Here is a 60,948-nt window from a genome sequence, read left to right on the forward strand (position 1 = left end):
TCACAGAACATACAGTGTGTAATGTTCTCCTTAAAACAGTTTCATAACTAATAATATTAGCATTTCTTTATCCACTTTATAAAGGTAGACTAAAATAAACATACCATACTTATTTTTTTCTCACATTTAATGCTGCTTTACTCAAGTCTTTCTCTGTCTACACTAAAGGCCAAATGAAAGAACTCAGCCCTTCCAATCCAGGTGTCTCTTCACAACCAGATTAACTTTTATAACATTCTCACCATGCTACCGTATTTTTCAGACTATAAGACACACTCCTCCAACCCCCGCCAAATTTGGGAGGAATAATGGTTGTTAATACTGCTGTTGAGCTCTGTTTACATTTACATTGGTGAAATATTATGTTATTTATGTTACTAAATATTTTAGCACATTTTTTGCTTCAACATTTTTTTCCTATTTTCTTCCTTCAAAACTTAGTTGTGTCTTATGGTCTGAAAAATATGGTACTTTTTCTCTTCAACCACATCAAAGGCTTCCTGATTACAGTTGAAACCAACCTGTGTTCACTGCCCACCACAGGCTCAACCTCTCCTGCTTTTTCTCTCTCAGACACTGGTACATGGCCACACAAATCCTCTGCTCTAGTTAGACTTGTCAGCCCTTTGTTTTCAAGCACAATGTGTAGATTTTACTTTGGTGCAGTGGTGCTCCCGAATGTTCTCCCGAATGTTCTTCACTTGGAATGAGCCCTTATCCTTTTCCCTACCAATCTGAACCTTACTCATGGTTTCAGGGTCAGGGAAAGTCTCATGTTCACTATGAAGTTTTTCCTAATCAGCCCATCTCACAGTTATCTATACTTCCTAGGGACTTGTGTTGCATTTATTGTCTTTGCAAACTAATTAGTATTCATCATATTCCTTGTGTCTTTAATTAACTACTTGAATATTTATACATCTCTCTCCACACATTTAAATTTAATAAAGATAGAGACAGTTTTTAAATATTGCTTTTGCCTTTAATTATCCTCCCCCAGTGTAATGAACATAGCAGGTGTTCAACAAATTCTGAATTTATTCAGATAAATACTAACAGCAACACAAGTGATTCATGCTACATAAAAAAAAAAATTACTTTCCAGAGAAACCTGCTAAACATTGCTCTAAGTTGCCAAGAGAAATCTTATCCCCTGGGTGTCATTAAAAATAGATACACACTATATTGTGCTAGATGATATAAAGGAGAGTAATAACTTGAAACAAATAACAAGGGGTATATCGGTCCCAGTTCTGCTGTTTCATTATTCTTCAGTTATTTCAATGTCTTCCAGACTATAAACATCCAAAAGAGGTAATTTAGTAACTTGATGGGTGCTTTAGTTTCCAATGGATGGGGAAAATGAAGTAAACCATTGACACGGAGTCCTGTTTGTGACTCTAAAGTGAAGCTTGATGAATCTGTGAAAGTTCTAGAATATACAGTATAGCAACATCAAGTAGTTTTCACAATATGCAGCTGCCATTGAACACTAGTCAGACTCTACTATCACTGCATCTCTCTGTTTCATCCTTTTAAGTCCATTTCTACTGTCATCAACACTGCCTTTTGATTGGTCAGCTAGACCATTTAAAGTTAAAATCATTATTGATATGGTTGGTTTAAGACCACCAGTTTGATACTTGGTTTTTATTTGTCCTGTTTTTTGACTCTCAGTTCCTCCTTCCCAGCCCTTCTTCCAAGGTAGGGTGGGGAGGTTAATCAAATATATTTTAGTATTTCATTTTAAGTCATATGCTTATTCTTTAGCTAAATTTGTTTGTATTATTTTGGGTGGTCATCCTAGGAATTAACTTATCACAGTCTATTTAGATTTAATAGTGTATTCATTCATGTAAAATTAAAAATCTTGCCAGAGTAAAATTTCACTTCACCACCTCTTAGACTTTTGCTATGGTTTTCATATATTTTACTTGTGTTATAAATGTTCTCTAATCCTCAGTCAGTTACTCTGTAAAAAAAAGACAAAAAAGTAATCTTTTATGTTTATGTGCATTTTTGCCATTTCTTACACTCTTATTTTTTGCAGTAGCTCCAGTTTCCATCAGGTGTTATTTCTCTCTGGCCTGCAGAACACCCTTTAGTACTTGTTGAAAACTCACACTTGATAATAACTAATACTCTAAGCTTTTATTTTTCTGAAAAAAAAACCAACTTTATTTTGCTCTAATTGTTAAAGAATATTTTCAGTGAATATAAAACCCTAGATTGACCATTATGTTTTTTTTCCAATAGTTTCAAGATGCCATTCTACACACTTTAGTCCCCCAATACTTCTGAAGAGGAGGCAGCTACCTTTCATATCACTGTTCCTTTGCATGGAATGTGGCTTGTCTCTCTGACAACTTTCAAAATTTTTAAACTTTTGTTTGTACTCCAAAACTTTGACTATGATGTGAAGTGGTGTGGTTCTCTTTGTGTTTATTCTGTTTGGAATATACTGAGCTTCCGGGATCTGTGAATTGAAGTTTTGCACTTAATTTAGGCCATTGTTTCTTCAAACATAGTTCTTTACCATTTTGTTTTCTCTTCTTCTGGAATTTAAATTACACATATGTTAGAACACTTGATATTATCCCATAGGCCATCAAATCTGTGTTAATTTTTTCCCAATCTTGGTTTTCCTTCTCTTCTTCAGACTGGATCATTTTTTTATTGACCTGTCATTTAGGTATTGACTTTTTCTTCTGCTTCATTTAATCTGCTGTTGAGCCAATTCAGTGATTTTTTTTTTCTTTTTTGTCACCTGAAAGCTGAACTTTTTAATTCTAAAATGTCTAGTTTTTTTATAGATTTCCTTTCTTTACTATTGCAGGAGGCCACCAAAAGGATAGGATTGCCAGTTGATCTGTGAGCTGGGCCCAGCCAGTCAGTAGCTTCTTACCCTCCTCCCTGCCCTTACAGTATATATTCCACTCACTATTCTGCACTAGAAGTCTTTTCAAGGATGCAGTCTTGAGAGCTTAATGTGTTGTTGAGACCATCTGGACTGTATATGTGACTGAATTCTGTTCAGGATTCCACATAAACTTTACGATTCTGGGAAGTAGTTGTGTAGATCTCCATGTGTTATAGCCACCAACATGTACCAATTCATGGGTAAGTTTCTTTACTTATTAAAACTGCCGTCTATCAATCTGGAGTGGTCTGCCTCTTTCTTTGGTCTCTCCTTGCCTTCCACGTACAGGAGCCAGGTTTGAATTTACCTGGAGAACTTGCTAGGTTGAAAACCAACATTTACTAAGATTTCATATCTGTTTACTCTTTATAAACATTGTTTTTCTTAAGCCATTAACATATTTAGAAAATCAAGTTTAAAACCTTTAAATGCTTATTTTTCACAACTCATTCATCTCTTTTTTGTCTTGATTGTGGGCCACATTCTTTTGGTTTAGCATGTCTAAAAATTTGTATTGTATATCAGATACTGCGTTTTATTGTAGAAAAGCTGGAATCTATTATTTTCCCCATAAAAATGGTGGGTTTTGTTCTGGGAGTTAAATCACCTAGAACTTGCAGAGGCTTGGTAGGGCAAAAGAGTAGAAGAACTCTGGGTTTTACCAAGCTCCCAAACTTAAAAGGACTCAAACTTCCTTGAGAAGCATCAGGAATTTCCCTCAAGCATAATAAGAAGTTAGCCAAGGATTTAAAGAGAATTCATCTTCATATTTGGAGTTTTGGTTTTCATCTCCTTTTCCATGAATTCTCCTTTACAGGGTGACCTTCTAAATTCTCTCTCTGGTATTCTTGAACTCTATCCTCTTATTTCTCAAACCAAAAGATTCTGGCTTTCTGTTTAGGTTCAGATGTTTTATATCACACAGACAGCAGAGTGACTTTGTTTGTTTTTTTTTAAGTTACATAAACGTGAACCTCAACCAGTGAGTGGGTGTCTTCTTTTAAGGGTTAAATCCTCTCTAAGTTCTGTCTGTTTCTAGCCACTCTTCATACCTTCAATTATAGTGGTACCTTGGTACTCATGTGCTTCAGAACTGGTCAAACCTGGTATTAGTCGCATTTAAATAAGAAAGAATGTTTCAGCACTTGGCACTTGCTCGCCACTCACTGTGCTTGCTAGAACTTGTATGAGTCACAATGCCACCCCTCAAGAGAAAATGTGTTATCAATCATCCCTTGCTTGTCACTCATTGGAACAAATGAATGAAATACTGAGGTACCTTGGTATATACACACAAATACATGTACACACTTACATATTACAATTGTGGAAGGGTCGATTGAGCTCTCTGCAATTATTAGGATTGGATCTTCAGTAGAAGCACTAAAAAAAACCTGACCTCTGCCGAAGAGTTAGGAGGGCCCAGTGGACTAGCAACTGACTGACTCTTGCCCAGGAACTCTGGAGGGCCAGAGTACACTGACAGGTGAGTGGCAAGAAGGAGAGAGGCTACTGCTTTAGGGTTAGCATCATAAAGATGCGTGTTTGTTTTCTGTGGAAAGACGTGGCCACATAATAGAAAGATCAAGCTTAGGAGTTATCTTAGGTCCTGATCAAAAATGTCATGTAAGAGGAAAAACGGGCCTCGGCAGAGGAAAAGCTGGAGATGGACAGTTAAACTCCTAGATGCTGACTGTTTTGTTTGAGGGTGTGACTGCTCAAATACAGTATTTAGTCTAAGCCAAAAGAGAGCCAGACCAAACAGTTTGGTCTTCCAAGGATCCACTAAACTATTGGAGGTGTTAAAGGAGGCAACGTTAAATTTCTTTGAGGCCCACTTACAACAGGACCAGTAGTAAAATGATTGCCCAATTGCACAGAGAATGCAGCCAAGATGCTGATCGAATTAGTGTTGATATGAGCCATTCTTCCTTTCATGAAAGTTCCTCCAAAGGATGGTTCAAGTTCTATGTTATGCCCTGGTTGGTGACTCAGTGGATCAAGTGGCAACCTGAGAACGAAAGGGTCACTGGTTCGATTCCCAGTCAGGGTACCTGCCTGGACTGCAAACCCAGTCCCTGGCAGGATGTACGGAAAAGGTAACCACACATTGATGTTTCTCTCCCTCTCTTTCTCCCTCCCTTCTCCTCTCTCTGAAAGTAAATAAATAAATGAAAAATCTTTAAAAAAATAAAGTTCTGTGTTGCTTTTTAGAAAGCATAGGAGACCAAATACTTATCTAGCGCTAATCAAGGTACTTTTATGAACTTTATATTAACTCATTTGATCTTCCCAACAACTGTATTAAATAGGTAATATTACCACCATTTTACAGATGAAGAATCTGAAGCCCAGAAAAATTAGGTATTACTAAAGTCACACAGCTGCTAAGTAGTGTAGCCAGGGTTTAAGCACTTTAGTTTGGCTCCAGAGTTTGGACTTTTTAATCAATATATTTTATGCTTAGCTATTTTACTCTAGGTGAATAGATTATTTCTTAGCACATCTCTGATTATAACACATAAAAATAACGGTATTCTGACATATTTTCAAAATCATTTTAAACTATATTTTAAGGGAGTAGGTTTCTGTTCTTTTCAGTTGCTTTGACTTTTCTTCAGAAATAGAAGTGAAGGAATCTAATTGGTGCATAGGATTAACCACTGGGGCTCAGAAACACCACCTTCCTTATGTTGAATTAAGCAATAAATTTTTTGATACTTTGGTCAAAAGTTCCTTGGTTGAGGCAATATTTAGACTACATACATAATAATTTAGAGTTAAATTTGGTAAGTGTTTTAAACATGTGAGACACATTAAAAATAAGCCTGGCTTTAAAAAAATCCTGGCTTAAGAAACTAATATAAGAATATCAATTTTCTGCCCTGGCTGGTACAGCTCAGCGGATTGAGTGCGGGCTGCAAACCAAAGCATCCCAGGTTTGATTCCCAGTCAGGGCACATGGCTGGGTTGCAGGCCACGGCCCCCAGCAACCACACATTGATCTCTCTCTCTCTCTCTCTCTCTCTCTCTCTCTCTCTCTCTCTCTCTCTCTCTCCCTCTCCCTCCCTTCCCTCTCTAAAAAATAAATAAAAATAAATAAAATCTTTAAAAAAAACTGGTTTTTAAATTTTAAAAAAAGAATATCAATTTTCTACTTGGAGGTCACCATTTTGAATATAACTGAGTTTGTTTTCAATTCAAATAGTCGACAATGTTTTCAGTGATAAATTTTACAGTTTAGGTCATTCAAGACAAAGCTAACAGACTTCAGGATAAAAGTGAGATATTTTCCATTTCAGTTATCTCTAAAAGGCAACACCTGTTAGCACCAAAACTGAGAATTTCAGGTATCTTAGGATATCACACATCTGGTTCTTAGGAGAGATCTAGGTTTCCTGATAACCCTAATTAATTTTTATTCACTCATTTCTTCAACAACTCTTTCTTGTGCTGCTCCCATGGGGTAGTATATGCAGGGCACTGGATATCAAAAATTAAATAAGGTTGCTCTGGCTGGTGTGGCTCAGTCATTTGGAGTGTCATCCTATAAACTAAAGGGTTGTGGTTTTGATTTCCAGTCAGGGCACATGCCTGAGTTGTGGGTTAGATCCCCAGTCGGGGAGCATTTGAGAGGCAACTGATCGATGTTTCTCTCTCACATTTATGTTTCTCTCCCTCTCTCTTTCCCTTCCACTCTTTCAAAAAAAATTAAATAAGATTAATATGGCCCTCATGGAGATTGCAGTCTAGTGGATTTCTCAGAATCTTCTAGATTTACCTATTCCAAACACCATTTGCAAGCTGAAAGAGTAGATAATTGTGAGGGCATGTAGGGATATTGTATAAAATACAGTAAGTAGCTTCTGAATGAGAGGCTGAGAGAGCTTCCTATAAAATAAAGCACATGAGCTTTCTGATGTGAAGTTTAAACACTAAGAAGCTTATCTTGCTTTCTCTTTAGGTTCTCTATTTTTATTTTATACCATTATCATTTTGTAAGAAGCAGGAACATTTGTCACACTCATAAAATAGAAACTTCCTTTAGTCGTCTTTCTTCAGTGAACAGGTTTCTGCTGATGTTCAGCTGGCATTAGGTGCTTCCTTTTCCCAAGACAGAAACAAGCAGGGGATTGGTGAACTGGAGAAGCAAGCTCTCAAGGGATTAGCATGTAACAACTTGGTGGTTCGGAACTACTACTTTCCTCGAACTTCCTAGGTTGAGTCAAAATAATGAGTTTCAGAGTTGGTAAAAAGTATACTGACCCTGAAAATATTTTAGTCAAGCCTAAAAATATACCTCATTCTAATTCTCACTGTCTTTCAAAACAAACATCACAATGTTAAAATAGTAAAAAGAAAATATTGGCAACCTATGAAATCTGAGTACCAAAACTGAATGGAGTAGCTCCTAAGTTACACAAAGCTCTCTTTGTATTTATTCCTAATGTTTTCATAAACATGCCCAAGGGGTGTTAAGCATTTAGCCACCTCCAGAGGAGGCTTGTTTGCCAAGAGCTGTGTGAGTTGCCAAGACCACTGGTATTAGATCAGTTCCTTGCTTCCTTTGACTCTGGGCATTTCCTAAGTCTAAGTACCTCATCAAATCATTTTTTAGAGAGGCTCTTTCTTCTTGTTGTCTTTGAATTTCACATTTAAAAAAATATGTCTTATCTTGTTTATTTTTTTAACTCATTTTACTTTTTATTGTTTCAAATCCTTGTCATTTCTCTTTATTTTCTCTCTAATTTCAAGATCTCCAGAACCCAAATTGTTTGGTTTGGGGGTTTTGGGGGGTGTTTTTCCTGTAGAAAGAACCTGCTGGGAGTGAAATCAACAAGGATCTCTCCCCCAAATTTCATTTTATTCACAGCAGGTGCTGGTGCTGCAGCTTTCTGGACATAAAAATGTGGTAAGGCTGTTGTTGCAGCTGCCATGCTAGTTACCAGAAGATCAATACATGATTAGAAAACCTAACAGTGAATGTTCCCAGTGACTGCATTGAAATGATGATACAGGAAACCATCTAAAATGTATACATGCCCTTGTTCTTTAGCTGTCAAGACTTCAGACTTAACATACATATCAGTTTCTGCATGCACTTTTTGAAAGAGTTTTAAGGTTGATTTTTGTGTCCCATGATTTGCTATATACATTTAGAGAAAGAGAAAAAAATGATATTTAAATATCTTGGCACTCTATTTTATCAGGTAAAAAGTAAAGAAAGTCAGTAAGGTTATTTGTGTATCATTTGTCCATATCAGTAAATTTTCTAGATAGTTAATGTTCACTCCTTCTAGCATAAAAATTTTTTAATTTATAATCATTTCAATTTCGATAAGCTTTCAAAATACTTATATACAATTTCTTCCTTTCTTAAAATTTGAATATTGAATAGGATTTCATCTTTTTCTGGGTGTAAGATTCTAGTTACTCAATTTGCCCTTGTTCTAAATGTACCTTTTGTTTTAATCATGGTTTTTACGGTTTTTCCATCTTTCTGTGGCTGACAGAAAATGCCACAACCTCACAAAATGAATATAGTTCAAATTCTGATGTCCACAGTCAAGCTCTCAACACTGATCAGCAGGATTTCTTTTTTTCTTGATCATCTTCCTCTCCTTTTGCATGCACAATCTAAAGTTTTACTCTTGTCCTCAACTTCCAATTTCACCACCTACCCTTACCTCCTTCAGTCTTCCTATTACAATGAGAAAATTAAACCATGAATTGGTCTAGATCTTGTCCATTCCTAATTCAGCATTTAGACATCATCTTCCCTTGCTCAGGGGATAAATGGGCCCTCTCCCTTCAGCCTCTGCTCTCGATATTTCTTCTGGTATACTCCAGGACCCTTCCAACTTAGATTACTTTTTCATCTTGACCTAGAAATATGCTTAACTCTATTCCATCTTGAAAATCAAAAAATCAAACAAAGCAAAACAAAAACTCCCATTGATGAGGTGCCACATTTTAAATTCTATTGTTTGTTTTCATACTGACTCACTCATGATGGTTTCTGTCTTGAATATTCTGTAAATTTGAATATTGAGCTCAGCTAATCTAAATCTATGAAAATAATGAGAATATCTGAGTTAAATGTGGATTTTTTTCTAGCTTAATGTTATTTGTTTTTGCCAGATACCCATAAACATATTATTTTAATCTCTAGAATTTGAATTCTATAGGTCTAAGTATGAATTGTACATAAGGTCAGGGTTATATTTAGGAATTCTTTATTTTCCACTTGTCACACCACTGATTGAAGCAAAACAACACAACATGCTGCCAAAAGTGGTGTTTTTACTTTGCCCTTTCTTGACGGCTCAGTGTTGCATGTGGGTCACCGGCCAGCAGTGACCATGGAACGCTGTGGATGGCTCGACGATAAACACGCGAGAAAAAACACCACATGCACAGAGACAGACTAGTTTCTGTGGGGAAGTAGGGATGAAATGGCCACCCCCCCCTAGTGGGGAGCGTGCTGATTTACCGTCCATACCTGCTTTTATTAGGCTCATTTTGCATAATAATTCAGGTAAAGTACAGTATTCATTAGGGGAAGTAAGGAACTATAGAAAACAAAGAACTCTGCCGGTCTATTGAGTTGGGGGTCAAAGAGCTGTAAGACTGAGGAACAAACTAACTTCCTCCTAAGACCCTTCTCATTCAACTGAGAGCATTCTAAACAAAGAAGGTTTCACAGTAATTTACATGTTCTTTCTTAGGCCTGATCACCCTGGGGAATCTGCACTTCTCAGTACCGAGCTGCACCACCCTGTCATTGTTTCAGGCTTAGGTGGAGCAAGGGAACTAAGGCAACCAAGAGATAAGGAGATTTTCTCCCAGATGCTGAGAACTCAGGCTATGTCAAAGCCGAGGAGCAAGGGTCCATCACCCCCTTTTGCTGCAGCCCCCCAAGTCCTTCTTTTGGGGGGCCTCCCAAAGTGATCATGCCTGTCTTAGGTCGTTCCCTCCCGTGGGGAATCTTACCCGTCTTTGGCTAACCGACCAAGCTTTTTGGGGTTCAGTTATGAATAAAGCAGCAGAAGCAGCATTCCTGCCAGGAAGATAAGCTTTTGTCTCCTTGCTGGCTTATGGTTCCAAGGGCGTTCCCTTAGCCTTAGCTAGGCGGGGGTTTCAGCCTCTGATACCAGTCAGGGCGGTTCCCAACAGCTCAGTGGGTCATTAGCGAAAGGCCCAATGAGTGCTTTTCAAAGGGGCAAGGAATTCTTTAAAAATACATTATTTTTGCCACACCTAAGGCCAAAGCCAAGGACAAACAAATGATCTTGTCATGTATTTTTGCTGATGGAAAGACTTTTTCCCCCGTAGCTTGCCTTTTCACTGAGAAAATGTAGCATTGAAGAAACTGAAATCAGGAATCACTTTGCACAGGAACAAGGAGTTATTCAGCCATGAAAACACAAATCTCCTTGTACCAGAAAATACTTTCATGCAATCACAAATCTAGTGTTGGCTTGCCACACAAGATTCCTGCTTTTCTTTATTTTTGGACAATGAGGAGTTTCCTTGTGAACTTTTAAAAGTCGTTGCATTATATCCAGCATCTTTTGTCATTGGTGAACTAACCCTCTACATTGCTCAGAGCAAAAATCCTCAAGTTTCTCTAGTGGTAAAGATTCAAGTCCCGTTTGTCAAAGTAATGTCAGACTGAATCATTATGATTATAGGAAGCTCTAAAATACCAAATTTGATATACTTACAAAACAAAACATTTATATTCCAACATTTTCTGATAGAAAGCAAAGAAATTAGTCCAAGATTCCTCACCTTTAATTAGAAGAACAGGTAAAAATAAAATTTTATCTTATAAAACTAACTATAAAAATTATATCTGACATAATTTTTACCTCAAATCAGAGAAAATTAAAACTTAAAATGTAGCAAACTGCCTCAGGTCACACAACAATTAAGGAATAAATCTATGATGCCAACTCAGAGCTCCCCTTTTAAAAATCCCACAATTCAAATTCTTGTGAATTATATCACAAGAATTTATAATAATGTAGTTATTGAGTGAACACTATAAAATAACTATCTTTAGAATAAAAATAAAGGATATATGTAAGGAATTGAATGACATACTTTAAAAAGAAGACTTTGTAGAAAATTATAATATTTAGGCAAATTTTTCAAAGGATAAAGTGGAACTTATAAAGATGAAAAACCTAGCAATTGCTTCTGATTTTCATAGCCAGTAATTCTAAACAAAGTAAGTCTGATCAGCCCCCATACTAAAAATAACTTTTAAAGCTGGTAAATTTTTTTTAATCTGCTTGATTTCAGTTGTGTATTAAAGCAACAAGAACAAATTAAAAGATCAAGATCTAGGGAAGACCTGAAAAAGAAGAATTCTGCATTTGGGGCCACTTATCCTTTATGGGTTTAGAACATGATATCACACTGTGTGTTTAGAGTATTTCTCATTTGTTCAAAATGACAACATATTAAATTTCTGAAACTAAGCCCACATGTAATTAGTAATACCTTATGAACTTCTTAATGTTTTTTAATGTTGTTTTTCTCTACAAAATTATCCAAAAGAAAGCTATCATAGACGGAAGTAAAATGTATGATGCCACTAAATGGTTATTGTGGCTTTTATTTTTTTATTTTCTTTTATTTTTTATTGTTATTCAAGTACAGTTGCAGCTTTTCATGGTATAGCTATAGAGTTGAATCTGAAGACTGCCTTTAGTGTTGGAATCATGGTCTTAGGTAGAACTGCTGAATCTGTTTTCTCCTATATCCCCATCTATTCTAGTAGTGTGCATTGTTTGCTTGAAAGATAAATGTCTCATATTGCAAATAGTACAGATGTGCCTCCCCTTCTCAGATGTAACAATGAAAAACTCCAGTAAGCAATTATTTTGTGAATGGATTTTACCGAATACCAACTCATGCTGCAAAACCAATTTATCCTTCCGTTAACAACAAACATTCATCCAAATTTCTCCCTAGAATAACTATGGGAACAAATACAAGATTTTGGAAAAACATTTATTTACCAAGTTGCGGATCAGTGTTCAATCATAGTAATATACTTTTTATGAGGAAAATCCATGAAACTTTAGTATGTTGCACTTACCTCCAGTCTAGAACATTGTACTGTTACAGTAATTCAAAGAAGTAATCTTCTGATGAAAGTTGTTTTGACCTCAGGAAAAGCAATTAGAAATCTCCTACTTATGAAATATTATACATACCTTGAGGAGTTGGCTATTTCATTACTTGTCTTTGTTTACTGTCTGATTATTATAACTAAATATTTAAAGAGGCAAAATAAGCTTTACAAATTTGCGGGGAACACAATTTACCCCATATACAGACCATCCTTTCCCATTCTGGGAAAAACAAAATCAAAACCTTCCACATAAAGAACTACTCCCTCGAAGTACCAGCTGTATTAGACATTTGCTTTCCATCAAATACCTATGCTGCTCCACAGTTCCTGTTCATCCTGATATAAGGGGGAGCCTTGGGACTAATTTTCAGAAGGCAGTACTACAGTCCTAATGGACCTGTAGGGGCTTGTACTGTGAAAATGTGGAAATAAAAAAGAAAAGTAATTTCATTTTAGAGACACAGTCTTATAAGACTGGCAACAAATGAATTATGTTCGCTTCACAAAAAGCAGTTTCTGTGATATTCTCAGTCACATTTTGTTCTCACATCCTCAGTTTTTATCAATGGAGGCCATAAGAAACAGTTTTGCAAAATCCATTATGACCTTTACTGTAGGAAAACTATGTAGTACATCTTCAAAAATCTTTGCTTCCTCTCAGTATCCCTTTTCATCTTTTGGTCAATGATAGTCTTGTAAATGGCATATTTGTTTTTATTTCTTGATTTGTTTTTGTTTTGCTTATAAAGCCATATTTGGGATGCCAGTCATACAACTAGAATGTAACCTCAGTGAGGGTGACAACGAGGAGTGTCTTAGTCATTTGTGCATCCCCCATGCCTAACCTAGGTGCTCAATAAACACTTATTAAATAAATGAGTGAGCCAACTGTGTATGACTAAATGGCCTAAATATTTGCATTGTCATGTTGTCCCCAGATCGGAACTTCCCATTTTTACTTGTATTTCTCTGCACAGAATTATTTTTTATCCCTCGATATGATATTTCTGTACCAATAATTGTGGCATGTACTTTAACTTATGAATGTGTATATTATACATATTAAAAATATCTTTAATAAACATTTAATTGAATAAATTATCTCATCTGATATATTATTGCCACAGACCTGGTACTTTCTGAATGATGCAATGCTCAGTATAGTCCTAGCAAGAGGCTCTCTGCAGTCATTTGACATCAAATTAGCCGTCATCCCAGAACAGGTTAAGGCAGCAGTTCTGAAAGGGTCAGTCAGGAAACTCTGCTGTCCCCAAAATCTTTCAAGGGGGCTTTGAGGTCAAAACTATTTTCAAAATTGTATTAACATTGTTTGTTTTTTCACATTTATTTTCTCATAGTGAGTTATGTGTGATATCATAACAAATTGAATTATGAAGGTCACTATCTTCTATTAAGCTTGTGAAAAAGAAACCAATGGAGGGCACAATTTGAATATACCCCCAGACCAAACACATAGACACATAACCAAATTTTAAAACTGTCCTGATGTCCATGAAATGCTGACTCTGTCCTTAAACAAAATTTAAACTTTCTTCATATTAGTATGACCTTATAGCTTCCTAGCCAATCAAGTAAGTGTATTTACAAACAAGTCAGCATATATAGTGCTACTGCTGCAACCAATCACAATAGAAAACAATGTACTTCCTCATTCATGCTTTATAAACTAAGCTGTAGCTGCTGAAAGCCAGCTTCTACCACTTTTAGTTTAGAAGTCTTCCTGTTCATGAATAGTTTCTTTCTTGCTCAACAAAATATTTATATCAAGTAAAGCTCTCTGAGTTTTCTTTTGACAAATTAAATGTTAGAAAGATTTGCAAAAACATGAACCAATGCCTTTTTTCTCATTGATTTTTTGTTCTTGATTAGTTTTACAAAAATATATTATTGATGTCAACAGGCTTTTCATATAGCCATTTTCAACAACTATTTTATTTCAGATTTAATTTTTAACATAGTAAATATTGGTAGAGATAACTGATATACAAAGGCTCTTTGGGAGATCCTCAAAATGTTTAAGATCACTAAACTTTCCTGAGAACAAAATGTGAGAACCACCAGGTTAAAAAACGAATCCCCTTCTATGCTGTAGAAAAACAAAAGAAAAAACAAATGTTCTCCCTCCACTACTCCTTTGGACCATGAGTTCCAGGCAATACCCATGGTGCCATCTTGGAATTAGGTAACATCTTGGAATGAGAGGAGCCTGCGTTAGGGCTACACAAATAGACAGTATACAGATCCATAGATTCAGCCCCAACATTTGTTTTAAATGTTTGTTTCCATCATATATTTACTCCAAATCCAAGCCAGAATTATCTTCTCTCAATTCCTGGTTGCTGATAAATTAAGATCTTTATCTGATTACCCTGGTAAATTTTCGCATTCATAAAGACTTCTGACATACTCCATCATGACCCTTATATCTCTGATGCCACTACCTAGAGGTGTTTTTACATAAGGCTATTTCTCAGTGGTATGGCCTTTCTCTGGAATGGCAAATATATTTTATAGCAAGTGACAACTCTGATATATTGTTAGTGGTTGGCTGCAACATTCTTTGAGAGGGATTCTGAGGCATTTCCAGGTCTAACAAGATAAATGCCATAATTGATTAGTGGTCTACCCTGGATGTTAGAAGGAAGGGTGTTAACTTATGTGCTGTGTATTTGCTTACCATGTGAAATCAATCGGAATTCCTATGGTCAAACAGATATAGAACAAGGCAATCTCTAGTCCAAGTAAAAATTGCACAGAAATATAGTTACTATGATCTGGTATCAACAATAATATAGCCCTCATAAACTAACTCAATCCACTTAAAATATAAGCACAAATTTTAATATTTAAAGAAACAAATTAACTTTAAAAAACAAAAGAATTGCCTTAAAAATTTGCGATATGTCCTGTGTTGCAAATACAACAGAAGAGTTTTCACTTTTTACATGAACTGGAATAGATGTGTCTAGGACTTACATTTAGAAACAATCTCTTCAGAATAAAGTTTCAGAAGGTGAATTTTGGAGATGCAAGCTGTGGTTCTTGACAACTCTCAAATGCTGTCACTGCTGCCGCCACAAGTTCTTGATTTCTGTACAATATGTTATATTGCGGGTATAATTAATAATTAAGATATGGAGGAAAAAACCTCATAGACACAGAGTGGTGACTTGTGGTGGTCAGAGGTGAGTAGTTGAGGGTGGGCGAATGTGTGAAGAGAGTCAAACGTGACAAAAGAAAGCAAAAGAAGAAGGACACAAGTTGTTGCTGGAGATTTGAGCCAGCCTTACTTTCCTTGCTTGGAAGGAATAACTATATGTTTATTTAGAATGTGTTCCTACAACTATTAACTCTGCACACCCCTGCCTTAGCCGTGATACAAGCTGGCAAGATATTCCTTTAAATCACTTTTTTGTTGATAAAAAGAGAAGAATTTTCAGCTTCTTTGAGAACAAGACCAGAGCACTGACAAGAAGACTACCTTGTTCCTTTGCAAATTTCCCTTTTTATCATTTGGTCTAGGGATTATATTGTGAAGAAGTGTACACAGGAAAGCAAGTAATGCCTGGAGCTAATAAATCTGGCTCTAAATACAGCATTGTAAAGAAATGGAAGCTGGGAGGTGGGGAGGAAAGCAAAACCAGAAAAGACTATTATAGAATTTGTTCCCTTGGAAACAAAAGAATACTTAGTGCTTTAGAAATATATATTATATATTTTTTCTAGTGGCACAATTTTCCCAAAGATGTGGCTCTAAAATGAAATTCTGACAACATAATCACAACCCTAGTGAGAAATAAATTGGGAGCATAAACGTATATAGAATTATATACTTATATTTATATTCATTTGATTCTATAGGTCAGACTACAAAGATTATGTACCAAAAATAAAGTGATGTGAACCAGAAGCAATGCCAGTTATTGCTTTACTGATGAAGGTAAAAGGTCACAATGCATAGAAATATGTTCCCTCAGCCCCAATGAAAACTACAAATATCAAAAGGTAATTTTAAACCCCACATTGGAGTAAGAAGAAAAAATATATAGGAAAGCAGAAAATATACCAAAATAGATCATTACATAGATAAATCAATCTGTAGGATTTAGGTAAAGAAAATGGTGATTATTAGGAAATAGCATGAGCTCCTTAAGAGTAAGTCTTGAAAAACATACTCCATCTAAGAGCTATAAATTTGAATTCTGAAATTCCAGAAACAAGGTAGTATTCCCTATTCTTCTCCTTAAACAATAGGAGAAATACAGTATTTAAGACAGTCATAGTCAAAGGTGTATGTTAACTGTCTTTTACACAGTAAATGAATCAGACTGTTGGATGTCCCCAAAGTCCTCTCTAGCGTAAAGACTTTTTGAATACAGGATCCTAATACATAGTCATCACCAGCTTCTTACAGGAATTCATCCTTTGTTCTCTCTTCATCAATTTTGTTATTAACTTGAATAAAATCTTAATCACATTTTTCAAACTTATAGATGACAGGTAATGGCAGAAATAAAAATGTTGAATAACACATTTAATTTTTAAAATAATCTCAACTGGTTAGAACGGTTTGTTCTTCTTGGTATCCTCAGGGCATGCCACAAAGGCTGGCAGACTTCAAACACAATTTACTGAAAGAATAATGAATAAAGGAATGAATGGGTCAAACTAACAAGGTGAAATTTATCAAATAAAACTAATTTGTTCAGGTACAGAATAGACTAAACCTGGTTTGATAGCAATTTAGATAAATACCAGTCAGATACAGTTCATTACCAGCTCGATTTAAGCCAAGAGTCCAATTAACAGAAGTATAATGCCTAGGGAAATTAATCTCACTGTCATCTGCTCTAGCCAGACTATGTGTAAAATACTAAATTCCTTCTGGGCATCACTTTCTAAAGCTGACTTTAGCAAACTAGAGTTCAATGACAAAGGGTGGCCAGGGTATTTAGAGGTCTGGAAATCTTGTCAGGTGATACAATTGAAGGCTCTGAGATGTTTAAAGTAGAAAAGGAAAACAAGAGGGACATGCTTTGAATACCTGGAGAGTTATCATGAGAAAGATACATTATAGTCATTCTGTAGGTCACCCAAGGAAAGAATATGGAAGCCACAGATGAAAAGGGCTTGCTTTAGTATAGAGAAGGAATTTCTAACAGATCTGTCCCAAAACAAATTACTCTACCTTGTGAAGGAAGGAACACTTTATCATTTTAAGTGTTCAGAAAAAAGTGTAACCTACCTAGACCTTGCAGAAAAATTATTGCCGTGGGTAGATATTAGCATGGATGATCTGAAGAGCCTTTTCTGACTTGCTATTTTGTGTGATTTGCTGCCTACCTCTTCGACATCATCCTAATCTTTCTTTTCACGGATTTATCTTCATTTATGTAACACCTTATCATGTCTCTCTTTGTTCCCTCTACCATTATTTTCATGTGTTCACGAGGTAGTCTTATAATCTGACTTCCTTGGCAAACATAGAAGGAAAAAATTAACCCCCTCTTAGAATTCACATCTTTGCTCTAATAGCCAATGGGCTTGCATTCATTTTTATTGTCTTTGACTCTCTAGAGGTATTATTAAGTAGTCCATCCCCTATACCTTATTGTGTCCCTTATTTCTATTTTTGCAATTTCAACTTCTTTACTGACCTTTTTTCTCTTCTTCCACCCATGAGTAATAGTTGTTTCTTAAGGAATTGATGCTTTCTATGTACAGGATTTCCTGCCATTTTTTGTTGTTGTTGTTGTGTTGGGATAAAGGTAATTTTAAATCTCTTACCACAATAAGATAATGCGAGTGATATAATTTACACTATCTCAAGCTTTATAATTTCCTACAATGACGGATAGAAAATACAATGATAGATAGTAAAGAGTCCTCTTTACCTGTGGTGTCTATGTTCCAAGACCCCAGTGAAACTATGGACAGTACCAAATTTTACATACACTGTTTTTTCCTATATGCACATACCTATGGCAAAGTTTAATTTATAAATTATGCAGAATAAGATTAACAACAATAATGATAAAATAGAACAATAACAAGACTATACTGTAATAAAAGTTATGTGAATGTGATCTCTCTCTAAAAAGATTTTACGGTACTGTGCTTACCCTTCTTACTGTGGTGTCTTGGTGGAACCATTCCATAAACAGGCCTGCTGTCGCCCGTGCTTTCTGACTATGTTGAGAGAACACAGGCAGATCATTTTGTTTTTGCTATTGAGTGCACACAGGTTCTTCACTCTGTACACTACACTTGGCTTTAATATATGCCCTACTGTGTTGCCACGTAGTACCAGAGTTAACCTGCCCTTCCATGTTTTATGCCCTGGTGCCTCCTTTGCACTTCTGAATGTAGGTTCCACCGGGCATCTTCTTCCAAAAGAGCTTGGTTTCATGGTAACTGAAGACTTCTTTGGATGATATCCTTTGTCCTTAATCAACTTCTTCAATTCTGTCAGGAACATGGCACCAGGTTCTTCATTAGCAGATGCAGCTTCTCCAGTAATTTTTATATTTTTTAGTCCAAATGTATTCCCAAATCTGTGTAACCAGCTCTTGCTTGCTGTAAATGGTTTAGTGTCACTTGTCTCAGGGTATCCCTTACCAAAGTCTTAGTATATAGACTTGACACTTTCTGGTACAACACATTTCCATCTATCAGAATGCATTTTGTATTCTTGTTTTCCAACCACAAACATAAAGCCTTTTAACTAAATACTTATCATGCCTGTGGCTATAACCTTTGCAATTTGACGTGAGACAACAAAACTAGCATGATTTTTTTTTTCCTTTTTCACAATGTCATGGATCAAGGATTCTTTCTTACCTTAGATCTTAGAAACCTCAGCATAATTATTTTTTCCATATTAAATCGAGAATGTTCACCTTTCCACTTAAAGGAAGAACTTTACAGCTCCTCTTTGGCATATCTGAATTGCAGCACAACCACTCTCACTCTTTGGGACCATCACAAAGCGAAACTGGGTTACTTGAACACAAATACTGTGATACCGAAGCAGTCTGTCAGATAACCTAGAACGTACTAGGTGACTCGAGATCCATCTCAGGACAGAGCAGGCCCCCTCGAGAGTTCATCATGCTACTTACTTATAATGACACACAGTTTAAAACTTATATATTGTTTACTTTTGGATTTTCCCATTTCGTATTTCTGGTCTGCAGTTGACCTCTGTAACTGAAACCACAGAAAGCAAAACTGCAGACAAGGGAGCTACGGTACTAACTTGTTTGATGATACCCATTTCACAATTGTTAGTTTTACTTTCCAGTTAAGTTGGAGAAAGGACTTCAAATTTATTGTTCCATTTTCCTGGTAAACAAGGGAAAACGCTTCAGATTTTATTAAAAGAAAGGTTTATCTTGGAGGAACTTTACAGGATTACAACTTACATCAGTGAAACCATCAAACTGCATTTCAGATGTTAGAATATTTTATTAAACTTTAAACTTAAACTACATCTGAGGATAGTGTCACAATCATGGACCTAGTGTAGCTAAAAAGAGTATGAGTCTTTCCCACATAATGGACATGTCAAAATTGGACATAAATTCATGGACATGAGATGTAGAAAATTTTCTATAGGATTGAAGTTCCATTTCCCAAGTCTACCCAAAGCTTGTTTTTTGTTTTTTATTGTATTTTTTCATTACCATTTATCCCCACTATACCCTCTTTCACCTCCACCTACACCCCTCCCACCTGCAATCTCCACACTAAGTTCTTTCTCTTTTTTTTTCTTTTTTGCTCCACCTCTCCACCCCCTCAACACCTCCACACCCAACCAGAGCTGAATCTCTTAGCTCTCATTCAAAGGTCAACTTGGCTTTTACCATTTTGGTATACCTATGTTCTAGTCTGTATCAGATGCCATTCAACACTAAGTCTTCTCCATTCAAATTCTTATTCCAAATTTAAAATAAGGAAACTGTAGTTGGAATATATGGTTGCTAGGTGCAAAGTCTGAGCAAATGCACATCCTTATCAAAGATATAAACCAGAACTGTCCAACAGACCTTCTGGTGAAAATGAAAATAGTTTTTCTATACTATTTCATAAGATAGCACTATTTCATTAGCCTCATGTGGCTATTGAGCACTTGGAAGGTGACTATAATGGCTAAACGACTTTTACATTTCATTTAATTTTTTTAAATACTTTATTTTGCCCTAGCTGGTGTGGCTCAGTGGATTGAGTGCCAGCCTGTGAACCAAAGGGTTGCTAGTTTGATTCCCAGTCAAGGCACATGCTTGGGTTGTGGGCAAGGTCTCCAATAGAGGGTGCAAGAGGCAACCACACATTGATATTTCTCTCCTTCTCTTTCTTCCACCCTCCCCCTTTGTCTAAAAATAAATAAATAAAATCTTTAAAAAATAAAAATGTAAATACTTTGTTTTTTTATAGAACAGCTTTATGCTCACAGAAAAATTAAAAGGAAGGCACAGAGATCTCCCATACACTCTCCGCCTCCGCACATGTACAGTCATCCCATTAACATCCTGCACCAGAGTGGTACATTTGTAACAATTTTTGAATCTACATTAACTCATCATAATCATCCAAAGTCCATAGTTTACATTAAGGATCATTCTTGTTGTACATTTTAGATAACTGTTCTTTATCACTTTTGCAAGTATTTTCTCCCAGTCTGTAGCTTATCTCCTGTTCTCTTGACATTTACTTTTGCAAAGCAGTTTTTAATTTTAGTGAAGTCCAGCTTATGAATTATGTATTTCACATGCTGTGCCTTTGGTATTGCATCTGTAGTCATCAACATACCTGAAGTCATCTAAATGCTCTTCTGTTATCATCTAGGAGTTTAATAGTTGCATTTTATGTTTAAATCTGTAACACATTTTCAGTTAATTTTAATAAAGTATGTTAAGATCTGTGTCTAGATTCCTTGTTTTTGCACATGGATGTCCAGTTGTTCCAGTAGCTTTGGTTGAAAAGCCTAACTTTGCTCCACAAAGTTGCCTTTATTTCTTTGCCAAAGATTAGTTGGCCGTATTTCTATGGGTCTGTTTCTGGGCTATTTATTCTGGCCCACTGATCTCTTCATCTAGTCTTTTACTAATACCAAAGTCAGGCAGTGTCCATCCTCCAACTTTGTTCCCCTTCTTCAATATTGTGTTGGCTATTCTGGATCTTTTGTTGTTGCGCGTGGGTCTCCGGCCAGCAGTGACCACGGAACGCTGTGGATGGCTCAACGAAAACACACGAGAAAAAACACAAATGCACAGAGACAAACTAGTTTCTGTGGGGAAGTAGGGATGAAATGGCCACCCCCCCTAGTGGGGAGCACGCCGATTTACAGTCCATACCTGCTTTTATTAGGCTCATTCTGCATAATAATTCAGGTAAAGTACAGTACTCATTAAGGGGAAGTAAGGAACCATAGAAAACAAAGAACTCTGCCGGTCTATTGAGTTGGGGGGTCAAAGGAGCTGTAAGACTGAGGAACAAAATAACTTCCTCCTAAGACCCTTCTCATTCAACTGAGAGCATTCTAAACAAAGAAGGTTTCACAGTAATTTACATGTTCTTTCTTAGGCCTGATCACCCTGGGGAATCTGCACTTCTCAGTACCGAGCTGCACCACCCTGTCATTGTTTCAGGCTTAGGTGGAGCAAGGGAACTAAGGCAACTGGGAGACAAGGAGTTTTTTTTCCCAGATGCTGAGAACTCAGGCTATGTCAAAGCCGAGGAGCGAGGGTCCATCACCCCCCTTTTGCTGCAGCCCCCCCAAGTCCTTCTTTTGGGGGGCCTCCCAAAGTGATCGTGCCTGTCTTAGGTCGTTCTCCCCGTGGGCGAATCTTACCCGTCTTTGGCTAACCGACCAAGCTTCTTGGGGGTTCAGTCATGAGTAAAGCAGCAGAAGCAGCATTCCTGCCAGGGAGATAAGCTTTTGTCTCCTTGCTGGCTTATGGTTCCAAGGGCGTTCCCTTAGCCTTAGCCTAGGCGGCGGTTTCAGCTTCTGATACCAGTCAGGGCGGCTCCCAACATTTGTCACTCCATGTGAAGTTTAAAATCAGTTTGTTGATATCTACAAAATAACTTGTTTGGATTTTGATTGGGATTGCCATGAATCTGTACATCAAGTTAAGAAGAACTGATGCCTTGACTATATTGAGTCTTCCTATCCATGAACATGGTATATCTCTCCATTTATTTAGTTCTTTGATTGTTCATCAGAGTTTACAATTTTTCTCATATAGATTTTGTACCTATTTTGTTAGATTTGTACCTAAGTGTTTCATTTTGTATGGTACTAATGTAAATGATACTGTGCTTTCAATTTCAAATTCCACTTATTCATTGCTGATACAGTTTAATTTAATTTTAATTAGATTTAAATACCTTCCTTTGGCTACCATTTTAGCACAAATCTAGTTCTATAGAAAATATAATTATGAATTATTCCTTTTTTAAGAATTACTTCTTTTTAAATGTAAAAAAGGAATAAATGTAAATGTCATTATTGTCCAAAGTTTAATGTTACACCAAAACATTTACACTAACTTATTCATTTAACATTTATGGAGTATTCAAGTGCTATGTACTAGTTGTCTTACTAAATGCTAAGGAGCATTTAGGAGCTATTTAGGAGCTCAGGCTATTAAGAGATGTAATAAATAAATATTACAATATATTTTTGCTTGCTATTAGAGATATCTAAATGAAGAATTGTGGATTCAAAGTACATAGAATAACTGTGGGAATTTTAAAAGGTTTCATTGAAGAGTTTTATGTAAGCCAGGACATCATGGAAGAATAACTTACAAACCAAATGGGGGCAGGGTGAACTGAGGAAGACTCTATGCCATTTCAAAAATGGCATAGAGTTCTTAAAGGGCTTGGTGTGTCTAGGACTGAGCAAACTCTTCTACATGTGCTGCATAGCAGCAGAGGATGCTGCTACGAATTGGACTCTCTGCTGATTCTCAGAGTCTTGCACGATAATTAACTTTGGATGTCAATTCGTCACATAGTATATCATATTCCCCTATTATAGTTTTTATACTTTATATGAAGTACTTTTTTAAAAATCTGCTTCATTATCATTATAAGTTGCTTATGGCAAGGTCATGTTTGCTTTATCCACTGCCTGCAGTCCATAGCACCTGAGCATTCAGAAAGTATGAGTTACGTGAATGAACATTTCTGCTTACTCTGAAGCTCAATGCCCTTTGGAACTGTCCCACCTACCATCACCCAAGTTACCTCTTTGACTTGACATCTGTTTATTGTTCCCCTTCTTGGTTGGCAATGACATTGGCAGACAGTGAGGCTGTTTGGTGGCAGTATTTACTGACAGGTTATATGATTGTGTTCTCTGCATTTTAAATGCAGCTGGGAACTTTACTAGGGAATACATTTGTGGCATTGGATTTGAGTCACCCAGACTAGGATTTTGAGATGGAAAAGGACCTGAAATAACCCCCTTTCACGAACTCTGTAAGTCATACGGTTAAAAGGAATTTTTTTAAGTGAAGAGTGAGGTGTAAAGGAAAAAGAATGGGAAAGGTACTGTAAATATTTGCTTCTTACTGATTTCAATGTAGTGTAAAGCACAATAAACATACCCCTTGCTTCCTCCATTTCATCCATTGCCATATACACTGCAATATACACATTGCCATATGTGCCATTACACATTATTACCTTATGATTATATTTCTTTATTACTTGATGGGTTTCATTCCATAAGAGAAATAGGAAAGGCTCCAGAATACAGGAAAGCAATTCCCAGTCTTTATGGTATCCTAATTAGTCACACTTGTGCAAACGAAGTAATTACCTTCAGTAGTGTCTCCCACCTGTCTCAAAAAAATATCTTCTCCGAGCCCATGTAAAAATTAAATATGATTCCCTGTAGAGGGTACGCTAATTATTATATAGGTACAGTCACATCTCCCTTCCCCCTTCCCCCCAAAAAGCAAGTAGAGGCAGAAGAAAAAGTGGTTAATTTGATTATCACTGAGCGGGAATATTGGGAATAATGCAAACACAGACTAAAGTAATACTTTATTACTAAGGCCCCTCCCGCATCCTAACCGCGGTCATGCAGAGACGTCGAGGCCTGACTCCCTGCAAACGGTGCCAGGCGGATAACCCGAAGGACACTCCTCCTGCGCCGGATGGGCGGGGCTGCGGCTCAACGGAGCAGTCCCGCCCACGCTGAGAGCGCGCGTTCGGTAATTGCGCTGGCTGAGGAGTGTCTTGTCCCTCCGCGCGGCCCGTTCCCGCTCGGCTCCAGCAGCCTTAGGGTTGACGTGTCTGCTGTTCGCCGCGGCTAGACCGGTAGGGCCGTGATGGCGGATGCCTGGGAAGAGATCAGGCGGTTGGCGGCTGACTTCCAGCGGGCGCAGTTCACCGAGGCCACTCAGAGGTGCCCGACCCTCCCTCTCCACTGTGGCGTCCAAAATATCCCCTGGGTGGCCACTCCCAAGATTTGAGGCCGTTGGTCCCTGGCTTTTGACTCCGGACTTTTCCAGCCCGTCACCGCCCCCGCCTCACCCCTTCTCCCGGAGCCGACATTGGGGTTCCAAGCATAGTCCTTGCTTAGAAAACCCGAAACCGACAATGCTCCTAAATCTCTCATCCAAACCCCAATCTGGCGCTTGCGCTCTCCGCCCCCATGAGGGCCTAGGCTGGTGCTTTAAGAGCTTTGAGTGTCCCTTTAATCCCTGTTTACCCGTCATCAAATCACTGTGGCATCATTGTGTTTTGTACACTTCCTGACCTAAAATGAGCGCTAGAGGGTATCCCCCCCAATGCAGTACTTTGTAAATACTGTGTTGATTCTGAAAACATTTAGCCTTTTGTTCACCCGATGTGCTAGGCCAGACCCATGGTCCCATCTGTAAGTTTTAGACTTCTAGACACTGACATTTCCTACGAGGCCACTAATTTAGGGGGATATGCCCACAGCACCCGAACTCTGCTTTATAGCAACACATATGCTAATAGGATCGTCGTTAAACCGTGGTCCATTTCTTGCCGTCGATGTTTTTGTTCTGGGGCTGAAGACCCTAATGCCACAATGCTGTATTTTGGAGCACAAAGCAAACTAAGGCACATAAGGTGCTTCAGTGCTTGGGTAAACTAACGATTGCCGTTCTGGTTTTCCTAGGCCAGATCTGCCTACAGACCAATTGTATAAAAGTAGGCCAGAGTTTTTTTTCTACCTAAATTATGTGTCCTCACTTTTCTATTCAGATTTGAACATTAGAAGCAGACCTAGGAGAAAGCAAATTTGAAATCCGTAATAAAATGTTTTATACTCAAGTACATGATCCAAGTGGTTTTTTTTAACTCGTTGAGGTAGTATTGTTATAGTCATAAAAGATAGAGATTTTGTAATATGGAACATAGTGACCCTACTAAAACTTTTTTAAGTCCCTCTTCATATAGTCTGTTAATTTTATTATGCTCCAAATGTATCAACTGAATTTTTAAAGCTTCTGATTCCCTCAGGTTGTCAGAGCGGAACTGCATTGAGATTGTGAATAAATTGATTGCTCAGAAACAGCTAGAAGTAGTTCATACACTTGATGGGAAGGAATATGTTACTCCAGCCCAGATTAGTAAAGAAATGAGAGATGAGCTACATATTCGAGGTGGTAAGTAATTCTTTGTTTGTTTGTTTGTGTCTGATTCTTTGGAAGGGAAAAAAAACTTAAAACCATGAATGATAAGTTACTTGGAGATTTTTAGACACCCGTCTCAAGTATCAATATGGTAATAGCCTTAATATTTTTAACTGGTTCAGGTCAACATGATCATATAATTTAAATGAAGTCAGATACTGTCATTTTACAAATAGCATTATTTTTAGTTATATGCCTGTGAATTAATTAGTTGTTCCTCATCACAGTTCATGAATTTATTGTGTAACTCAGGAAGGTACTTAGCTGGCTATTAGAGTGCTATTTGTGAAGAGGGTACAGATTTTATATGATTATAGGTTGCTGAAAAGCAAAGTTGTGCTATCATGCCCCTTTTTTAAACTTAAAGTAGTTGCAAATTAGGAAACAATTCAATACCATGCTACACCTGTTACACTGTATGAAATGCTGTTACAAGCACACACACACAGTTTTTGTTTTCCTTTGTCTTTTAAAAATTTGAACAAACTACGGAGCTCATTTGAACACTGATTAAAATAGAAACAACTATGAAATCAACTCTTCATTAACTGTTATCAGATAAACCCTTGGTGTTTGCTTTCTTTATTTCCCTGCATAGTGCTAATAAAACATTAGCGGTAATTTAGAGTACTTAACATTTTCTATTTGTACTAGGTGGGTGTCTACCAATTTTAAATAATTGAAAACATAATTCATCCAAATTTAGTTGTCAGTAACTCTTTGGTCACAGCAGACAAATCGTGAAGAGAGATAAATAGCCTCCATAGGTCTGATCAACTTCTATATAATTTGATGCTCATAATTGGCCTAATATGACAAATGATACTTTGAAAATAAAGAATTGCCTAGGCCTTTAGCCATGAAGACTTAAGCAGCTAGTGGTTTGAATTTGAAGATTGTTACTGTGGCTGTATGTCCTTTGTAGAAGGAGGACTTCGACTGTCTAAAATGCAGATCTGTTAGAATTTACAGTTTTTTGGCTAGTGTGTACTTATACATAATTTAAAATAAATGAATGTCTTTTCTTTAAAGGTCGAGTAAACATTGTTGATCTGCAACAGGTAAATTTTTAATTAATAACGTTTTTCCTATGATTTGTCAATTTTTTGATGCTATGAATTTTTTCAATGTTGTAAGTATTCACTAATACAAGTATGAGATTTTGTATGATGTTTGTGAAGAAATAATTGTATTTTTCGCTAATGCACTAAATTAATTCAATAAGTCCTGATAGGGTGAATCAATTTAGTAAGTTCTTCCTTAGTTGAATTGCTTATTCTTTATTCTTTACTAAATAAACTCAAATTTTGTCATTTTATGTAATTACATGATCTACATGATTTTGGGAGAAAAATCACTAACTTTATGTTCACTTGTTTTTAGTATGTGGAAATAATAGGAAAATATTAAAAAATAGAAGATAATTTTAGAAACTCTATGTGCATATGTCATCACCAAGATACACTGTATACAAAAAACTGGTGAATCTTTTGTAAAATGGTGCCTGTTATATGAAAATGTAACTTTCCTAGAAAGTATAATTGGTCAGAAGTGACAATAAATAAGCGATAAACCTCTACTTTTTTATTTGACTAATACTTTTTATAGTATTTCAAATAAATTTGAAATCCAACTGAGAGTAAGTTTTTAAAAAGGTACTAAATATATCATTTTGAACATATGAAACAATATGAACTTGTCACTACAGAATTTGTATTTATTTTCCAGGTAATTAATGTGGATCTGACTCATATTGAAAATAGAATTGGTGACATTATTAAATCAGAAAAACATGTTCAGCTAGTGTTGGGACAGTTGATAGATGAGTAAGTAAAATATTTAAGAGCACTTTCTTGTGTAGTTTTTTTTAATAGTGTTTATATTTAAATTTTGAACAATTGTGGCCAATTTGGTATTTTGTCTAGAACTCTTATCATGTTGATTTTCAGTATAAGGATCATTGCACTTAAAAAGTAAGTGCTTAGTAGTGTGGAGTAGTTGGAAATAATATAAACTTAGATTTTTTTCCTATTATCTTAAAATAACACAAAACATAATTTTTATAATCTTTCTTATGTGATCATAACTGTGTGAAAGTAAATTTGTTCAACAATATTAATGAAAATGACTGCAGAATGTCCATTGTCCATAAAGAAGTTCTAACAGTCATCATTTGATTAACCTTACATTTAGCTACATTGATTAAAAAAAGATTTTCAGAATATGAGTAATGAATAGCATTTACCTAAATATAGCCTATTCATTAATTTTGGGTCATACCTTAGTGCAGTGCAACATAAACTAAACGTAAAGTTAATTGGTTGTTTTTGTTTGTTTGTTTTTACTATCAGAAACTATTTGGATCGGTTAGCAGAAGAGGTAAATGATAAATTGCAAGAAAGTGGCCAAGTAACTATATCAGAACTGTGTAAAACCTATGATCTGCCTGGAAACTTTCTGACACAGGTATATTTCTTCCTAACAGTAAAATGTGTCTTTTCAGAAAAAAATACACAAAAGACTTAATGGGGTGGAAGGAACTAGGCTTTCTTGCCATTAAATGACGTTTTGCAAGGGTTTGACTGTTGTAGCAACTTATCTTGGGTGTACTTCTTATACATTGGTGGCTCTGATGAGACTGTTTAGAAATGATTTTAATCTTCCTGGGCCCAGTGATACTGAAAAAATAATTAATAGGCCAAGTTGTAGCCCTGCTTTGATGTAGTAGCAAGAATGTCATAAGTGCATAGGTTTATTTAATGATTCTGATATCAGCTGTACAGAAACTTTAATCAACATATCTATAGTTCTGATTGCCCAGTTGTATTTTAAGAAATAACTGATGAAGATTATAATTTAGAGGGGGTAATGCTAGCATTTGTTGGGAAAAGTTCAGGGATGCTGTTAACTATCCTGTAGTGTACAGGACATCCCCACAACAAAGTATTTTCATTGCCCAAAATGTCAGTAACACCGTCTTTTGATGTCATCTTTTCTCCTCCTCCAAACTGTCAATGTGATCGGAAGGAGAATCAAGGAATCTCTAGTAATCTTTTATTTTTAGGTCAGTACTCGATTTACTTGTGTCAATACTCGATTTACACTGTAATGGCTGTGTTACCCGAAAATAGAGGCTATTTCCATGTTTGTTCATTTTCTTTATTCTTTCTAAAGATAGTTTGACATTTTAGAATTATCAAAGTCCATTTAATACAGTGGAAAGTGCACAGGCTTTTAGACCTTTATTTGAATTGTCTGTGCCACTGCTTAATTGTTCAATGTTAGAAAAATTATTTCATCTGTTTTGTGATTCAACTTACAATCTGTAAAATGGGTATAATTGCCTTTTCTCATAGACTGCAGCGGGGTTATATGCGTAGTATACCTAGTGAAATGTCTGGCACAATGGAGGCACTCAATAAACGATGGTTCTGTTTTGTACTTACTGGAATAAATAAGGGGAAAGCCAAATTTCTTTATATAGGTATATATCACTTTAAGAAAAATTTATAAAAATGTACCTAACCATAGTTACATGGAATTAATTTATACCACCAACATATTTACCCATTTCAAGAGAGTGATTTCTCCTCATTGTATCTAAAATACCATATTTATGATGCCCTGGCTGTTGTGGCTCAGTTGGATTGAGTGTTGGCTGCAAACTGAAAGGTCGCCTGTTGGAATTCCCAGTCAGGGCACAGGCCTGGGTTGCAGGCCAGGTCCCCAGTGTATGTCTCCCATATCAATGTTTTTCTCTCTCTTTCTCCCTCTTTTCCCCTCTGTCTGAAATAAATACATGAAATCTTTAAAAATAAAATAAAATACCATTTAAGGTATAGATGTATTTTACGTAGTATTTCAGGGGTCTAAGTCTATTTTGAATGAAAAAAATACATGTTAATTACAGAATATCAAAAAAAATTTTTTTTAAACTCTTCTTAAAAATATCAAAATTTATCTAAATGATTTTTAAATAAAACTGTGCTGCTGATACATTTTAAAAATGAATATGGTTTCTTAATGTTTTTAGTTCTAATTTTTCTGAATAGCACAAGCAATATTATAGAAACTTATTAAAAATTGTTTGAAAAGCATTTTTCTATACCATAAAAGTATCAACTAGGCTGACTTGAGTAGATTTAGATTTAACTTATGCTGGGATGTGAAATATGTCCAGACTTAATTCAGATGTCCCTGACTTCAGTTATACTATACCTATGCAGAAATACACTCCTGAGGTTACTAAGAAATCAGGTTTTCTACCAGTGTAGATTTCTGGGCACAGATAAGTTGTTAATATTTTCATCAAAGAAGATAATTTTTCAGGTTCCCTAGGTTGCAAAATCTTGGAATATTTATTTCTCTCTGTTAGTATTAGAAGCTGCAGAGAGGGTCTTCTCTGAGACTCACATGTATGTCTTAGCTGTCTGTATGTTTCAGATTGCCTATATCAGGAAAAGTGGTTAACCAATCATTTTTATTTCACATTAGAAATAGCTCTATTAGCGGGTAGCTAAGCCCTTTACTGTATCAGCTATTTGACTCATTCAGTGCTTGGCTCTGCTGTGAGACTATGATATTTCCTAGATCATAAATGTTGATTTTGGTTTATATATCTTATTTATGCTTGTTGAAGTTTCTCGATTATATGGTTAATACATCAACATGCAGCATGACTTTAGTACAACTATACAAATACATATGTAATTTTTTCTTTCAAATTTATAAAATTTTGAATGTTTACTCCCAGGCACTAACTCAGCGACTAGGCAGAATTATAAATGGACACATTGATCTTGATAACAGAGGAGTAATATTTACTGAAGCTTTTGTAGCTCGACATAAAGCACGTATCCGCGGACTGTTCAGTGCTATTACCCGGTAAGCATGTTTTAAAGTCTGTACATTCCTTTGATCATGGTGTGTATTATTTTTTCCTAGCAGCTTTTATTTTAAGCTAAATCTCATTCAGGACCCCAGTTTATTAAACAGATAAAAAGGGGAATGTCTGTGAAATGGGATTGGGGTTTCCAGAGCCCTAGAATGTAGGTGCTGAACTTTCTCTAACCCACGTCCTCTTCTCCCAATCCTCACCACTCACATGGCCCCAGATGCACTTCTGCAGAATGCCCAGATCAGCATGTAAAATCACTCTGGGGTCATGGAAAAGGCAAGTTAAAGCCAGAAGTCTTTGGGTCACAGCTCTACAAACAGTAACAATATGACCTTGAGCAGATAAGTCATTCAGCGAACTTCTTTGGGCCTTAGATGGTGCTAGGTGATTTTAAAACTCTTATTACTAAACAACATTCTGCAGTTCTAGTGAGTAACAATGTTACCTTGAAAATCACTTCAACATTTCTAAAATAAGAATTTTCGAAATGTTTTGGGCCTATGTGTCAAACTCCAGTGTGGACTTAAGAAAACCTACATTCTCAATTATCTTCTCTCTCCTGTGTCATTAACTTTATCTCAGTCCCACCAGCATTTAAATGTGTTCAGATTGCTCCATTTGAAAACAAAAAAACCTCTCAACCCCATATTCCTCTACATTTACTGTCTTGTTTCTTAAAGTGGACCTTCTCAAGAGTTGATGTCTACATTTGCTGTCTCAGTTCTCTTACCTTCTGTCACTCTCAACTCACCCGCCTTGCTTCTGTCACCTAAGGAGCAGTGCTGTCAGTATCACTCTGTCCTTGTTTTACTTGACTTTGCAGCAATGTTTAACTCCAGTTATGTCTTCCTTCTTGAAATGTTCTCATCCCCACCCCCTTTTTTAAACACCCCACTTTACTAGTTCCTTTTTACCATTTTTGGCTATACCTTCTAAGTCATCTTCTCTAGTTCTTCCTCTTTTCCCTAGCCTTTAAAGTTTTGTTTTAGGCCATCTTTTCAGTCCTGTACTGTCTCCTACGTGATTTCACCATCTTTTAAATTCCAGACTGATACTACCCACACAGCATCTCTGTTGAAATGTTTTACAAGTGCCTCAAATTCAACACATTTAAAATAACTCACTATTCCTGAGCTGTCCCACTCCCCCTCCCACCGAATCAATTCTTTCACTTGTGTTTCCATTACCAGCATATGTTACCATTTGGTTGGTTTTGCCAGAAACCTAGGAGTCATCCTCTATAACATTCTCTCTCTTACCTCCCTTTCCAGAACACAAAGTCTTTTGAATTCTGTATTCTAAATATGTAATCTTTATTTGACATCCTTGTTCCCACCACTTTATTTTTTTCCCCTGGACTGTTTTAGTAGGATTTTAACTATGTTTAACTATCCTTTCTATGTTTAATACATTCCAGACATTTTTTACACAGCAGCCACAGTCATTTCTTTTTGTCATTCAGCAAATAAAAAACATTTATTAAAAACCTAATATGTGCAAAGCACTGTGATATAAAAGACTAACAGGTTAGAAGGGTGAACTTGCAATCCAACAATTTTCATCTTTTTTTATTAATACCTCACAAAAAAGTTGCAGGAGAACCTTTATCTTTCTGTGCCATTTGAAAGGAAGTTGCTGTTATGATGTCCCATCCCCACAGATACTTCAGTCTGTGTGTCCTACAAACAAGGGTGTTGTGCTATGTAACTGTAATACAAACATCAAATCCACAAAATTGACATTGATGTATTACTACCATCCAGTCCTTGGATCCCATTCATGTTTTACTAATTATTCCAGTAATGTCCTTTATAAAAAGGATCACATATTTCATTTAATCAAAATGTCTCCTTATTCACCTTCAACCTGCAACACTTACTTTGTCTTTCCTTGACTTTTGTGACCTTGACACTTTGGAAGATCATGTGCTAGTCATTTTGTGGAATGTTCAATCTTGCTCGTCTACTGTTTTTTCATGCTGGTATTCAGGTTGTGCATATTTGGCAGGAATAATACAGATTCTGTGTTCTTGTTTATTCAGTGCTATCAGGTGGCATACACTTTAGTTTTTTTTCCAGTTAGTGATGATGTGCATGATAACTTCTTAATAAGGAGATATCTGCTGGGCTTCTCCTAATGATACTTGATTTTTCTTTTTAATCAAGTGTGCGAAGGGCAGTTTTAGATTGTGTAAATTATCCTGTGTTCCAACAAACTTTCAGTTTATTCATTTATTTGAATCAGTATGGACTGAATGGATCCCATTTTATTCATTGGATTATAGCTGGTTATTATCATTAGTATTTAGTATTTCAGATTGGCTCCGGTTAAGCTACTGGAAGGCCCTTCAGGCTGCTTTCTGTGTACTTCTGTCTGACATTTCCCCATCATTCTTGAAGTACTTCTTTTCTTTATCACACAAGAAGTTTCAGGCTCAGTATAATCTTTCCCTGTCCCAGCCCTGAATTCAGCCATTTTCTCAGGGAGTCTTAGTTCCTTTTGGTAGTACATAGTATTTAGAAACCAAGATCTGGATATTGGACTGCTTATCACTATTTGATTATCACTGCTTCCAAGCCCTCTCAGCAGATAAAACTAAAGAATACACATACACACATGTATATACCCTACTCTCTCTATATATGTGTATTTCTGTATCCTTATCTGTGTTTATTAAAAACCGTGAGTTCACACTCAGACCTCTGCTTCCCTTGCAACACTGAAGTTTTGTTGTAGTTTTCTCCTTTTTCATATCTGTAACTCCCTTCTCTGGCTGTGAGGAGCCTAGCTTTCACTTTCTTTAACATATTTACTTTGGTTCATTCCTTTTTATGTAACTGGTCTCCCATTGCTGCTACAGCTCTCTTCCCTGTGGGGAGACCTTCCTTACTCCACATAGTCCCTTGTAATTTGTAGCAGATCAGCATCCTAACTCAAGAAACTGGTCATTGTAGTTGTTTCTGGGAGAAGAACTGAGTGGCTGAGTGCTAGGAATGGATGTAGACTAACTTTTGTAATTTTTTGTACTCTATGCATCTGTTTTTAGTCAAAAAATAAAAATTATTTTTCCTATTGACAATTTTTTGACTATTGTGGTGAGTGTAGTTATCAGATGCAGCAAATAATACAGGGGTGGTAAAAGTAGGTTAACAGTTGTGAATGTGTGAAACAGTTAATAAAGCGATTATAATAATGATAACCTACATGTCTTTTTCCATATGAACAATTGTAAACCTACTTTTGCCCACCCTGTATTTTTATGCTTCAGAGCACCCTTGAGTTTCTCTAGGGAGAGGTATTATCAAACCATGAGGGTAAAACAAATTCTAAGCCTTGAAAGAGGTTGCTAGGCTGTGTGGCTTTAAAATAGCTCCATTTAATGCACTGTACCTTCATATTTGCCTCTTAAATATAAAGAACCACCCCACATTTTTGGTCTACCTTCAAAGAAAATGCCTGCATCTTTGATTAAAAAAGGATTTATATTTATTGTTGTTCTCAGTAGCCAGAAAGGAGAGCAGAAAGTAATTAGTGAGAAGAGTAAGATATATATATAGGTAAACTAAACTACACTGTTTTTCAAATTAAATTAAAAATTGAGCAGCTACATTTCTTTTTTAATTAATTAATTAACTTTGTATTGTTCAATTACAGTCATCCTGCTTTTTTCCCTGTTGCTCTACCCTTCCTGCCCCCCCACTCCCACAGTCAATCCCCACCCCATTGTCCATGCCCATGAGTCCTTTATATATGTACCTTAACTAGTCCCTTCCCTGTCTTTTCTTCCTCAACATTTTAATTATGATGTGTCTTGGAGTGGGCTTCTTTGGGTTCTTGATTGGGACCGTCTGTGCCTCCTGAATTTGCGTAACTTTTCATCTCACCAAGTTAAGGACGTTTTCTGTCATTATTTTTTCAAACAGGTTTTCTATCCCTTGCTCCTTTTCTTCTCTTTGTGATATTTCTATGATGTGAATGTTGTTATATTTCATGTTGTCCTTAAGTTCCCTTACAAGGGGTGTGCAGCCTTTTGGCATCTCTGCACCACATTGGAAGAAGAGTTGCCTTGGGACATACAGTAAATACATCACAATACATAATCACAAAAAAAGAAATCTCATAATATGTTTTAAATAAATGTATGATTTTGTGTTGGGTCACATTCACAGCCATCCTGGGCTGCATGTGGCCCATGAGCTACAGGTTGGACACCTCTGTGCTTAAACTATCCTCGTACTTTTTGAGTCTTTCTTTGTTTTGTTACTCTGCCTGGGTATTTCTACCTTGTCTTCCAGCTCACTCATGCAGTCCTCAAGCAGCTACATTTCATTGTATAAAAAAAGAGATTTTGTGCAGTTCAATTAAGCATTTATTGAACACCCACATTAAATTATACACCCAGAAATTCTAAGATAAAGTTCTTCAAGGAGCCCCCTACAGTTTTGTAGGAATGTGTAGAGATAGAAGGGGACAGAATGTACACACACACACACACACACACACACAAACAAGAAGGCTGTAATCATTAGAAGATGGACAGAAGAGAGAGCAGTGTACCTAATTGGACCTAATTGACTTGGGAGCTCTAGATAGTTTAGCTGAAAAATTTGGGTAAAAATTCAATGCAAAACAAATTGATTCATACAAGAATTTGGCTATATTTGACTAAAATATAATAATTTAGACAAAAATTCCCAGACACAGGTGTTTTGAATACATACCAATTTATACCTAGACAGCTGTTACTGCTCTCCCAAGTTTGTCATAGAGAAATTTATATCATCTTAAATAATCAACAATAGAGGATGGAATAGTTGAATTAACTTAAAAGTCTCTTATTTATATACATAAAAATAAAAATAAACTATACTTATACCAGAAAACAGGCATAATTGGCTTAAAATGAATAGGGAAAAATTAAGGTCAGAAGAAGTCTAGAACTATTTTTTATAGTTTCCTTACTTAGAAAATGATAACTATTATAAAATAAAAGCACTCCCATGATCTCCCTAAAATAAATGAAAATGTGCATCCACACAAGAACATGAACACAAATTTTCGTAGAAGCATTATTTATGATAGCCTCAAACTAGAAACAGTCAAATGTTTATCGACTAATCTGTGGATAAGCAAAATGTGGTATGTCCGTACAATGGAATGCTTGCCGTTCAGTGATTAAAAAGGGGAAAATACTGGTTCATACTCAATCATGAGTCGTAAAAACATGCGAAGTGAAAGAAGCAAGACATAAAAGATCACATGTTGATTTCATTTACATGAAATTTTTAGAAATACAAATTTATAGAGGCAGAAAAACAGTGGTTTTCTAGGTCAACAGTCCACAACCTGTTTGGCATCAGGCACCTGTTTCATGGAAGGCAATTTTTCCACAGATGGGGAATGGGGGGATATTTTCTGAATGACTCAAGCGCATTATGTTCAAGTTCATCTTGTGCTGTGTGGCCTGGTTCCTAACAGGCCCAGACCAGTATCAGTCTGCAGCCCAGAGGTTGGGGCCCCCTGCTCTAGGTCTAGGGGTCCCAGCAGTAATTAAATGAAAACATTAATTTAAAATTTTGGGATAATGGAAATGTGCTAAAACAGGATTGCAGTAATGATTGCTCAACTGTGAATTTATTAAGATCATTGATTTGTAGAAGTATATTAACAGTAAAGCTTTTTTAAAAAATTGCATAGTCAAGCCCTGGCTGGCGTAGCTCAGTGGATTGAGCGCGGGCTGGGAACCAAAGTGTCCCAGGTTCGATTCCCAGCCAGGGTACATTCCTGGGTTGCAGGCCATAACCCCCAGCAACCGCACATTGATGTTTCTCTCTCTCTCTCTATCTCCCTCCCTTCCCTCTCTAAAAATGAATAAAATCTTAAAAAAAAAAAAAGAAACTAAATTAAAAAAAAAATTGCATAGTCGTTACAGAAAATAGCGATTAGCAAGAAAAGAGCATTTTAAGTTGATCCCTCTCAGTCATCCACCTCATCTGAGATTGTATCATTTAAGACTTCTTCCAGTACATCTGTGGGCTCATTTTTCTTCAGAAATAGAATCATATAACATTGACTTGACTATTTCCAGGTAGGGAGAGAGCATCCCAGACAGAAAGAATAAAGAAAAACAAACATGCAATAAAGGGCAAGGCAGAGTTAGGTATCACTAAATCTGAGATAAAGACTTTAGTGGAAAGTAAATTGATCCCAGATTAGGAAGAAAGATCTATTGATCAGCTATTTTAGTAGCATAATTCTCATTAAGGATGTACAATGTAATGCAGTTTTTGCCTTCATTTATTTATTGTATGTTAATTGATATTTTTATAAACTAATTCCAGTTATTTTTTAATTCATAAATATGTATAACTATAACAAGTAAGAATTTTGGTGTTTTTTTTCCATAAAAGGCCTACAGCTTTGAATTCTTTGATATCAAAATATGGATTTCAGGAGCAGCTTCTTTACTGTGAGTTTTATTTATATTTATATCACCTAATTAGAGGCTGAACAGACTATTAATATAAAATGTACTAATTTTAATGTTTTTACCTCTTTTAATCTTTACACTTATGTAATCAGAATATTTCTGGTTGAAAAATTTCTCAATACTAATTTTTACATATGTTTCTGTTATACCCACCAAATTATTTATTGTTGGCTGCCATAAAGGGAGTACAAAGAAAAAAAAACACTGTGTATGTGTGTTTGTATATAAATACTCTGTTAGGCGTATACATATATAGAGAGAAATTTATAATTGTAGTACTAAGAATAATTTTTAGTTTGTTTCTTACAGATTTTTACTACATTTTCTAAAACAAAGTAAATAGTGTTTATCTAAAAAAATTTTACAAAGATTTTATACCAATAAAAATATATTCTTAGCATTTAAACAGAATAATACAATATCTCCAAAATAATCTTGGCTCATTACCTATTTTGTATGTCTGTTTATGAAGCTTTTTGAGGGTTTGAGGGTTATTTTAAAGCTTTGATGTAATAATTTTCAAAAGCAACAACTTGATCTTTTGACTTATATCTCTGCAAATATAAGAATTAAAATAAAGAATGGGAAAAATTCAAGTATGGAACAAAAAATTATTTTTATTCACTGTTTTTCAGAATATGGAATTAAATTTAAATTCTTTAAGATGTATTTAAAATTAAAATGTGACATATTTTGGAATCTACATAAATGAAGGTTGGTGGGACTTCATTATAATATAAAGTTCTTCAAGTAATTACCAGTAACTTGATAACTTTGGTTTGAATTTAGCATTTAAAATTATGTGTTGCAGTTTATTAAGAAATGTAGACTTTTCTGATGAATTCTAATTTACTCAGTATTGAAATTCTGAATTCATATGTAAACTGATTTTTATTTCCATTAAAGGCTAATTTTCATAGACCTTATTTGTGCCAAACACCTTTGAATGTGCTTGCTAATAATGCACTTAGAAATAATTTCCTCCTGTCAACTTTGTCTTTTTTTTAGGGGATTTTGATATTTAGTTAAATGTTATTGTTTAAGTAAAAAGTGTAAATATGGTGTTGATCATAGCACTATCCAGTTCTTGGACTGGCTTGAGTCTGTTGCTGTTGGTGGTGGTGGTGGTGATGGTGGTGGTAGTGATATTTAGTTAACATTTATTTATCGAGTGCTTATGATATGCCAGCTACAGTTCCAAGCATTTTACTTGAATACAACTACCCCATAAAATAGGTATTATTATTATCCCCATTTCACAGATGAGAAAATGAAAACATAAATAAAATGACTTGTCCAAAGTTTGTCAGTTAGTAAGTGCAGAGATAAGATTTGGACTTAGGCTGTCTGCATCCAGGTCCATGCTCTGAACCACAGCACTATGCTTCTTTTTATAGGTAACATTCAAATGTATTGCTCCAGTTTAAATAGTGGAAGTATAATAACTTATAAAAATTTTCATGGCTTTATTTCACATTGTTGATTCTAATATGATCTAGGTATGTTGATTTTCTAAATATGGTAACATCTGTTCTCAAAGTATTTAATCATCTCCTTTTAAACAAAACATGAGATTAAATAATGGCATGTTTTTTTCCCCCAAAATTACTCAAAGTAAAAATTCAGTGTTATTAAGTAGGTTTTACAAGTTGAGCATCTTTAGCTAGTTGCCAAAATTGTCTGAATTTATGACCTGAGTATTCTCATAAATGGCAGAAAAGTTTTGTCTAAAATATGTTTTCATTTTTGCAATTTGAACTTTAAATTGCATTTTTAAAGGTTAAGAATAACTAAATTGTAAAATAGTAAAGTTTGGGGTTTGTTGAGATGTATTACCTGCTCTGATTTATTTCTATTTGTTTGGTTTTGTTTTAAGCTGTCCTTGAGGAACTTGTTAATAGTGGACGCTTACGAGGCACTGTGGTTGGTGGGAGACAAGATAAGGCGGTGTTTGTGCCTGACATCTATTCCAAAACACAAAGTACTTGGGTGGATTCCTTTTTCAGGCAGAATGGCTATCTAGGTAACTTTTTTTCCTAAGACACTAAAACTTTTTCTAATACTAACCACGTTCTTAGAAAGATTTATAACAGTTCTCTTTGTGTGTAAAAGTAGTCACACTGTAGGTTTTTGTGGGTCTTTGAAACTGAGTTTAATTCCATAGTTATTGAACTGTTATAAAAAGTCCAAAATCTGGCATTACTTGTTACCAACCTTCCAGAGATATACAACTTCAAGTAATTTTTAATGCATAAAAAGTAATTACACTTATATTTTATGAAGTTGCCCAGTTCTTCAGGTATAATATTTTAGGAGTATTTTAATGGCTATCAACTTTATAGTGTTTGTTTTTATTAGTTATACAATATTTCAGAAACATTGAAGTTATTCTAAATTTGGTTTCTGAGGCTCTGTCATTTCAATAATGTAGATTGATTGAATTTAGTCATTAAAGCAGTTAGCAAATAAATATATATATATCTCACTTACTTTAATTTTATAACCCAGTCAAACCATGTAGGCATCAGTTGCTTTCTCAGTTATAAACCTGTGAGTCATTAGTGTTCAGATACTTTAAATGCATGCTAGAATATGGGATGTAGCTTATGTTTTCTTGGCTTTCCTTAGGTACTTCCTAGTTTTTTCAACCACGAACTTGGATTAGAAATTCATTATAATTGGTTTTCTTAAACATGATTACTTAGGGATGGAGAGAAGACAGTAGATATCTTCAATAACTTTAATAGTTGTAAATTTGTCATCATTTTTTACTTTTGTGTTATATGCTAAATCTCTTACTAGTTTAAATTAAACTGAAGAATTACTTTGTCATAAGTTGTCTTGATGAAACATTTGAAAAATAAATTCAATTGCTCTATTTAACTGTAATAAGCAAACTAAATTCCAGTGTTTTTTTCTTGGTTTAAATCATTCATTCTCCTTCGTCTACCCTTCCTACTTCTGTTTCTCTGTAGTTCTCATGTTTCCCTTTGACCTCTCAACTAGAGAGGGAGTAAAGCAGCTGGGATTAAGGAAGTACTTGAACCCATTTTTCTACAAACGTGTTTAGTAATAAAAATTTGGGAAGGTAATATAAGTAGGGAATACATTGTGGTACATATCTATGCTTTATTCTTAAAAAAGATAAAAGATACTAGAATATAATGCATCCACAAAGAATAGAGTTTGGCAGAATTTAACTTTTTCTAAGATTTCTAAAAACTGAACATTGACAACTCTCTTCCGACCTTGTGATGTATTTCTAGAATTTGATGCTTTGTCCAGACTTGGAATCCCAGATGCTGTAAGCTACATAAAGAAAAGATACAAGAATGCACAACTCTTGTTTTTGAAAGCAGCTTGTGTTGGTCAAGGACTCGTGGATCAGGTGGAAGCCTCAGTAGAGGAAGCCATCAGCTCTGGAACATGGGTTGATATTGCAGTATGTTTTATTCTTTTTCTCCTTAATTTTTATTTAAACCAGTGGCAACTGATATTTCACCAGTATATGCCAATTTAAGAATTAGGATACATAAAGGTCTTGGCTTCAGAGCCAAATTCTGGCAGTCATTGTTTCAAGAAAAATAATATTAATCATTTTACGCTTAAAGATTTTCTAGCTTTGAAGTTAGGTGACCCTTTATATGGATAGACAACAACCAGGATTCTATAAATCTCAAACAAGCAAACACTGTAGCACTCGTGTAAGTCCTGCCACACAAACTGGTGAGACTTCTCACAATCTTATCCAAGCATTTACAACTTTGCTGATGACATCAGGCTTCTTGTCTATTCCTTATCCATTAATCTCTGCTAATAAGCTAATACAAGCTGCTTTAGCACTGATAGCCTTTTTACAGCATTGCGCGTTGACCTGCCTTTATTATGCCAAGAAGATAAGTGTAGGTGAAGAAAAGGAAACAAAAGGCCAATTCATTATTTACTAGTTTGGGCCCAGACTCTTTATATAGTAGAACATTGCTTGTTTTGGATATATGAGTTCCTGGAGATTACAGATATAAGTGTGTATTTATTCACTGAACAAGTTAAGTGCCTTCTGTGTGCCAGGCACCATTTTACTAGATGGCAGTGTGGTGTCCAGATAAGGGTCCTGCTGTCAGGGAGGGCTGCTTTCATTGGGGGTAAATAGTTAATGAAAATGATAATTTCAGATACTGAAAAGAGCTAAAAAAGAAATATATATTTGGAGGTAAAGTTATCTAGATTTGATGGTGGATCGTTTGGAAGTGTATGAGAGGAGCTGAGTGTGACTTGCAGATTTGGAACCGTTAACTGAGATGGGGGAGAGTAGGACAGAGAGTTGCAGATCACTGTTGTTTGGGCCTGGTAAATTTCAGATGCCTATTAGTCATAGGAAGCGGAAGGGTAGGGAAGCTGTAGGATTAGGGACCAGAACTCAGAATGATGATGAAAGAAGAAATGTAATTTGGGAGTTATCAGCACATAGATGGTTCTGAAGGCCATTGGACCTAATGAGATCATCTAGGGAGAGTACATATATAGCAAGTGGTTTGTCTGTGATATATTGCATTTACAATTTTTTATCTGTTTGTAATTCTAGCCTCTGCTACCCAGTTCTATATCAGTTGAAGATGCTGCAATGTTGCTTCAACAAGTGATGAGAGCATTCAGCAAACAGCCTTCAGCTGTAGTCTTTAATGACACAGTTGTAGTCAGTGAAAAATTTATAAATGACTGTACAGAACTCTTCAGTGAACTGATGCACCAAAAAGCTGAAAAGGTATGCCAGATTTTTTTTCACCTAGCAATCTTAACAGTATGTTCATCTGGTATCTTTAAAAAATGGGGTAAGCTGCATATTCAGAAATAAACACCGTGTTTTATACATCATTTTCCTATACTGTACCATTCCTTTTTATTTCCTCTCCTGGAGTTGTTTTTCTCCTTCTTTACTCCCATCAGAAGATATAAGTTAGAACTTAGGGAGCTGATTTTATGAATTGAAATTATATAAATGAAATTATACACTTCACATTTAAGTTATATGAAGTTAAGGTATTGGTCCAACATTAAAATCCATAAGTACACAGTGTATTTATCTATCACTACATAACATAGTAACTAAATCTATCAGAGCCTCATTAATTTTACCTGTTCAAGGTGCACACACCAGGCAATTTACTGAGGAAAGAAAGTGTTTGTTACTATCAAAGTACAATAATTCCTCTAAGCAACTATTGTCAAAGTAGAGGGCATTCCAAGTCTGTTTTAAGGACTATTTGATTGATGTTTCTAGTTAGTAGCCCCATCTACTTATAAAGCTTACTCACAAATAGGTAGAACCAGACTATTTATCTTAGATTGTTAATAAATTCATGAGAGCTTATTAAACATGTAAATAATTTATATTTATCTGTATTCCTTTCAAGCTCTTAAAAGTCTGAAAAGGATAATTTTCTACATTTGAGCTGCTAAGTAGCAGAGAGGAGTAAAAAGTGCACACACAGCATTGGTATCAGTAAACCTGAGTTCTGTTCTCAACTTATTTACTCTCTATTTGACTCTGGACAACTAGATGTCCAGTTTCCTCACCGTCAGAGAAAGGATAGCGATTCCCCCTCTCCAAAGGGTAACTGTAAATAAAGGAAGGATGCACATAAAATCTCTGCTACGTGTTAGCTACCAGTTACTAAATGCCTATATTATTATTTTTATTTGTGACCTTTGGCTAAAATAAGAACTTAATATTATCATCAGTTTTTTTCCTTGTGCTCTTCCCTCCAAACACAAAAATAAATTCAGAAAAACAAAACCAAGGGGGAGGGTAGAAGTAAGGGAGGGAGGTGGGTTTGGAGGGGTTGGGGGAAAGGGTGGGGAGGAAATGCAACTGTAATTGAACAACAATACAATGAAATTTTTAAAAAAGGAAAACAGGTCATTTAATCATTTGAACATTTTTCTTTGGAAAACCAAAAGGAAAATACCATTTTTAACATGGAAATGGACTTTATCACTACAGATATGAGCCCTTTTCCATGATAACCATTTTCTGAACTGAGAAATAGTTTGTTGTTCTTAACATAAATTTTTTAAAAGCAGAAATCAAAAATGAGTCCAGAGGAGGGGAAATTTATATGCTAAGTGTGTATGTAGTTCATATATGCTCATTATGGTAGAGTTGGGTGCTGGTGGAGATTTTATCATCTTTCTAGTAATCTCAGGTCTCTAAAAGAAAGGGAGTAAGGGTCATCTGTTAAGCAGTGGCAAAACTAGCCAATAACAGCTGAAGAAGATTGTATTTGATGCTGTGTGATCAGTTGGTTGTTCAGTGACCAGACAGGATTTCTCATTAGCTGAAATGGATACAAAATCCAAGATTAGCAAAGAAAGAGGCCAATTTTTGGCAAAGAGAAACAGTCTCAGTGACAACTGCAAGACACATCTTAGCAACAAAACCAAACAAGAATAATTAGGATGTGAGTACATAAGACAACTTTTATTTTATGCTTTTGTAATGTGACATATTTATGCCTATCAAAAAAAAACTTTGTTTTTATTTTAGGAACTGAAAAATAATCCAGTTCATTTAATAACTGAAGAAGATCTGAAACAAGTCTCCATTTTAGAAAATATTAATACAAATAAAAAAGATAAAAAAGATGAACGAAGGAGGAAAGCAACAGGTAAATACATTATTAAAAAAGGAGATTCACAGATGAGTTTTTTACTTGTTGCAGTGAACTCTGTGTTAGGCCCTTTAAAATGCCTTTTATTTGGTCAGTTCACCTTTAACTGCAAATATTAACCAAATGTTTTGCTGATGAATTAAATTTTGATTATAAAAATGGAAATATTGGTGATTACTTATTCTGTGTTTTATTTGTGAGAGCTAAGTGAATTTTACGCTTGGCCCATCTGCCGCTGTTCTCCCCTTGCCCTCTGTGTTCCAGTCCCATAGTCAGTAGCCTTTTTTTTTCCCTCAGAGTTGGCAAGTCTGTGTTTACCTCATGACCTTTGCACTAGCTCTTCTTTCTACCTGAACTTCAAGGAACTGGTTCCTTTTTGTCGTTTAGAGATCAACTTTAAATGTCGGTTCCTCAGAGAGGCCTCCCTAGTCTCCCAGAATAGTAGGCACAGTCACTCTCTGTCATATTGTCTTGACATTTTTTCCATCACTTTTATCACTGTGATGTGTTTTATTATATGGGAAGCTTGTCCATCTCATTTTGTTATTGTTGTTGTTGTTTCCCTGGTATTTAGAACCTTCATTGATGTATTTTAGGTGCTCTATAAATACTTATCAAATAAATGAATTTTCCAAGGAAATACTACTTTTTTAAATTTAGAGTCACTGGAAATTATTCTAGGTGGTACTGGTATACTAGTAACTTGCATTTGGAACTAACATGTATTTTCTATAATTTTTATAGTAGGAACAATTTTTATTTGCTATGGGAATTCATTCCTGTTTCTTTGAGATCACTTTCTTTCCTCTTAAAAGCCCATTTTCTGTAGTCTTTCAGTAATGATATTTTGAAATTTCTCTCTATTCTAAGAAAACTATATAGTAAACTACTTCAGTAAATCATAGCAGTATTCACAGTCATGGATATTTTATCATAACATTTGAAGATATAGTTATAAATTCACCTTAATTAGTTACACTTATGTCAGTATAAGTAGTCTATTTTATTTCTTCTGATCCAGGATTATTTGGTACTTTGTCTCAGTGGTAGTACTATTGCGTTGTCATAGTTGATAACTAATGCATGGAATAATGCCAGACATGAACATCTTCCCCATAAGAAACTTATTACCAAGTGTAATAAAAAGCATATTCACTTTGGACTTGTTCTTTTAAAAATTGTATTTTTCTATCATAAAAGTAAGGAAAAATAAATTAGAACCTATAATTAAGTGATATGATAAAATTTAAGGTAATTTTACTTAGAATTTAAAAAATCTTTAGTTCATATAAATTATATTAAAAATGAATTTTTATGAACCAATATATTTTCAATATTTAACTCCCTATTATAGAAGTATTCTTTTTTGTAGAATAGATATTTTAAATGTAAGTATCTAATAGAGAAATACTTCAAATAACATTTTTCACTTCTATTTACCATGTTTTAGTTTCATATTTTTGGGTTTTTTAGTTTTGATTTAACCAGTAGGTGACTGATATATATTTTTTTCTACTAATCCAATTTAATATTCATGGTCCACATTTTTAGATGCTCTATAATATTTATTGAGCTCCTCTTATGTGTCAAGCATTGCTTTAACCCCAAGTATCAGAATATTAGTTAGACATGTTTCCTGCCCTCAAAAAGTTTATTATTTTGTTAAGTGGTGGAAGAAGAATCAGGATATTGCCTGTAAATATGGGGAATAATTTTTTACAAGAAGACAAAAACAACGGAAATTTTGTGAAGCATTGTAATAAGGGATATTCATGAGACTATGGTAACTGAAGGGCAAATGGGGGTACACTTCTTTTGGGGAAGATAGAAGATGAGGTAAATGAATGGGTTTGGCCAAGAAAAAGTGAGACAAAGCTACAGAAAAGATGCGTCATTGGAGAAGGGGAAAGAGACTGCATTTAGAGCACATAGGCTGTCTGAGTGAGTTGTTCAAATTCAAGAGATTGCGTATTTTAGTTATCAAATTATGCAACCTCTGTTTTAATAAGGAAACTTTGACATTAAAAGTAGCTAAAATTTAGTATTTGGCTTTTTTCTTCTGTAAAGTTAAATATGACAATGTAGTGTCATTATTTTCTAAAAATGGTAATAAGTTAGGTCATACTAACTAATGTCATTTTCTACCAGAGGGCAGTGGAAGTGTGAGAGGAGGAGGTGGTGGCAATGCCAGAGAGTACAAAATTAAGAAAATCAAGAAGAAAGGAAGAAAAGATGAGGATAGTGATGATGAGTCATCTCATACTGGTTTGTAGAATTATTTTATTCTTCTTTGTAAATACATGGTATTTTTTCTTTAACATTTTCTTAAGATGCACGCAGTTAGATGCATATGCTTATACAGGAAGTCCTTGCTTTGCACAGTTTCAGTGGGCATGAATTTCAGTTACCACAATTTAATTAAATGACGTTAGTCCCCAACAACAAGGTTCGTATTTCAGTGACCAAGGTGTGTTAACTTTGGGTAAATGCATAAAGTACTAACTTTGCTGCTAGCTCCTGAGCCCACAAATCAGCACAGAATAGTAGACCTGCACCATGATCTATGACAATCACATCACTTATTTCAGTTTGTCAGATTGATCACTGTGCATCTCTTGTTCACTTTATACACAGACAAAGCATGTAGTTGTGTTGCCTCATTGTTTCCCAGTGATAAATCCCTGTGACATTTTACAAAAATGGATAACCAAAAGAGGGAATTGGCCGTCAAAGTTGAAAGTGCAGCAAATAAATAAAACGTGATAACAATGTTAATGAAATATGAATCAAGAATAAATGGAGTTATAGAAGAAGTAGTGGGAATGTTGACATTGCTACCACTTAAGGGACTCTAGTTGTACAGCCAGAAGAACTTGGTAAAGGTGCATTTATTGATGCAAATGAGGAAAGTGGCTGTGACAGAAAGGATGAAAAGGTCATTGAGGATGTGAAGGTGGCAAAAAACTTGACATTAAAGGAATTCTCAAAGGTGTTTCGCAATGTTAAAGGGGCAAGGAATAAAATGTTGTAGAGTTAAAAATGGAGTAGGACGACTTGCCAAAGCATAGAACGGATACTTGCCTTGTGTTGTACATTACAGGGTAAGAAGTAGGCAAGCACAGTTCAAACTATTCTTGATTAGTTTTTTACAAAGAAATAAAACACTTCCATTCTCAATGTTTGTGATGAGCTAAATTATAGTGTACTAAATTATAAGTATGTTCTATTTTTCATTTCCCTGTCCATTTGTAACCACCAGTAAGAGCTTTTAATGTTTTCACAAATATTTTTAAAAGGTGATAGATCTGGCTGGCGTAGCTTAGTGGATTGAGGGCGGGCTACAAACCAAAGCATCGCAGGTTCGATTCCCAGTCAGGGTACATGCCTGGGTTGCGGGCCACGTTCCCAGTGGGGGCCATGTGAGAGGCAACCACACATTGATGTTTCTCTCTCTCTCTCCCTCCCTTCCCCTCTCTAAAAATAAATAAATAAAATCTTAAAAAAAAAACCTTAAAAAAAAGTTGTTGCCTTTATAAAAAAAAAGGTGATAGAAAAATTGTAAACTTTCCCATTGTTTATAAAGAAGACTTTGCAGAGTTTCAACTTGCAGAGTCATTATTATATCCCACTGCTTTGTAAAACAAGTTATAATATTTTAAGAAAATTGTATTTTTGCAAATTGAAGTGGAAAACATTAATTTTATACACATTTAATTTTTATGATAACACTTAATTGGTTAGTTGCTTCTATCTAAGGAGGACACTTAAGTATATGCATCTTTCTTTTTCTGTACGTGTTAGTGTTTGTTGTTTTAAGTTAGCAAGAGACATCTTTATTTTTCTAAATAAAATTAGGATACTTTGTTTTAATAAAATAAAGTATGATACCTCCCACCTCCTTTTCCCCAACAAAAAGAGAAAAAATTGAAATAATGATAATTTGAGACATTTACTGTACTTCTTCCATGGATTTCATGATGTAGAGGCCAGAGCTGAGAGATGTAGATATGAAGTGACACAACTTCAGCTATTAATGTGCCACTACTTGTGATAACACAGTGGCTTAATATCAGTCTTTAAAGTATTCTAAGATAGGTAAAAATAGCCACTGTTCTTGTCGTGCATAAAACAGTATTACTTAAAGGAAATCATAGAAACTACTAGCTCTACCCCTGTTTTTTTAAGATTTTATTTATTTTTAGGCAGAGGGGAAGGGAGGAAGATAGAGACATCAATGTGTGGTTGCCTCTCACATGCCCCCTACTAGGGACCCAGCCCACAACCCAGGCATGTGCCCTGATCTGGGAATCAAACTTGCGACCCTTTGGTCCACAGGCCAGCGCCCAATCCAGTGAGCCACACCAGCTAGGGCTCTACCCTTATTTTAAATACTGTACGACTGCCCTATGTGGGTTTTAACTTTTCATTGATAAATTGATTGCCCCACTCCCCAGATGCAGTAGGAGTAGGAGTGAAGGTACATATTAGAAAAAAATTTCTCAGAGCTCTCCAAGATGGTGGCCTAGGTAAACATTCTATACCTCCTTGCTCAACCACTTCAAAGCTACAGCTGAACTATAGAACAACCGTGCAACTCAGAACAGTCAGAAATCAAGCTGAATGGAAATTCTACAACTTCAGAATTAAAGAAGAAACCACATCCATCCAGACTGGTAGTAGAGGCAGAGATGCAGAGACATGGAACAGCCTGGTCCCACAACCACGACCACGTGTGGTAGATAAAAATCAGGAGGGATATCTCAGAAATGATGGGTCCCAGCCCCGTACCAGGAGCCCCAGCCCAGAGTTCCAATGCCAAGAAGAGAAGTCCCCCTAACTTCTGGCTGTAAAAACTAGTGGGGATTGAGTTGGTAGAAGAAACTTTTAGATTCCCAAGCAGTACTCCTTAAAGGGCCCTTGCACAGACTTACTTAGACTTACTCCTGAGCTCTAGCATTGAGGCAGCAGCTTGAAAGATGCCAGTGACATATAGGGAGGAACTGAAGTGTCTGGCATCACGGTGAGAGCTGGAGTGCAGCTTCATCTTAAACAGAACTGCTGGCAGGAACCATTGTTTCTTTTCTGAGCACTCCACCCACAGAGCCATAGATCAGCAAACACCGTATTTGAGACTTCATCAACCTGGCTCACACTGTTTGCCCCACTCTGTTGATTTCCTGAGGCTCTGACCCACCCAATTTATGGGCCCACCTGTTAATAATAGTGACTTTTCCATAGGAATGGCTTGTCTTCACTCATGCTTCAGATTTTCCTAAATCCTCTCAAATAAGCAGCAGCTGGCTTCAACAGCACCATATCTTTTGCTAAGTGGCCCCAGGCCCTGCACTAGCAGCAGCTGGCCTTGGTTCACAGCCTGGCTACACTTGGGCCCCCCCAAGTCCAGTACAGGTAGCAGCCATCTGTAGATAGCATTATAGCTTATGCCAAGTGGCCCCAGATAGAACACAGGCAGTGGCTGGCCTTGGCCTATTCCTCCCAGGAAACCCTAGAGCCTGTGCACTCAGTGAACAGCTACAGATCATGTCATAGCACTACTACCCAGTCACCTGGGTCACTACTACCCAGTCACCACAAGCAACACACTCAAGAGGAAGACTCAGTGGGCACCAGAGCCCTGCTGAAGTAAGTCCTGCTCTGTAGAGTGCACCCTGGCACAGCTGATCCTCCACTAGAGCAGAGATTGGTGGTCAGTGGTCACAGCCAGTCTTGCAGGTGACTGGCCTGGGTAAATACATCCCATTGACCTGTGAAAAGTAATAAAAACTCAACTACAAGAGGAGGGTGTACTCAGCCCATACGAATGGTGCACCTTGAGTATGCCCAGCTTGGGTGATAGGGGAGGCTATGCCACTGGACCCTGCGGGATACCTGCTACATCAGGCCACACTACCAAGACATGGAGTCATAGCAGCTCTACCCAATACATAAAAACAAACACAGGAGACAGCCAAAATGAGACAAAGAAACAAGGCCCAAATGAAAGAACAGATCAAAACTCCACAAAAAGAACTAAACAAAATGGAGATAAGCAATCAATCAGATGGCGGAGATCCAAGCACTTGTTATAAGGATGCTCAAGGAACTTAGTGAGGACCTCAACAGCATAAAGAAGATCCAGTCAGAAAAGAAGGATGTACTAATTGAAAAGACAGTTTACGGGGAATCAACAGTAGAGTGGACAAAGCCAGAATCATATCAAATGATTTGGAATAAGAAAGCAAAAAACAACCAATTGGAACAGCAAGAAGAAAAAAAAATTTTTTAAAAAATGAGGATAGTGTAAGGAGCCTCTGGGATAATTTCAAGCATATCAACATTTACATCATAGGGGTGCTGGAGGAAGAAATTGGAAGCCTATTTGAAAAAATAATGAAGGCAGAATTCTCTAATTTGGTGAAAGAAATAGGCATACAAGTCCAGGAAGCACAGAGTGTCCCAACAAGATGGATGCAAAGAGGCCCGTTCTAAGACACATCATAATTAAAATGCCAAAGGTTTAAGATAAAGAGAGAATCTTAAAGCAGCAAGAAAAAAGCAGTTAGCTACAACAGAGTTCCCATAATACTATCAATTTTTCCAAAGAAACTTGGCAGGCTAGAAGGGAATGGTAAGAAATGTTCAAAATGATGAAAAGCGGGGACCTATAGCCAAGATTACCCAGCAAAGCTATCATTTAGAATTGAAGGGCAGTTAAAGGGCTTCCCAGACAAGAAAAGACTAAAGGAGTTCATCATCACCAAACCGTGATTATATGAAATGTTAAAGGGACCTACTTAAGAAAAAGAAGATAAACTATAAACAGTAAAATGGCAAAAATAAATATTTATTAACAATTGAATCTAAAAAACTAAGCAAACAAGCAGAAAAGAAATAGAAGCATAGATACAGAGAACCCTTTGATGATTGCTAGAGGGAAGGGCAATACAGGGGAATGGGTGAAGAGAAGAGGGGATTAAGAAGTACAAATAGGTAGTTACAGAATAGCCATGGAGATGTAAAGTATGGTATAGGAAATAGAGTAGCCAAAGAACTTACACACAGGACTCATGGACATGAACAATGGTGTGGAGATTACCTGAGGGAGTGGGGGATGCTGGGTAGAAGGGGTAAAGAAGGAAAAATTGGGACAATTGTAATATCATCATCAATAAAATATAATTAAATATATAAAAAATTAAATTCCTTAAAGGAAAAAAGAAAAACCGATTATCTGCAACCTTAAGTAATTATTAAATGGGGCATGTGTTACTCCTTTAGGACATAGATTATGGAGAGGGGCTGAAAAAGTATAGCTAAACCATTCTACCTAAAAGTAATGTAATTTCATTGCTTTTGAAATATGGTTGTGTTGTAATCTCTGAAATCAGGTTGTAATTAGGTTCTCAGCTAATATATATAGGGTTAACTCAATATGAAAGATCACTAGAAGGAAATACAATTTAATAACTTCAAATGCCTGCAAGAAGCAAAGAAATTAGTAATTATTTGGTGTGAAACAAGAATGAATAGCAGATCTCAAAAAGAAAGGATGGTACTCATTTATTTGAAAGCTGTAATCTCAACTACTTATATTTTGATGCATAGTGAAAATTGACTTTTGAGCTATATTATTTTTATTTCTGAGGTTTCAATTTTAGAGTCATTGACTTAGCTGCAAATAATCACTTTTATATTTTTATAATAAGAGAAATATTTTTAGCTTTCTTTATCTGTAGTCTATACTTTTCTAAGTGAGTAGGCATGACATTTCCACAATTAACAATTATTTCCATTATAGTAGCTACATACAAATTTCCTTGGAATTATTTTTGTGACAGCAAAAATAAATTATGGGTATAAGATTATGAGATTTCTTTTAATTCTATGCCTTTACAAAAAGATAATTTTTAGCTTAATTCTAATTCACTTGTGGTTTGCATGATTATAAAGAGTATTCCTGAAGATCTTAGGTAAATTACAAGGATGACTTGATTTTTAGTAATACTCATTTTTATAAAGAAGGAAATTCTGCTCAGTATCCATCATTGTTCAACAAAGAGAATTTATTGATTCCCATCCATGTTAGATCAGGGAAAATTATCTTTAGTATTTTCTGATTGACATGTAGAGAATAGTCATTAAATAAAGTTAGAAAAATATAACTCAAAAAATGCCACTATATATCCTTTTTTAAAGTGTATTTTTGTAAGTTATTATTATTCTATATGGATAATTTTGGTGACAAAAAATTAATATCAGAGTCTTTGTGGTAGGCAGTAAATGAATTACCACCTTATTAAATATGTTCATGTAAAATAATTTTCTTTATGTTGCTCATTTGTTTTGTTGGTTTTTTTTCCTCATTGTTCATTACTATTACAGGAAAAAAGAAGCCAGAGATCACTTTTATGTTCCAGGATGAGATTGAAGATTTTCTAAGAAAACGTGTACAAGATGCCCCTGAGGAGTTTATTTCTGAACTTTCTGAGTACTTAATAAAGCAAGTATAAAAACATTTTTTTTCTGGTTGATGATAGAAATTCAGTGAGTTACTAAATAGAATTTTCACCAAGATGATAAAAAACATATTTTAGGTGTTTTGGGGCTTTTTCAAAACTTAGAATTTAATCTAGTCACCAAATTCCAGACTCTGTTTGCATAGGGAAGCATTTCAACAAACATTTAAATGCTCTGGGCAAGGCTGTGTGGGAAATAAAAGGCAAAAGTGTGGAGGCATCCTTGTTCACTTGTCTTACAGTCCTAGGTGGGAGAAAGCCGCCAGCACTAGTCACTGGCCTGTGTCTCCCATAGCATGAAAGTAACATCTGAAAAAGAGAAAGGATCGTTTTCTATCTAGATTTGGCAGAAAGTGCACAGTACACTTTTAGGGAGAAAATCAAGTAGTAAACTGCCTTCAAAGAGAATAAATTTAGCACTAATTTAAAATGAGTCAAGCTAAATTTATTTTTATACAGAAGTCACAGAAATTGTGTTTTACTTGACCATTATTACTAACTAATGTAGTCTTTTCTCAAATTAGTAGTCCCATTGGGTAAGTGCATCTAACTTTGAATTTAGAAATGTAGCTTTTCTAGTGAAGTTTTTAAAAATTAAGTGAATATATTTTTATTCCTGAATTCATTACATAGTCATATTTCTATATGTAAAAAGCTGAAATAGTTACTAATTATTTGTCATTATTTCTTTAAATAATCTTTTCTGAGTTGAACATAAAAAGGTTTTTTTAATACATTATGTTTTATCGTACTTTATAAATGGAAAATGGGGAACAGATTTAGAGTCTACTATTCTCCAAATTAACTTTGAAAAACTTCTCTGAATTTAATTTGAATTGAAGCTTTTGAATTGAATTACCTTTTTTTGTCTTTAGCACAATAATTGAGTACTTTAAAATTGAGAAAAATAATTTATTTAAGTTATAACTTCTGGAATGAAGGACAGATTCTTGTGACCTGTTCTCCAAATTGCTCTTATTTTAAAAAATAGAAATGTCTTCATAAACCTTATATCCATGGAATCAGAATTTTGTATCTGTGTAAACTGAGTACATTTTAATAAACTAAACATGTTTATTTTGTTCACAGACCTCTTAATAAAATTTACCTCGAGGTAGTGCGTTCAGTATTCGTGTCTTCAACAACTTCAGCCTCTGGAACTGGCAGAAAGCGCACAATCAAGGACTTGCAAGAAGAGGTTTCAAATCTGTACAATAATATTAGATTATTTGAAAAAGGGATCAAGTTCTTCACAGGTATACTTAATACTTTTTTTTCATTCATTGATTCTCATAATTTTTCTTGGACATTCACTTTAATAAAGCACCGTTATTTTTCAGATGATACACAGACTGCTCTTACCAAACACTTGCTAAAGACAGTCTGTACCGACGTCACTAATCTCATTTTCAACTTCTTAGCTTCGGATTTAATGATGGCGGTCGACGACCCTGCAGCCATTACAAGTGAAGTATGTTCATGCTTTCCTTGCCAGTAATGATGTGTTTCATTGTAAAATCAGAGCATATTTTATTTACTCATATCTGAAATAGTCTAGAAGGAAAATAGAAGGAAGAGAAAAGATTTTAGGAAACAAATGGATAAGATTTTTAGGTCACGTTTAGTACAGTGTATATTCAGTTGCTAGCAGTATTGGTCATATAACCAGTCTATGAAAAGTAATGATGCTTAATTACTTGGGAACCAGCAGTTTTATTTTTTCCTAATTATTGGTAGGTCACATCCTTTCTTCCTGCTGAGTTGCAAGCCCCGTAATGTTTGTGCCGGGTTCCATAACTTTGCATCATCTTCATTAAGTCACACCATCTCATTTCAATATTTACACTAATTCTGAAGAGAATTAGAGTCTCTAAAAAGAACACTTGTGCTTGGTTCCCCCCGTAACCCTCCCCCTCCCTCTCATCTTCCTCTTGTACTGCTGGCAGATGGGGGAGTAGGGCTGTGTCTGTCCTCTTTGCTGACTGGCGATTGACTAGTTCTCTGATTTTAGAATGTTTTCAGCATAGTATTGTCCCTTGTTTGAGATATAAAATTCAAGAACAAATATAAATTCCATTCAACATTCTGTTATAGTAATAAATATACTTTTTCCATTTTGTTTGATCTTATATCTAACATCTGTCAAAATCATAATACCTAAAGAATTTTTCCCCCATAGGTAAGAAAAAAAATTTTAAGTAAATTATCAGAAGAAACTAAAGTAGTTCTTACAAAACTCCATACTTCCTTGAATGAAAAGGTAAGTAAAGTTTGATTTTATTTAGATATATTGGAGCTAGAATTTGTGACCTTTGAGTAGATTTTTATCAGAATAATTTTAAACTAAGACTAAAACTAGTATTCTGCCCTTAGCTACCTTTTTGGGAAGTGAAGGAGGAGACCAAGTTGGGGGCAGTTTACCCTCTTTAAAGTCCTAAATCACAATTTCAAATTCAATGACAAAATAACCTTGTTTAAAAATTGATATCAGATATCTAGGGTATAAAATTATAGAACAGTATCGATGGTTGTGTTTTCTTTAGGCAACCTGTTTATAAAAATTAATCATGGTATTAAATACCTTTTCAGAGCATAGAAGACTTTCTTTCCTGCCTGGATTCTGCAGCAGAAACTTGCGATATTATGGTGAAAAGGGGAGACAAAAAAAGGGAAAGGTAACACTGAATTAACTTGTATTACTAATGAGTTCTTAGATGTGTTATATCTGAAATTGGAACTTGACCATCTGAATCTTACCTAGAGAACTGATGTGTCTAAATAATTGTACACCTTCGAGCATATTCAGTCTTAATATACTTCAGTGTCCTTCTCTGACCCACCTTGACAAGGTAGCAGAGTTCCTTAATCTCATAGTTGATCAGGTCTGGGAACTTTTTATTAGCTGTGAGACCTTTACAGGAAACCTATTTAAATGAATGCTCTTCTGTTTGATCCCCTACAACTCAAAATAAAGAGAGTACTTTGAGTATTCCTGCTATATTGTTTTTTTTTCCTCTCACTTTCTAGTATATTCGTTTATCCATGCCAATTAGGGTTATGTCTATCTATACCCCATATCTAAAAAGGTCCCTTAAAATTATTATGGAACTAGATAACCAAACTAGAGAAATTAAAAATGAAAACAGAAGGGAAGAACTGAAATTGTTGAGAATTTGTGTGTTTTTGTTTAGGCAGATCCTGTTCCAGCATCGACAGGCACTGGCTGAGCAGCTGAAAGTCACAGAGGACCCTGCTCTCATTCTGCACCTCACATCAGTCCTGTTGTTCCAGTTCTCTACCCACAGCATGCTCCATGCCCCTGGAAGATGTGTCCCACAGATCATTGCTTTCCTTAATAGTAAAATTCCAGAGGTATTGCATTTTCAACGCACTTGAAACTTTTAAAGCATTAGATTCCAAATATTTTAAGTGGATAGATGTGAATCATGGACACCAAGACATAACAACATCATCTTTGTTCCCGCAAATGTGAACAGAAAATTAGGAGATTGATTTTAAAAACTTGGTATAGCTCAAGAATCTTTTAGGATCCTATCAGATCCATGGTGGAGAATATTCTGAATTTGAAAATTAAACTTTTGGAAAAGATATAATAATGTCCAGTCTTTCATTTCAGCTTATTCAGGTTTAACCTGTCCTTCAAGGATCCCTTAAAAAGTCTTATCATGCATAAATTCTTCTGAGTAATGCCTCCACTACAAGTAAGTGTGGATTCTTTGAACCGCCATATCACTTTGAGTATATTGTTGGTGATGGAACCTAGCTAAATTGACTACTAAAATAATCTGTATTCCTGTTTTGTCTCTCCTAAAATGTAAACTCCTTGAAAGCAAGGACCTTGCTACATTCAGTTTTCTACTTACATGGCCAGTGATTGGTAAAGTGAAGACCTGCAGTGTATGTTGGTTGAACAAATACTACTTTGTTCCACAAAACTTAAGTCATGTTTGTTAACTTTGCTTCTCCTTTCTCTTTTCACAGGATCAGCATACTCTTTTGGTGAAGTATCAAGGACTGGTTGTAAAGCACTTAGTTAACCAAAATAAGAAGACTGGGCAGGAAGATGACTCCTTGAGTGATGAATTAGACAAAGAACAAGAAGATATCACCACTACTACTCGTAAAGAGCTCCAAGAACTTTCTCTATCCATTAAAGACCTTGTTCTCAAATCCAGAAAATCATCTGTGACAGAAGAATAATGATCTTAATTACTTTTGCCAGGTACTAAGCATCTTTCCCCCAAATTACTAATGAGTAGTTATAAAACATATTTACTCCAGTCCCCAGAATGTTTATAAATTGAGTTCTCCACGGAATATTTTCCATGGAGGTCCCCATGGAAGATTTCTTTTAGATAATTATAATTCTAAAAATTATACATTTCATGTTTATTTTCTTTCCATATACATACTGAATGAAAAATAAATTTTCTGCTGTCTTTCATTTCTAGGAAAGGGTTCATTTGTTGTGTTATTATATTTCAAGTGACATATTAATCAGAAACTTAAAATGTGGTCATGTTCTTTAAGAAAAATCTCCCTTTGGTATCAAAATGAAAATTGTGTATTTTATTTTAAAATTAATAGAGAATGCTTCAAACCTAACATACAGAAATTTGCAAAATATATTTTTTGTTGCTAAGCCATTTCTGGCAGATAGGTGGTTGGAGTCCTCAGGGGAGGCCATTACAGGTGCAGAAGAACACCTGCGGGGCGTGCATTGTTGTGCTTTATTCTAAAATAAGATGCTAACAAGAGTAAGAGAAAAAATAAAACTTACTGTTTATAGGCATGTCATATTTTACCAATGGAAAAACTAAAAATTTTATGCAAATACTTTTCTTTAACCCAGTCTGCATTCCTAAATATAATTTATTCAATCAGTCACGCTAGCACCTCATTTACTTTGTTGTGAGGGGATTTATAAGTGCTTTTAAATCACTGCAACCTTTTTTTATTTTTCAAAAATCAACACCCTTACTTAAAAAATAGGTATTCTTTTTTTCTAAAGATTAGTAGTAGTTAAAACTATAATTAAATTAATTGAACTAATTAAAACTTAAATAGTCCCTTGAAATAATCATTTCAACCTACTTAGTTTTGAGCAACAGTTTATTATATATCAAAAGAAATTTATTTTGAATATGATAGTAAATTAAATCTCAAATATTAAAAAATACTATTTTATATCATTCCTTCTGTGGTATTTAAAACTCTGTTTTAAAATGTTTGAATATAAAAATCAGTCTACCTACCTCTATTATAATTCTAGACAGAGTATTAATACTGAGTAAATGGAATTATATAATTGCAGGCAAATTATTATTATTAAAGTTGATAAGAATGTAACAAATTTTAAAATGTTTTTATTGGCTATTTTTTATTAATATATTTTCTTTATATGCACAAAGGAGGAAAAATGACAACTATTCTGACCACAAATTCCAATTAGTTTTATGTACTTATTCAGCTTTCAAAATATTGAATACCCAACATAATTTTTTATTCAGTCTTTGCTTAAGAATTTTATCATTTGTATCAGCCATGGCCAGTGTGGCTCAGTTGGTTGGAATGTCGTCTCATAACTGAACGGTTGCTGGTTTGATTCTCAGTCAATGCACATGCCTGGATTATGGACTTGATCCCTGTCTGGGCGCATACAGGAGGCAATCTATCGATGTTTCTATCTCTCTTCCTCTCTCTCTCCCTCTCTCTCTAAAAAATAATGGAAAAATGTCCTCATGAGGATTAAAAAAAAAGTATTGCTTATTTCAGAAGATACCAAAGTAATCTTTGTTTTTGTTAAACTAGGTGATAGTTTGTGAAAATAAAAGAGATGATGAAGCAAATAAAAAAATTCTTATTTTGTTTGCATTAAATATTTTTATTTATCAAAATAGTTCTTATTTTCCATAGTAAATAAGAACAGTTTTTATTGTTTTTGTAAGTAAAATTATATGGCTGATTTTTATTATGTAAAAATCTAATTTGTTAATAAAATAAAAATTGTTCAGTGTTTACCTACTGCGATCTTCATGGGCAAATTTAAGAATGCTGTTTAAAATAAAGTTGCCTATTGTTTCCATTAAATATTATGGTACTTTGAAGCATCCATTATTTTAATTATTACTAGGTAGTTAATGCATGTATTATATACATTTACATTTTTAACTCTTATTCTGAACATTTTTCAAGTATTTTACTCTATTGTTCTTACACAAAAATAGTCTCATTGTCCTCAGTATCCTTCCCTCCTTGAAAATTTGCCATTCATCAGCCATTTCACTTTAGCAAACCTTTTCATTTAGCTAGATTTCAGCAAATGTGCATTTATACTCTTATCTTCTATTTGAATATATTTGAATAACATGTTCAGGCATTCATGTTCATTTGTTCCACCTCTAGACCTGTATTTTTGAAGGATCGAGGGAAACTCATTTTTGGCCATCAGAAAGACTCAGTGAAGAGTGACATAGCTTATCAAAATCAGTGTATTTTTAGAAAAGATCGTAATGCTAAATTAAAACAATAAATGTAGAAGTTGCTTAACCTGAAGTTAGAATCATCTTGAACCCTTTAGGGAATGTGCTTTATTCAGACCATAAAGCACCAAGGTTGAGGTTAAGAACAAAAAGCATCTGAGGTAAAGTGCCGCCTGTAGATGGAGAAGAAAGAGTTCACTCCTTCCTCAGAAATGCCACTGGACCCAGAGCCAAGTGGGATTGTGTCTATCAAGAACTAGTTTATGTGAGTTGGGTAGAAGTTTGGGGCAATGGGAGGTTTGCTTTCTTTGACCAATGTCTATGATGTTTTTACCCCAGTGTATAGGGAAATGACAAGAACACATGTATAAACTCTGGAATGGCCATTTCCACAGAAATCTGGGAACACTATTAAAGTGGCCTAGGATTCACACAAATTGCTGTACCTTGAAGACCACCCTAAGCAAACAAAACAACTTATAGAAGCCAGGAGAGACTTCATCCAAACCATTTAAGAAAGAATCCTTGACTTTAGTTTTCAGAATCACAGTGTTTTCCATTTACATAAAAAAAAAGGAATGACTAAACATGTATTAAACTTTTGTAAGTTCTGTCTAGTGTTGTGTTTTACTATTTGTTTTACCAGGCTTGCCTCTATTCGACCTGTATTGATTCAGCAATGATTAGCAGTAAATTTACCCAGATCTATATCTGAAGAGCAGGACGGAAGAGATTATGTTGTGGTGTGATGGAACAATGGGAGGACTGGGTGAATTTAAACCCTTGACTCAATACTCTCCCAAATCCTGTATGACAGCTAAGCACCAGAAATACTAATGTATATCTTAAAAATTTGCTTTGCTTTCAAAGAGATGGCAAGATTCAAAAATTAAAGTTCCGTTTACAATAGCCAAGTGCTGGAAGCAACCTAAGTGCCCATCAGTAAATGAATGGATCAAAATACTGTGGTACATTTACGCAATGGAATACTACACAGCAGAGAGAAAGAAGGAGCTCCTACCCTTTGCGACTGCATGGATGGAACTGGAAAGCATTATGCCAAGTGAAATAAGGCAGATGATGAAAGAAAAATACCATAGGCTGTCACCTATAAATGGAACCTAATCAACAAAACATACAATCAGGCAAAATATAACCAGAGACGTTGAAATTAAGAACAAACTGACAGTAACCAGAGGGAAGGTGGGGGAGCATACCAGGGAGTAAAGGGGGAAGGGTTTTCCAGCATCTATAAAGGACACATGGACAAAACCAAAGGGGGTAGGGGTAGGATCAAGGGTGGGAAGCAGGGATGGCTAGGGTTGGGGGGAGTGGGTGGTGGGTAAAATGGAGAAAACTAAACTTGAACAGCAATTAAAAAAATTAAAAGTTCAATATATGTGTAGTGTTTTTAGGTAAGTAATCAGAGGATGGTATGGGAGAAGAAATGAAAGTCAAACTGTCTCACACAGCAGGAAAAGGAACAGCCTGGACATGACCTGAACCGACTCCTGAAGGACAAGTAGGATTAGCCTGGTGGAATGGGGAAACAGGCAGCAGATATTTCTGTGCTGAGAAAAGGAGATTCAGAAGTACTAGGACATGCATTGATATAAAATGAGGCATTTGAGAAACCCTAAAAGTATGAGAAATAAATGGTCTGGGAAGTGGGGTAAAAAGCTAGAGAAACCAGAGGAAGAGGACCATGAAATGACTTACACACTAAGCTGAAAAGTTTAACCATTATCCTGAAAACAAGGGAACCTTTAAAAGATTCAATGAACCAGGGAAATAAGGTGATTTTATTTGTCTTTTAGAAAGATCACCCAATCTAGGAGGCAGTTTGATGATTAAACAAAATATTTAAAATGTATATATTATTTGTGAAATCAATGTCTCCTCTATCTGATAAGTAAAATTTGGAGTTAAAAATGTATACAGGTCTTGCCCTGGCCACTTTGCTCAATTGTTGCAGCATTGTCCTGTACACCAAAATGTTACAGGTTCTATTCCCAGTCAGGGCACCTACAAGAGGCAAACCGTCGATGCTTCTCACATTGATGTTTCTCTCTCCCTTCTCACTCTGTCTCAGATATATAA

At 35.5% G+C, this 60,948-nt stretch overlaps 1 protein-coding gene across 2 annotated transcripts; it reads left to right on the top strand.

Annotated features, from left to right (window-relative positions):
- The first annotated feature begins 24,365 nt into the window (after nt 1-24,365).
- UFL1 (UFM1 specific ligase 1) lies at nt 24,366-59,668 on the top strand. Of its 2 annotated transcripts, none has more exons than XM_045843865.1 (20): nt 24,366-24,513; nt 25,602-25,747; nt 26,807-26,835; nt 27,503-27,600; nt 28,126-28,240; nt 30,528-30,658; nt 37,082-37,140; nt 39,038-39,184; nt 40,428-40,603; nt 41,744-41,923; nt 43,706-43,826; nt 45,978-46,094; nt 52,212-52,329; nt 53,435-53,601; nt 53,686-53,816; nt 54,525-54,605; nt 54,935-55,020; nt 55,537-55,717; nt 56,348-56,588; nt 59,495-59,668. In XM_045843865.1, the coding sequence occupies exons 1-19, from the start codon at nt 24,437-24,439 to the stop codon at nt 56,564-56,566; spliced, it is 2,379 nt and encodes a 792-aa protein (XP_045699821.1). In that variant the 5' UTR covers nt 24,366-24,436; the 3' UTR covers nt 56,567-56,588; nt 59,495-59,668. The 2 variants fall into 2 exon arrangements, with proteins under 2 accessions (XP_045699821.1, XP_045699820.1); XM_045843864.1 differs by lacking the exon at nt 59,495-59,668 and adding an exon at nt 59,188-59,457.
- Nucleotides 59,669-60,948: the final 1,280 nt, after the last annotated feature.

This window comes from Phyllostomus hastatus, unplaced genomic scaffold (genome assembly GCF_019186645.2).
Source record: "Phyllostomus hastatus isolate PE091 unplaced genomic scaffold, TTU_PhHast_1.1 phas_contig_40, whole genome shotgun sequence".
Taxonomy (NCBI): Eukaryota; Metazoa; Chordata; class Mammalia; order Chiroptera; family Phyllostomidae; genus Phyllostomus; species Phyllostomus hastatus.

What these genes read in the sequence shown, in the direction of transcription:
- UFL1 (XM_045843865.1), top strand. Translation starts at nt 24,437, where the DNA reads ATGGCGGATGCCTGGGAAGAGATCAGGCGGTTGGCGGCTGACTTCCAG. An exon ending in CTGGAAACTTTCTGACACAG is followed by an intron (nt 28,241 to 30,527) that starts GTATATTTCTTC and finishes GTTTACTCCCAG; the next exon opens with GCACTAACTCAGCGACTAGG. An exon ending in TGCACCAAAAAGCTGAAAAG is followed by an intron (nt 41,924 to 43,705) that starts GTATGCCAGATT and finishes TTTTTATTTTAG; the next exon opens with GAACTGAAAAATAATCCAGT.